This window comes from Pteronotus mesoamericanus, unplaced genomic scaffold (assembly GCF_021234165.1).
Source record: "Pteronotus mesoamericanus isolate MK-2021 breed Mesoamerican mustached bat unplaced genomic scaffold, CSHL_Meso_final contig_180, whole genome shotgun sequence".
Classification (NCBI taxonomy): Eukaryota; Metazoa; Chordata; class Mammalia; order Chiroptera; family Mormoopidae; genus Pteronotus; species Pteronotus mesoamericanus.
This window is the reverse complement of record NW_026555076.1, coordinates 830573-887457: the sequence shown is the minus strand read 5'-3', so window position 1 is coordinate 887457 and position 56885 is coordinate 830573. Positions and strand designations below refer to the sequence as shown.

The window sequence follows — 56885 nt, the reverse complement described above, 5'->3', positions numbered from 1 at the left end:
AAAGGTTGGACTATCTTGGTGTCTAGCCCAAAAAAGGAATAGTTAGGTCAAGCACCCACCCCTGCCCAGGAATCAGGTGAAAGAGGTGGTAAGAGATGCCAGCTTGTTAATATTAGAGAGGTGAAAAAGTGTAAACAATGTAAGCCATTGGTAAGAGTCTTATCAAGATTTCATTTGCAGTACAGATGGTTAACATTTCTTTTAAAAAATAAAGTTGCCCCCTTTTCATAAAAGTGAGCATATGCATAAAATTTAAGGGGTTTTGTAGACACTTGGATGAAAGTTTAGTGATCTATAAAATCCCAAGGGCTGAAAAATATCCAATCTATAAGGGTTTATAGATTGATGATGAATTACAATACCTCTAAGTAACAACTCCTTTAGAAATAAACCTCACTATTGTAAGAAGGAAACTAATTATGGTTCTCATCTGGAAGATTCCAATTTCTGAAAATGATCGTACACTGGGACTGTTAGTGTGGCTAAAGTATGTATTATCAGAATTAAAAGAATTTTAAGACCCACAGAGAGACACACCACAGCCAAGTAAGATTCACTGTATCTTTTATTCGAGAGGCAGAGATGACTCTTCTTTTCCCCACTGCAAAGTGCCCTCACAGCCATCAGAAGTTCTTGAAAAGTCAGCTCTCCAAGGCTTCTATAACGCCCTTCATCTTATTTGTCTTTTCCCTACCCTTACCACCAATCTCAACTTGAAAAAAAAAAAAAATTAAAACATCTCCATCAATAGCTGGAGATACACACCGTCTTCTGAGACACTGACTGCAAATAAAAAACCATGTCCTTAGAATTTTGTAAAGATCAAACTGAAAAAGAATTATATTGCTAGAATCACCCTAAGATAAAACACTTTTAACTTCCTAGAACTTATAGGTTGAGATCTAGGTCAAGTAGTAACTTCAGAGCTCTACAGTAGGACATAATTAGCATTTAAGAAATATATTTATGTTACCTACCTAACAATGGCCATATAGTAGGTAAGAACTTAATTTTAAAATACCCTTAAGTATGTACATATATTGTACTAATCCATGAATCTAGAGAAGCATTTATTCACTAATGAATTTTGTCAGATTGATTTAAAATCTCTTCATCTTAATTTTTTTTTCTGCAGCTAAAATAAAAAGTTATAGATCATCTTCTAAAAAAATGCAATGACATTCTTCCCTACAAATTGCGCTCTCGGATTTTCTTGTCAGCCTGCTTCAGGGAAATCCATGTGTTCAATATACTTGCTCGCAGTTTGGCCCATACCAAATGGTTGTTTAATCCAAATATCTGAGCTGCAAACTGAGCTGATCCTTCTGGAGAAAGTATGGTTGAACAGCCAAGACCTATTTGTTCAGAAAGGAAAAGAGAAAAAATTGAGCTGTCAATTAATACTGAAAATACTACTTAAGCAAACTGTTTTGTACTCAGAGAAGTCCTGTTAGCCAGACAATAAAAAAACTAGTCTTTTCTCAAGCAGTATCTGCAGGAGTTACTATCCCTACTGTTGAAGTGGTGAAGTGAATATAATAGGAAAGTAATATTCATCTGCCATAAGCAGGTTTTTATAGACATCATCGATCACTCTCTTTTCTGAATCCACTAGCAAAGAAATTTACCTTTTTAAAAGTTCTTTTTACATACACAATCCCTTTAAATACCTGGTGAAGGGCAAGAAAAATAAAACAAGGGACAAGGTTAAATGGTGTAGAAGCACCTGCTTTTAGACAAACTTGAGGTATGCTAATTGTTTTGATAATATCCTAGCTACTACTTTGGTCTTTACATTTGAAATATTCTAACATTTTTAAGCAGTAAAAGTCAAATCCAAAGAATAATCTTAGTAAATATCAGGTTACAAATAAATTTAATAGTAATGAGATCTAAAAGACCATAGAGTAAGAAAGTAGCTTCTTTGGGGGCACATATTTTCCCAGATAAGAGTTTTATCAGGTGGTACTTGTATGTCTATCACTGAACTCAAGGACTAGTTAGCTTATAGATCAAAAAGCTACACTTTCACAATATTCTTGGAATTCATCAGGCTCTTTTACTCTCACTAAACTATCCCAAATAAAAACAGATTCAAGTGCAAATCACAAAGTTAATTTATTAATTTGTATGAATAAATTAATTTTTGCAGCTCTACCACTTACATGTGGTCACCAGTCACTTCACTTAATGTTAATTTTAATGTCATTATCCCAAAGATAATGACACTAAAGATGGGAATGATGTCAACATAAGAAACGTCCAAACCTATAAAGAATTTTTATGAGTTTATCTGAGCTCAACTGACATTTGCCAGGAACCAAAATCTCAGCAGACTGAGAAGATGATGTGGAAGTAAATTACTGCACATCAGAATCAAAGGGGAAGACGTAAGGGGGGTTCCACAAAATCCACTGGTGACAGATTAGGGAGTAAGGAGAAAGCAAAGCAGGGAAATCTCTGAGATTGGATAAAAAGGAAAACGGATAGGCACACACTTCTTATACACTGGCGGGTACCAGAGAGTTAACAGTATTTACAGCACATAGAGATGGCAGAACAAGATAAAGAGAATTCCTGTGGTCTCCTGTTCTGGTGGGAGACGGTGCCCTGAGGGATCTAAACAAAAAGAGATTACTTTGATATTCCAAAGGTATGTTATCTTATGTGCAAACAGACAATAGGTAGGCTCAGTTAAGGTAAAGACTGACCTTTGTCAAGAAAGATACCAGCCTAGGACATGACTACTCACCATGACTCGCTTTTAGTTTGGAAGTTTTAATTTTAAACCATCCTATATGGTTACTTTAGTTCTCTGAGTCTGTAAGGCCACCATGCAGGCCTCCCCTGAGCTTGTCAGATTGAGTGTGGTGACCCCTTTTTTGTCAAAAGTAACTACTAGCTATCTTATGTGAGGATTCAATGAATTAATACAGATAAAGTGCTTGGAGCAGTGCTGGCACATAGTAAGTATTCAATGAATGTCAGCCCTTATTAGGAGTATACTAATACTTAGAATACTCTACTCCAGTATCTGAAAGACCTGTGCCTACCGCCCAGGAATCCCTTTCTGATACCAGGAAATCTTAATTAACAACATATGAGATTATCTAGTGAGCGTGCCTTAAGAGGAGGAGGAGTTTTCAGGGTTTTGCGCAGGCCACTGCAAAGCTGTTCCTCAAAAATCCCCAATTTTAGTGATCAGAATGTACAAATCTTTGACTCCCTGTTTCTCCCTAGACAGTACTAGATAAAAAGTGCCTAATTTTTACTTACCACATTCCCATGGATAGCTATTTCTAAGCTCCATGGATGACTCCTACACTCTTGCTATACTAGAGGACTATAAATTAGCTTTGTTTATAGCTACAAATTTTTAACTTGAATAGTTAATATAATCAGATGTCTCTGTGAAATTGTTTAAAAAGCAGTAAAGGGCATAAAGGAAACACACATAAACACAGCTGAAACGCTAAGGGAGTGGTCACTACTTGGTAAAACAGGAAAATTTAATCCTAAACTGTAAGCAGGGAAAGACGAGAAGCAGCCTGACTGACATTATAGAACCAGTTCCCAGGTTGAGGAATTAGTGGTACCAGACACATCTGAAGGGAGGAGTAGGGGGTGAAAATGGAGCTAAAATGAAGACTAAAAGTCAAGAAGCAGCTTGGCCCTCTGATCCCCTTCCCCCTTCCAGTTACCTAGGCAACTGCTCCTTCTGGGTCGTGTCGGGTATAAATTTTTCTGAAGGCAAAACAGACTTGTCCAGACTTCTATGGACTGGAGAACACCAGGCACAGTGTAGGCAAGGAATGACATAGTGAAATGAGAGGGTTAAGTCTACAGACACATATTAAGATCCTCAGCTTCTCAAATGCTGGCAGCCAGGCTTATACCTCCAGGTAGAAGGCAGACTAGGAAGGTACTCTGGGTAATTCTGGTCAACTTATGAGAACAGGAAAGACATTGATGGGAGGGGTTATTCAAAGAACCACCCTATCAGATCACCCCATAATGGAGCTCACTTTTGACAAGTCCCACCTACTTGCACAGGGCTTCTGACTGTTACAGTGCCCGACTCTAACACAAAGCCAAGGAAAAGAACCAATGTGAAAGAAACAGTAATAATCTCAGAAAGATAAAAGATGTTATTGCCAAGATTAAACAAGAGGATGTTTAGGGGATGGAGGAAGACCACAGAACAAAAAAGAGCCCCCAAAAGTTAAAAATACCATATCCAAAATTAAAAAAACAATAGAAAGTATGGAATATAAAGTTGAGAAAATATTCCAGAAAATATAGCAACAAAAAAAAGAAAATAGAATAGATATCAAGGAGGTCTAAATTTGAATCATAAATCTAAAATGACAAAGGAAATGGAAGGGGAAGGAAATTATGTTATTGAAGAAAACTTCCGAGGCTTTCTGGTGGTGCTTTGGAGGTGGTCAGCTGCTCTGGGATGAAGCTGAACATCTCTTTCCCAGTCACTAGCTGCCAGAAATGCATTGAAGTGGATGATAAAAACAAACTTTATACCTTTAATGAGAAGTGGATGGCCACAGAAGTTGCTGCTGATGCTCTGGGTGAAGAACGTAAGGGTTATGTGGTTCAGTTTCCCCGTGAAGCAGGGTGTCCTGACCCACGGTTGTGTCCGCCTGCTACCGAGTAAGGGGCATTCCTGTCATGGACCAAGGAAGACTGCAGAGGGAAAGCGAAAATCTGTCCGGGGTTGCAGTGTGGATGCCAACCGCAGTGTTCTCAAAGTGATCATTGTGAAAAAAAGAAGGGAGAAAAGACATTCCTGGTCTCACTGATACTACCGTGGCCTTGTTGCCTAGGGTCCAAAAGAGCCAGCAGAATCCACAAACTTTTCAACCTCTCAAAGATGATGATGTCCAACAATGTTGTGAGAAAGCCCCTAAACAAAGAAGATAAGCAACCTAGGACCAAAACACCCAAGTTTCAGCATCTTGTTATTCCATGTGTCCTGCAACACAAATGGTGTATTACTCTGAAGAAACAGTAATGTACTAAGAAAAATAAAGAGGCCATAGAATATGCTAAACTTTTGGCTGAGAGAATGAAGGAGGCCAAGAAAAATGCCAGGAACACACTGACAAGAGATGTAGGCTCTCTGAGAGCTTCTATCTCTAAGTCTAAGTCTAATAAAAAAATGAGATTTTCCAAGAGTAACAAATAAGAACAGACATGCAATTAAAAAAGAAGAAAAGAGAAAACTTCCCAGGACTAGAGAATCAAGAGTTCCACATTAAAAGCTCTCATTTAAAGCTCAGAATGAAAACAGACTCACCAAGACACATCTTTGTGAAATTTAAGGACAGACAGACAAAAGATCCTAAAAGTGTTTCTAAAGAAAATTCATAAACTGCCCTGCCTGGTGTGGCTCAGTGGATTGAGCACTGGCCTGTGAACCAAAGGGTGGCTGGTTCGATTCCCAGACAGGGCAAATGCCTGGGTTGCTGGGCAGGTCCTCAGTAGGAGGTACATGAGAGGCAACCACACATTGATGTTTCTCAGCCTCTTTCTCCCTCCCTTCCCCCTGTCTACAAATAAAAAAATAAAATCTTTTAAAAAATTTTTTAAAAAATTCATAAACAAATGAGAAGATTGGAAAAACCTGAACATTTACTGGAAATTAGATGATTTTAAGAAATTACCATTACTTTTTCTTAGGTGTCATATATGGTACCATAATCATAATTTAAAAACTAGAGTCCTTAGCCCCTTAGAGGCAAATTTAAGTATTTAAGTATAAAATATCTAAGACCTGCTTTAAAATAATCCAGAAGAGGGCTACAAGATGTTAATTGTGGAAGCTGGGTAATGGGTATGAGTTTTTATTATTCTACTATTGTGCATGTTTAAAACTCTTTAATGAAGGTTTTTAAAAAAATTCAATGTATCTTACCACTGGGTAGTCGAAGAGAAGACCACACATCCTGAGCTCCCCAGTCTGGAGTGAGGGGAGGACAGCTGACAACTGGATATGCAGTGTTACCAGACATCACCGGCCCCAAACCATTGCTTCTGCCTGCCACTGCCACAAATACTGTAGGAATGCCATCTCCTAGGGAAATCACATGTTTACAACTGTGCTAAGTATTTAAAAGATATTTAAAGATAGGTTAAAAAAAAAAGGGGGCCTATGCTCAACTTCTTCAGTTATCAGTCTCCAGAAAAAGCATAAATAAGACATTATTATATACATTTTCAAAGTATAAGTTTCACTCTGCCACTTATTATATGTCAAGTAATGAAACAAGAGTGGGTTTGGCCATCTTCGAGATTTATAGTATAGAAGAGAAGAAGGGGAACCAAGGTGCCAGTGAGGGAATGGCTCAAAGGCCCGCCCCTTCTATTATTGCCACTTAGGCTCACCAAAATGCAAAATGACACCACCTGGATCAGTCCTTCAACTAGAGATTTAAAGTGCACCTCTTTAAATAAGAACTGAAGGCAAATTCAATATAGTACCCAAATATTTAAAACCATTTAATATATTTTCTAACATATCTCTTAAACATTTCATGATAAACTTATAAATCATTCCTTTGCATTTTTCCGGAGAGTTCTGGCTTTTATTAACTAGCTCTTCCCCATCCCCCCCAAAATTAATAATTTTGCTCCTGTAGCTTCAACCTCAGGCCTCCTGTAACTGATATGGGCCACATTTTCTGTTGGAGCAAATAAGAAATAGTATTTGAAGGGCTTCTTATTAGTAAAGACTAATTCTAGTTTTCATCTTCCTTCTGTGCTTGAATTTTCGAATCATTCTCTCTGACCCATTCTTTTTATGAGCACCTAGGACACCTTAAATTCTTTGGAGGTATCATAAAAGCCTAGAATATCACATTTCCCCCCACCCCTTAGAAATGTGGTAAAGCTCTTTTTCAGCATTATTAGTCTAAACGTAAAATTCTTTGGCAAAATCAGGACTACTAAAATGCTCTAGTTATCTGAGGTTTACCTTCATACTCTGCTTTAATCCTCAGAGTTTCATCTGGTCCTTTATGGGCAGAGGTCACCCGAAGTTCACATGGAATGCCAAAATTTCCACAAGCCTTCTGGATTTTTTCACAGTGAATGAGATCAGAAGTTGAGCCCATCAACACTACAACTCTGCACTGACTTTGTGGTTTCAGAAGCAACTGGAAAAGAAAAACATGAATATGCAAAAGAAGATAAGGACAAAAAAGGCTATGAGTCAGTTTATAGAACTACATACTTTTTTTTTTTGAATCCTCACCTGAGGACATGTTTTCATTGCTTTCAGAGAGAAAGAAAGACAGAAAGGGAGAGAAACATCAATGCAAGAGAGAAGCATCAATTGATTGCCTCCCATATGCACCTGGGCTGGGGATGGAACCCACAACCTAGATATGTGCCCTGACCAGGAACTGAACCTGTAACCTTTTGATTATGGCACAACGCTCCAACCAATTGAGCCATACCGGTCAGGGCCAGGGTTACAGTTTATAGTAAAATTGTATCTATCAGAATAATTCCTTTCTAAATAGGCCAAATTTAAACAGAACAAAATGATAAGACAATTTATTTTTCAAAATAATCTTTTTATATATAAAGAAGACTTCTTCATAATTAAGATATAATAAGTATGACTTTTTAATCAGGTAAGTTATGTTTATTATTAATCAAGGGATAAATATTCAACTTCTAATTAATATTCAGGAAGCTATAAATATATTTTAATCTTAGAATAAAATATATTTATAGCTTCCTGAATATTTAAAGGCATAATCAGCAAAAATACAGAGGTCATTTATAAATCTCTGTAAGTTACTTGCATGGAATTCAAATCCATATTACCGTGAAGATGATGTTCTTTCTAAAAGGTAGTTATGACCCTTGGATAACCACAAACCCTATTCTATTTCCATGGAATTACAGTTATCAAAATACCGTAAATAAAGTGACATTTTAATGCCACATGGAACTCCAATTCTAAACTCTGCTGTGGAATCCATGCCAATGGAACCCTGAGTAGCAGTGGAGAGGTGGGTGGGAAATGTAAGCCTTCTCCTGCATCGGCTGGGTAGAAACAAGGATTCCAGGTTTTCTCAATAGGATCTGGAAAGAGTGTACTAGAAAGCTTAACAGCAGGGAATCCAGTATACCAATCAGGATGGCCCAGCTGGTACATAACTTAAAGGTGCCCCTTCTTTAAAATTAGTAGAAAAAAGAAAACCGCTGCACTTTCCCTTTTGAATTAAGGAGTTCTTGAAGAAAAACAATACAATGTGGATGTACTACAAAAGGTTTACCTCTACTCTTTCAGCAACCCACTCAAAATTTTTCTTTACCATCTGGAGCCCTTCAGGAGTTACTTCCTTGAGGTCACGATATGACTAGAAAATAAGACAAAAAGATTAGATTATTAAGTATTCTATTAGTAATATCCTTGCTATCTGAAATTTGGTTTCTGAGTTGTGGGTACAGATTAGGAAGAATATGCATAGCAAAGGATATATCTGAAAATGTATCTGAGTCTACAAATTCATTTTCTGAATTAGACTAAACAAAATTTAGATAGTGAAATATATTTTCATTTAATGATAAATGCTTTCTATGCTAACAACTACAATGAACTACCATTACAATTCTCATATATACTAAGTACAGAGAATCTTGCTCTAATTTTTTCATTGGAAAGAACAGAAACAGAACCTGGTAAGATTCAGAGGACTTGGGACAGAGTTCTATATCTGCCACTTAATTGTAATTGTAAAGATATCCATCCTTTCAGAAGCTTAGTCTTCAATTAGTCAAATGAGTATAACATTTGCTGTGTCAGTGTATTGAAATAATGAGAAATCTACATTGTAAATGTAAAAGTATTATTCCTACCTTTTTTTCAGGATATAGGAAATGTAATACTTACCTTTAAAAAATAAATAGTAACCAACAACTCAGGTTCATATCCTAAGAAGTAACAATTGCCATGTTTTTGTCCCATTCTCTCTTTCTCCTCTACTCCAGCCTTATCTCGCAAAGAGTAAAAAAACCCTGCAGTATAACACCTACCTGTTTGTCTTTCTGTTGGCTTCGATCTCCTGATGGCCAGAGTCTCCAAGAATCATTATCAATAACATCAGCAAGAATAATTTCTTTGGTGGTTACATCAACACCAAATTCAATCTAGAAACAGCAAATCACCAAAGAAAAGTTTTTCAAAACTACACTACTAAAGATATTTCTCAGTTGTAATTTTTTCCTTTCAAATCTCCTTTTTATTTGTACCTTCATATCAACCAGTGTACAGTCCTGGGGCAACCAGGCTTTCTCTAGTATTTCAAAAATAGCCTGTGTCGCATGACTCATGATATCCACCTCAGTCTGGCCTATAACAAGTCCAGCAAAGCAAAATTTTGCAGCAATAAGCTGTTCCTCAGACCACTGCGGATCATTATTGGCATCATCCTGAAAATACAGAATTAAAATTAATTTAAATATAAGATTTTTTTGAACTTTTCTGATAACCTGAAGTCCTTTTTTTCTTGAGCATGAATTCTCAAGAAAATTCACACTCAAGAAATGTATAAATTCGTCAGAAACATCCGTTTCCTTTGAAGATTTAATTTTTATTTAAAATACCCTTTAATTTACAGCAAATATTTTTAACTTGTCTACTTTCAATAGCTACTTTTAAATTCAAAATATATGGGTATGTAATTTATTATAGGTCATAAAGTACTGAGAGAATTTGCTCCCTATGAACTGATTTAAACAGTTTAGAAAAACGGTTTCAATAAACCAATAGAAATCCATAACCATGGATTCCTACATACTTTATTGCATGTTTTCACTTATAAGAAACTTTGTTAATAGTTTTTCTGTATTAGAATATAAAAAGATTCAACTGAATCACTCATGTATTGCTAGTGGGAATATAAAATGGTACAGCTACTCCTGAAAAGAGGAAAAGGAAAAAAAAGAATACAGAGAGATACTTCATCTTAGCCTTTATTTCAAGTTCAACAGTATATTGAAATTTTTTTAAAATTGTTACTTTTCTTTCTAGTAACTGCTAATTTTTGTTTGTTCATTTTGTTAGTCAACTTGGTCCAAAGTTAGATATATAGATTTTTCACAAGTGTTTTCTTTTAAAAAGCTGAATTGTCATTGCTAATGGAAGTATACACTACTGGCATATTTCTGGAATGATAATTGCAATGTAAAAAACTTTTAAGGTTTACATTTTTTATTGGTAATTACGTTTGTCACTATGTTATAGTAAGATACAGACACATAAAATAAATACCTTAAAAAACATCTCCACTTTAGGAGGGTTAAACCTGTACCCTTCCTTGACACCAGGATTTCTTTTGAGAAAAGAACCCGTTGCTATTCTTCTACAAACCCATTCAATTGGAATCATTTCACACTTAGGTGCAATGAAAGCTGTCTCTCCACATTTTCTGGTAAAAGCAGTTTTGATACCTATATATTCATGATAAAAGGTAAAAAAGAAACCATTAAAATTATATTTTAAACAGTAGATCTGAGGCATAATAAAACTCAAACCTTTACAAAAAAAACAAAACAAAAACCCCCTTAACTGGCGCTACCACAAGTAAAATATGGCTTTCTGCCATTTACCAACATCTCAGGACTATTTCACTTTTATGTTACATGGCAAAATATACACTGGATCAGACAATCTGAGTCCTAATGTCTTTACTATTCATTATTTCTTTCAAAAAATATTTAACTGAGTGTCTCCTCTGCCAGTGCATACTTAACTTTGCACAAAGCACATAACTTAGATCTAAGTAGCACTAAATTGTCTCTACATCAGATTCGGTTTCAGGATTCTCATATTCTCTGGTCCACTGTTATAGAAGCTTTGTAAAATATCTACTAATCACAATCAGATATAGCCTTAAATTTGGGGCATCCCTTTTTCTCTTAATATTGGAAGCAAGGAATCCTTGAAAAACCATCCAACACGTAGCAATAGGAACATAACGGCCAATTTGGCCAAGAGCAAATAAAGTATTTGTCCTTCCTCTCCCTTCTCTTATTCAAACTGTTACTGAAAAACTAAGACAAAGAGCTGACTTGTAATGTTTGGAATGGGAGCTATTTTCTGTGGTGGCCTTAGAAAATAACCTCTCTAAAAACACTTAAAATGGTTAATCATGAATCATTTGATCCAGCATCCCACTTCCAGGCATTCTAGGGACTAACATTACAGCCTGAAGATGAACATTATGGTAAACTCACCCAGATGTCTTAATTACCATTGATGCGACAGTATTACTTTATACTCTGATATAGTAACACTTCTAGGAGAGGCAGTACTGTAAAGAATTGAAAGCAGGGACTCAAAAAGGTACTTACACACCAATGTTCACAAGATCATAATGCATAACAGCCGAAAGGGAAAAAACAGCCCAAGTGTCCAGGTGAATGGGTAGATAAAATGTAGTATTTACATACAATGGATTATTACTCAGTCATAAGGAGGAATGAAATTCTGATACATACTACAACATGATTAAGCCTGGAAACACTATGCTAGGTGAAATAAAGAATAAATACTGAATAATTCATTCCACTTATGAGGTACCTAAAATAGGCGAATTCATAGGGGGAAGGGAAAATTATCATTTAATGTTCAGGGTTTCTGCCTGGGGCCGTGAACATTATGAAAATGGATGGTAGTGATGGCGGCACAACATGGTCAAAGTGCTGTCAAGAACTGTACTTACACATGGTTAAAATGATGAATTTTATGCATGTATATTTTATCACAAATTGATTTTTAAAAGATTCATGACCTAATTTATGTCAGGAACTGTCGATTCATTTTCTTGTTTATTCCTCATAACACCCGATAAGATACAGTATGATCATCCAGCAAAACAGGTGAGGACACCAGTTATGTCAGGCACGGCAGTTGTGTCAGCTGATAGTAGGTACAGCCGGCTTTCCAACCCACACTGACCTCTGTGGGCTGCCCACTTAACCATCACGCTACACTGCCTGTCCTAGTGGTATTATGTCACAATAAAAGTAGTATCGGAGCACTAACATGAATTAAAGCAACACCTGGAAACCTGCATTGGCTTAACATAGTAATGTTCATCTTGAGGCTGCAACGTTAGTGACTCCATTCCCAATTTAATCCTCTGAAATCACTTTCTTCTTAACAGGGAAGGATTGGAGACCTCTGATCTTACGTGTGTATCCATACATGAAGGGAACCTACATTTATGGAAACTCTGCACTGTGCTTAGTGTTTTACTCATTTAACTAAACATAAAATTTTTGAAGTAGGTATTATTATTTACATTTTACAGTGAACGAAACAGGGGCTAAAAGAAATTAAGTAATTTGACAAGCAAGGTCATGTTTCCAGGGAGTAACGTCACCTGTACTTGAACCGCACCATGCAGTTCCAAAACCTGACCTGCTTTCTCTGCATTCCCTGGGGATCTGACCAGTAAAATTCAATTGAAACAGTAAATAAATTGTACTATGCTGCACAAATGGGAACTCTGAGAAAGAATGCATGTAAAAGGGTCATTTTAATCTTTAAAGAATGACTGGCTCTTGGGTAGGCGACTGACATCAATCTTTAACTTGAGGTGTAATCTAAGTGCCTCACTTCAAGGGCTCTTCTTTTTTGGACCTGTCAATCATTAGTCATAGTTGTTCGTTTGTCTAAACAAGCTTGATAATCTGCAAATCTATTGTTTAAATATAAACAATAGTTACCTTTACCCAGAGGATCTCTCCCCTCTCCCCACCCCCTACACGTCTAAGGGAACCAAATGCACAGAATCAACTTATGGTAATAATCTCTGTACAGAAAACAAAAAAGCTTTTAAAAAACAAAAGTGATTCAGTTTAAATGATATGACTTCTTCTAATACACATGCTATCCATTAAAGCAAATTTCATGACTACTTATAAGAAAAAGAATTCTCCCCATTTGTCTCAGTTGCCTACAAATTCAAAATCAAGATTACTACTATGTAAATGTTACTTCATTCTCTGATCTACAATGGTCATGTATCAGCTCACACACCTCTGGGGCCATCCATGTTTAAGGCTGCCCAGCTCCCCATCTGTGGTTTTGGCAATTGCAGAATTGATTCACATTACTACGCTCACACCTAAATGAAATTACAGTGGGTTTCTGTGGGGGAGATGAAACCTAAAGGTTAAATTCTGGTTTTTGAGTACTGAGACCAAATGCACAAATCCTGTCAGTCCAGCACACAGTATTATTTCCATGGAAAAAGAGTATTACCTATCCCTATTATTTGTTCAGTATTTTATAGTTCTTGAGTGACAATGGCAAAACTGGAATCCTGATTGCCTGGTGCTCATTCTGGTGCTCTTCCCCTTCTAATTTCTAAAAATACCTTAATTTGGAACATAAAACCTGGCTGTAAAGAAAGCAATTTCAAATACACCACTGGTGGTCAACTAGACACAGCAGTTATTTAACTATTAGCAAGCATAAATTGCAGGAGGCTTAGAAGAATTCCTGTTCTGTCTCCTAAAACTGACTTAAGAATTTTTAAAAACTTAGGTCTTTCTTAATTTCACAACATATATATAGCCTAGAAAACTTTACATTTCAACATATCCTGTGAGCCAGATAAGTTTAAACTATGTTAAATATACCAAATACAGTAAAGAGAATTGTTAGACTACTTCATTTAGGGTGATGAACTTCCCTAGTCACCTCAGATATAGAACTTTCAGTCAAAACTAGGAGACACCCAAACAACTTGGATCACCTTAGCCCCAGAAAGTACACTGAATAGTACTTTATTGAATAAACAACTAAAGCCTTGGGCCTGCATTTATCTTCCATTACTTTAAAGTATATTATAAAATCCCACAGCTATGTACAATTACCATGGGTACACAGAAACTAATTTATTAAGAATTTATAGTGTTAGGTAACTTTCTAAAATTTAATGTTTATGGTTAGGAGAAAATAACGTGGGAGGTTAAAAATGGTTCACTTATCTGAACTGTACAAGGAACTTAAAATCAGTTTGATGCGCTCTAGAAATCTCAAGTCATTGGGAAACCACCAATCACGTAGGCCTTAAAATAAGAATTTTGGATTGTACTACTTAGGAACTGTGGGAAGTTCTTAATATAATTACTTTGAAAGCACAGAGGGATTTATGATATGGATGACAATTTATGTTGGTAATTAAACATCATTTTTTTCACTTCTAAGTGTGAAACAGTATTTCAGAAGAGGCAAAACTATCAAGAAACTATTCTGTACTGGTGGAGTAATTTAATTTGAATTATGTTATTTTGTGGAAAGCACTTAATCTATCTTGACTGGAAACAAAAGTATTAAATTTCCCTTTGGGTTTAAGAAAGATCAATGTTTGCTGGACGCTCTAATAAATGAAAGGGCTGGGACTTCCACTCAAGATGGTGTAGGTAAACATGGCTCTCTTCCTCATGCAACCATATGAAAATTACAACTAAATTATACAACCATCACTCAGAACTATCAGAAGTCAAGGTGAGTGGAAGTCAGACAACTACAGCATTAGAGAAACCACATCCGTCCAGACTGGTCGGTGGGTGAAGATGCAGAACGGCTAGTCCCACACCCAGGTGTGGTGGGTAAAAATTCAGGAGAGAGATCTCAGGAGTGAGGAGTCATAGCCCCACACCAGGCCCCCAAGCCCAGGGTTCTGGTGCCAGAAAGTTCCTATAAATTCTAGATGCCAAAACAAGCAGGGATTGAATTGGTAGAAGAAACTTCTTTTCTTAAAAGAGCCCACACAGACTTACTCAAGATTCACTCTGTCTGAGTTCCAGCACTGAAACAGCAGCTTGAAAGGCACCAGTGGCATAGAGGGAGGAACTGAAGTGGCTGGCATCAAGGCGAGAGCTGGGGGACAGTTTTCTCCCAGACAGAAAGGTACACAGAGGCCACTGTCCCTTTTCTGAACCCTCCCCACACAGTCACAGAGCTGACCAGCTGGGGCCATATCTGGACTCCATCAACTTGGCTGACACTGTTGGTCCTGCTCTGGAGATTTGCCGAGGCTCTGTCCCACCCAACTTATGGGCTCATCCAAGCTGTAACAGAGGCTTTTCCACATGAATGGCTGGTCTTGCCCCAGGCTTCACAACTTCCTAAATCCTCTCAAACAAGCAACAGCCTGGCCTCAGTAAGCCCCAAGACCCTATACCTCTTGCTACATGGCCCAAAGCCCAGCACTAGCAGCAGGCACCCTAGGTGCATAGCATGGCCTGGCCTGAGAATCTCCAAGCCCAGCACGAGAAGCAGCCATATGCTCTATAACTCATGTAGGGGGCCTAGGCAGAACACAGGTGGGGGCTGATCTTAGTCTGCACCACCCAGGAAACCTCAAAGCCTGTGTACTTAGTGGACAGCTACAGACCACGCTGGGGCACCACCACCCTGTCCCTGCACTGCTGATCTTCCAGAGGGCAGAGGCTGGTGGTCAGTGGTCACAGCCAGTCCTTGCAGCTGACTGGCCTTGGTAAACCCCTCCCATGGATCTGCCAACAACAAGGCTCAACTACAAGAGGAATGCCTACCCAGCTTGGGCGATAGGGGACACTGAGCCATGGACCCTACAGGACACCTACTACGTTAGGCCACGCTACCAAGACAGAGGGTCCTAGCAGCTCTAATACACAGAAACAAACACAGGGAGGCTGCCAAAATGGAGACAAAGAAACAGAGCCCAAATGAAAGAACAGATCAAAACTCCAGAAAAAGACCCAAATGAAATGGAGATAAGCAACCTCTCAGATGCAGAGTTCAAAACAATGGTTATAAGGGTGCTCAAGGAACCCAAGTGAGGACCTCGGCAACATAAAAAAGATCTGGTCAAAAACAAAGGTTCACTAACTGAAATAAAGAACAATTTCCAGGGAAAAAACAGCAGGGTAGATAAAGCTGAGAATCAAATTAATGATATGGAACATAAGGAAGCAAAAAATAACCAATCAGAACAATAAGAAAAAAGAATCTAAAAAAATGAAGACAGTATAAGCAGCCTCTGGGACAACTTCAAGCATTCCAACATTCACATCACAGCGGGGCAAGAAGGAGAAGAGAAAGAGCAAGAAATTAGAAATCTATTTGAAAATATAACGAAAGAAAACTTCCCTGATTTGGTGAAGGCAATACACATGCAAGTCCAGGAAGCCCAGAATCCCAGACAAGATGGATGCAAAGAGACCCACTCCAAGGCACACCATAATAAAATGCTAATGGTTAACGATAAAAGGAGAATCTGAAAAGCAGCAAAAGAAGTTAGTTACCTACAGGGGAGTTCCCGTAAGACTGTCAGCTGATTTCTCTAAAGAAACTTTGCAGGCTAACAGGGGCTGGCAAGAAAGAGTCAAAGTTACCTACAGCCAAGACTGCTCTACCCAGCAAGGCTATCACTTAGAACTGAAGAGCGGGTAAAGAGCTTCCCAGACAAGAAAAAACTAAAATAGAGTCCATCATCACCAAACGATCATTATATGAAATATGTTAAATAAGTTAAAGGGACTTATTTAACAAAAAGGAGGTCAAAACTAAGAACAATTAAATGGCAAAAAATACATACCTATCAACCATTGGATCTAAACATCAAACTAAGCAAATCAGAACAGAGACAGAATCATGGATAGGGAGTGTTTTGATGGCTGCCGGATGGGAGGCGTGGTATGAGGGAATGGGTGAAGAGGTGAGGGGGTTAAGAAGTACAAGTTGGTAGTTACAGAATAGCCATGGGGATGTAAAGTACAGTATAGGAAATGGGGTAGCCGAAGAACTTACACGCATGACCCACGGACATGAACAAGGGTAGGGTGATTGCCTGAGGGACCAGGGTGTGCTGGGTGGAAGTATGCAAAGGGGGAAAATGAGGACAACTGTAATAGCATAATCAATAAAATGTACTTTTAAAATGTCCTCCACAGAGAGTTCTGATCTTGGTTTTAACTTCCTATTACATACTGGAAATAATGTTCATTCAGTTTTGCAGTAGGAGATAACCCTGAAGATCTTTGATCTAGTTAAAATCCCTCACATTGGGAATGGCAGGATGAGGTGTGGTTAGTCTTCACATACTTTTCAAAGCTTTCAAGTAGAAAAAAAATTGGAAATTCTGTATTAGCTCCAATGGTGGTATAAAAAAACAACTGTATAGAATTATAGGGACTAAATTTCAGTTCATTAATTAGAGCTGGCTAACACCAGAATTTGTTTCCTTTATAGGTACATTCCTTAAGCTCCTTCATAGGTCAGTCTCTCTTAAGAAAGATTTTATGAGAGAGAGAAGTTTCAGGGAAAATAGTTGTGCCAGGCAAAAACTATAGCAAATTGTTAAGATTCCTGTAAACTAACTAAATGACAGTACTCACTAATTCCAAACCAAGTAAAGTGCTATAGTCAAATGTAAGAGTTCCTGGTTTGATTTAAATAAGGTTACTGGTGAGACGTCTCCAGACATAATGTTGTTAATCCAAATAATGTCACCTCCCTATGAAAGAGATCACAGTGTGTTGAAGGGAAGAGGTGCAGGGGGCGGGGAGATGGTGGGGGGAGCCACTTACCTGCTTCATGTAATAACTAAAAAAAAAAAAAAAAAAGTAACTCGTTAATACCATGTGTCATTTTCTCCTGAAAAGGACTGGAAAAGATACTTACCTGCTTCCTGTAACAACTGAAAAATACAACTAGTAATTTTATTTGAGATTGCAGCTTTTCCTTCCAGGTGATTCTTTCTGGCTGCATTTCCTGCTGTAATCTGGTCCTTGGACTGCAGTAGGACTTTTCCAGGACTATCTAACAATTCATAGACTTCTTTTGTTTTACCCTCATAGAGTTTTTTGCCAATGTTCAGTACTGTGGAAATAAAATCAAAACATCAAATTTCAGGAAAAAATTTCCTGAATATTGAAGACTAAATACTTAGAATGATTAATCAGTGAACATACAAAGTGGTTAAGTAAAAACTGCATAGAAGCTTACACTCTACAAAGTATTTCCACATGCATCATCCCATTTGATTCACACAATTTTGTGAAGTATTACTGTAAATAATTATAGAGATTAGGAAACAAAAATATCAAAAAGATGGAAGTCACACAATTAGGAAATGGCAGAATCAGACAAAATCCTAAATCTGACATGAAATTCTATGGGCTTTCCACTACCAACCTGACTCTCACAGCAGAACTTAAATAGAGTAAGATCCACTAAAATTAAGTAGACTAGTTTCTCATACACATACTTACAATACAATAATTAAACTAGTTGGCAGGGGGTGCTTTCTTCCAGATGGGCTCTTGATTTCAAGTTAGTGTGCAAGAGAAGGCATCTCCACTCACAATTAGCCCATTTGAAAGCATCTTTCCCTTTTTCAATCCTGCATCCCAATCCCTCAGTCATAACCAGTTCTCTTAACAGCTGGCAGTAAACTACCAATTTTGATGAAGAACAAGAGAATCCAGTTTTGATGCAGGTTGTAAGCCCTAACAAAAAACAGACCACCAGCATTAGAAGAAATGATTTAGATGAAGATCACAGATAATGGAAGTTCCAATACTTAACATTTCCAAGGGGAGAAATCATCCCTCATTCTCCCAGAACATTGACACATGCTCAGCATTAACATTTTTTAGTGTCCACGTGTCAGAGAATAGAGATATACCAGAAATAGGAGACTAAGACCCTGTTATCAGGCGACCTGAGTCTGAGGGAAGATGAAATTTTAAAATGAGACATAATGTATAATTTGAGAAACATACAGACTATGAGATCACAGGTTCGTAGCAGAGCCACCTAACCTAATCCAGACAACAGAGAAGACTAGAACAAAGTGAGGATTGGGTTGAGATCTGAGGAATGATCAAAATTTAACCAGAAAAGGGAAAGAGCCCATAACAACTAATAAAATTGAAGGAAATAAACAGCACAATCTTTCCTGTGGACCTAATCACTCACTTGCGCACAGAATGATTATATAAATATGATCAATGCAAGGTGAAGCAAGTAAACTTTGTGCCTGGTGGTTTTGGAGCAGTCCAAGGACATCATGGCTTCAAAAGACTACTTTTAAGAACACACACCCAAAATCTGGACAGAAAATAGCAAAATTCTCAAAAGCTTCAGTTACTGACTTTCTCGTAAAACTTGGGTTTGAAGAGTCAACGGATGTTCCTCTTTGTTTTGCAGTGCCCACTGATTACAAATTAACTTCCAGGCACCTCTGTAACCCCTGACCACTTTCGTTCTAATTATCCTTTTCCTCCATCCCAAAGGCAGTTCTGCGTGTTTCAGAAAGTTCCGAGAGACCTGAGTGCGCTTTACTTTCAACGCACCATTCGGCTGCGCGTGGGCCACGTGTTAGCCAGCCCAAGGCCCAGAGGGGTGGGGCACAACCCCCGGAAGGCAGTGGTCTAGCCCACGGGGCACGCACGTGTCCGCGCCACGCTCAGGAGTTCAAGGCCGGGGAGGCGGGAACGCCGTGGGAGGATCCCCCGGCGGACTCCTGGGAATGCCCGTTACTCACCCTGTGCTGTCGCCATTATCCTGGGTGGACTGGGGGCTGCGGCTGCGCTAGGACTCTGGAAAAAAGGAGTGCTCTGAGACTCACGAGGCGAAGGAGGGAGACGCAGCCTACTGACACTCCTCCGGCGGGGCGAGGCAACCCAGAGCGCGCGCTCTAGTAGAGAGCCACAGCGCAACCACGGTCTCTACCCAAACACCGATAGCAACTCCTGTGGTGAGCACTTCTCGGGAGGATTCCCGCCGCGCAGGCGCAGACACACACCGCCGCCTCCCGCCCCCGCCCCGCCTCTGCCCCGGCGCGATTCCAGAACAGAGGGAAAGTAGCGCGCACTGACGGCCCCCGCACGTCCCCGCTGACAATGCTCCCTTCTCTGCAGAGAACGGTTCAGAGGTCGGGGTGTACCAAGTAGTGACGGGCGGGGGAAGGTATGTATGGAAGGGCACACAAAGTTTATATCCTCTGGGAGAGAGTGACGTTAACCCTGTTAGCCTCATCACTCCAGTTTTACTTGGGTGCTGGAAAATAACGGAGACTTTGGCCACGGTTCGAAAAATTACCTTCCCTCAGGGCTCCAAGGGAGGACTACCCCATCCAGCAGTGTCCGTGATTCCACCCCTCAAAGGCGAAGTGTCTCTCTCCCTGACCCTCCCACCTCGCCCCCAGTCTCTCTCTGTCTTTATCTGTTTCTCGCTCCCCCTCCCCTCGCTCATTGGTGGGCCTGGAAGAGGCGGGACGGGGAGGGGCAAGCTAATCTTGCCTACTGCCTGCGCTGTGAAGCACGCGCAGCCGCAGTAGCGAGGGTTAGAGTACTCGGAAGGAATCTTCTGAGGCGTCCGGCCAGTGCGGGCAGCTGGTTGGCGCTTAGACCCCTGCGGCGGCGGGAGTTCCCTCCACGTGCTTCCTCTGGCAACATGGAGCTGGAGGAGCTAGGGATCCGAGAGGAATGTGGCGTGTTCGGGTGCATCAGCTCAGGAGAGTGGCCCACGCAGCTAGATGTGCCGCATGTGATCGCTCTGGGACTCGTGGGGCTGCAGCACCGGTGAGCAATCCGGTGAGGGATTGGGGGCGGCGTGGCGCGTACTTCTCCATCAGCCCTGGCTACTTTCTGCGGCCCCCACCCTTTACTGCTCTGTAGGGTCTCTGCCCTCCCTCCGGTGTGTGCACTCCGACTGCAAGCCCGTTTTAATTTCTCAGAGCCTAGAGCTGTACTTGCGGTAGGCTTGTATGGCGTGGCTGCTAGTCCAGGACCTACAACACCTAGAGATGCTCGCGCGTGTGGCAAGATAAACATTGATTCTGAAAAATTGGTAGATCCTTTTAATTGGTAGATTACTTTCATGGAAGTAATTTTCCTTCCATGATCTAAGTGTTTTTTATATACTATCTGACCTAAGTGGAAGTTGATATAAACAACTCTGATGGGTTAAGAAATATAAACCTAGGATCGACTTTATCGCTGAAATTATTCCGAAGTCTCAATAAGGCAATAATACCACAGCAACAACTTCTAGAAAAATTAATGATCTTGGCAATAACACTTATCAGCAATATGGGTGCACCATGTATAAAGGCATTTCAAATGACTAGGGTAGCTTTCCTTCAACAAGCTCAGATGTAGTCGTTTTCCTCTTGGAGGGTACCACATACTTGAGTATGAGTTTCACATCGTGCATTCTGTTTACTAAGAGTCACTTAGAATCCCGGATGAATGAAAAAGGATTGTTTTTAACTTGAAGGACTCTTAACCTTGCCTAACTGGGTTGACTGTAATAAAAATCTTTAAAATATATTTATGGAGAGGTCTAGTTATATAATGTAAAGTCTATATGGTAGTCCACAGCAACATTAGTTGATAACATTCTTAGGAGTAGTTATTTTGGGTATTCTGTCATGGAAGAGGTGTGTAGAATCTAGGGATTATAGAGTCGCCTGGTGGTCTGTGGAAAATATATGAACTGACCTTTATTTTTTTTCTTAATATTTACTTTTTAGTTAAAATAACTCAAAGTTCATTCCCTTTACCTCTCAATTAAACATGAGGGGTGACCCCCCAAAATCAGAATTATGGTGAGTGGGCTCCTTGTAGTAGTATAGCTTCCCCTGCTAGGTGAGTGTTCTAGGAACCCACCTGTATCAGTGTACCAGCCGGCGTTGTTGTGAGAAGCTGGATTTAGCTTCAGTGCATTTCTTTTTTTGAAGACTCTTTTAATGCATTTGCGCGTTTCATGACAGCTCACACTATGCTGAGTGTTCAGCAGTTTTTGAGCAGCATGACCCCTGTTCTCCACCCTCCCTCTTCACGGAGTCTCAACTCACCCCAGCCACATTTTGTTGTTTCCCCCAATGAAAAAAAAGTGCTGAAAGGCAAATGTTCTGCTGCTTGAGAAGTGAAACAAAAAAATAGTAGAAACACTAAAAGACATAAAAATTGAAGAGCTCAAAAACTGTTTTGAGCAAGTGGAAAAAACATCCTGATAGGTGTATTGCACCAAGTGGAGAGTACTTTGAAGTTGACTAAAGTTTAAATATGTAAGAATAAATACACAATAAAAAAATAAATAAATTTGGGGTTTTTTTGGATCCCCTCTGAAGACAAGGAGGCTGTTTTTTGTTTTTGTTTTTTTAATGATTACAGCTTGATGCCTAGTTACAGGCACTTTTCTACAGGTGCTTTTATATGAAAGAATTATGAGATGAGATAATACAAGTTAAGGGCAATAAATACATGATTGTATGATTATGTAAAATTCTTGTGTAGGCATAGAATAATTAAGAGTGCCCTGGGAGGGCTAGTTCCCACCCATAATTCTGTCTAAGTCAAAATTTTAAAATAGCAAAGTCCTTACCCTTTAGGGGAACTGACTGGGAGACCAATGAAACTCCCCTAGGTCTGGAAGAAAAAAATCTGTTAGTCTACACTGGTAGGTAGGGGGTTAAAGATTCAGAACTAATTGAGTCAAGGAATGCCAAAACTGTAAGCCTAGATAGGTTGCCATAGCTTAATATAGAGTAGTTAACTGCACACTGATAAGTGGTGGTCTGTTGCCTACTTTCTCACCCACCTCCACTCAATGGTTAGTTTTAAAACAACAGCAACAAGATTTGATTGTTTTTTTTCCCCTTTTTTGGTGAAGGAATTTCTCCCTTACACATTATCTTCCTAAAACATGGAATCAAGAAGGTGATATTTCTATTACTTTTCCGTTGTATATGGTTCTGTTTTTGTCTTAGGCATAATTTGACCTAAAATACTTAGTCTCATGGATAACAATACATGAAAGTTATAATAGTATTTCATATAAAAACAGATGGATTATCAATTGCTAGACAGTCATGTTCTGGATACTTAGATCCAGATAGGTTCACCCAGAAATACTTCTTTTGAGTAGTTCTGGCTATTTGCAGACTTATTCTATAGCTCTACTTTTTGTTAGGGCAGTGTTAGTTTAACATTGGAAATTAAATTGTCCTCTTCAGTTGTATAAGTTGTGTGTGCATGCCAGTTTGTGCCAGATTTCATATAATCACCAAATGCTTTTTTTGATCTTGAAAACATCGGTAGTTTGCAGAGTTCTGCGTAAACCACACATCCCCTCAAAGAGCAAAAGTCTTAATCTTTAAACCACAGTCATATTTTATGGAGATTAGAATGACTGAGACATAATTCAAGATTCCATGAAAGGAATTACTGAAACTTCATAGATTTATCCCAACAATCAACTACTTGGTCTTTTTGTTGTTGTTGTTGTTGTTGTTGTTGTTGTTAATTAGGAGAAGAAAATGCCCTTCAGTGAATTATTTCTCCCCTGGGTTAGGAATTGAACCCTAGAACTGATAATATTTTCATACCTCTTCTAGAAATTTATGAGATTTACCTGATGAGGTTGGGTCACAGAGGGGTTCTCCTGTCTACAGAAATAATCTGTAGAATCTTTTGATTCTGTTATGCTTTAATGAAACCAATTTGCAATGAGCTCAGGAGCAGTTTTCTTACAAGATATAGACAGTGGCTCTGAAAACAGAGTATATAACATTGTAACAGAAAGGCTGTTGTGAGAAAGATGGATTCAGATGAACCATCATGGAATTAGTACTTGTTTATTTCTATTTGGTTTGTTGGAGAACACAGAGTAAGCAGTCAGAGAACTTGCTCTGAGTTGCTAAATTAAGGTTGGGGATAACTTATTTTGATTTTAATCTTCTTGTAATAATGACCAAATGTCACATTTCTACAGTGTTTTACATCCCCTTGGATGGGAAAGTGACTTATTTTCTGTTTTTTAAAATTAAATATTATTGATTATGCTATTACAGTTGTCCTCATTTTCCCCCTTTGCATACTTCCACCCAGCACACCCTGGTCCCTCAGGCAATCACCCTACCCTTGTTCATGTCTGTGGGTCATGCATGTAAGTTCTTCGGCTACCCCATTTCCTATACTGTACTTTACATCCCCATGGCTATTCTGTAACTACCAACTTGTACTTCTTAACCCCCTCACCTCTTCACCCATTCCCTCATACCACGCCTCCCATCCGGCAGCCATCAAAACACTCCCTATCCATGATTCTGTCTCTGTTCTGATTTGCTTAGTTTGATGTTTAGATCCAATGGTTGATAGGTATGTATTTTTTGCCATTTAATTGTTCTTAGTTTTGACCTCCTTTTTGTTAAATAAGTCCCTTTAACTTATTTAACATATTTCATGTAATGATCGTTTGGTGATGATGGACTCTATTTTAGTTTTTTCTTGTCTGGGAAGCTCTTTACCCGCTCTTCAGTTCTAAGTGATAGCCTTGCTGGGTCGAGCAGTCTTGGCTGTAGGTAACTTTGACTCTTTCTTGCCAGCCCCTGTTAGCCTGCAAAGTTTCTTTAGAGAAATCAGCTGACAGTCTTATGGGAACTCCCCTGTAGGCAACTAACTTCTTTTGCTGCTTTTCAGATTCTCCTTTTATCGTTAACCATTAGCATTTTATTATGGTGTGCCTTGGAGTGGGTCTCTTTGCATCCATCTTGTCTGGGATTCTGGGCTTCCTGGACTTGCATGTGTATTGCCTTCACCAAATCAGGGAAGTTTTCTTTCGTTATATTTTCAAATAGATTTCTAATTTCTTGCTCTTTCTCTTCTCCTTCTGGCCCCGCTGTGATGTGAATGTTGGAATGCTTGAAGTTGTCCCAGAGGCTGCTTATACTGTCTTCATTTTTTTAGATTCTTTTTTCTTATTGTTCTGATTGGTTATTTTTTGCTTCCTTATGTTCCATATCATTAATTTGATTCTCAGCTTTATCTACCCTGCTGTTTTTTCCCTGGAAATTGTTCTTTATTTCAGTTAGTGAACCTTTGTTTTTGACCAGATCTTTTTTATGTTGCTGAGGTCCTCACTTGGGTTCCTTGAGCACCCTTATAACCATTGTTTTGAACTCTGCATCTGAGAGGTTGCTTATCTCCATTTCATTTGGGTCTTTTTCTGGAGTTTTGATCTGTTCTTTCATTTGGGCTCTGTTTCTTTGTCTCCATTTTGGCAGCCTCCCTGTGTTTGTTTCTGTGTATTAGAGCTGCTATGACCCTCTGTCTTGGTAGCGTGGCCTAACGTAGTAGGTGTCCTGTAGGGTCCATGGCTCAGTGTCCCCTATCACCCAAGCTGGGTACTTGAGGTGTGCCCTTTGTGTGGACTGAGTACACACTCCTCTTGTAGTCGAGCTTTGATTGCTGTTGGCAGGAAGATAAATCCCTACACTTCTGGCTGCAAAACCCAGTGGGGATTGGGTTATTGGAAGAAACCTCTGGAGCCCCAAGCAGTTCCTCTTAAAGAACCCACACACGGACTCTCCTACTCAGACTCACTATCTCTGAGCTCCAGAACTGGGGTAGCAGCTTGAAAGGCACCAGTGATATACAGGGGGAAACTGAAGTGTCTGGCATCAGGGCAAGCAGAGGCCACTGTCACTTTGCTAAACCCTCCCCACACAGAGCTGGTAGGTCAACTTATACACATGACCCATGGACATGAACAGTAGTAGGGAGATTGCCTGAGGGAGAGGGGGGTTGCTGGGTGGAGAGGGTCAAAGGGGAAAAAGTCAGGACAACTGTAATAATATAATCAATACAATTATTGAACAAATTAATAAAAAGAAAAAAATAATCCAGACTGACATAAAGCACTGAGAATTACAAGAATTTCAGTGGGGGTCAAGATTTTTTTCATACATTTGCATTCATATAAAATATTTTTAAAATTACAAGGCAGACTCATCCCCAATATTAGTTAGGATAATTTAGCTGCTTTTCATCAGTAGGGAATCTTCGCTGTATATTTATGAGTATGGAGAGTCTCACTGTTTACTAATTTCTTTTACAAAGAAGTAAGAATAGACATTTTTTTTCCTCCCCTATGGTATTCTCTACCAGCTCAGGTATAATATTAATGTATACTAATAGAGAGCTTCATAAGTACTTAAACGGGTATATATTAGACTTTAAATATCCGCTAACATTTAAAATGGAACAGTTTAGATCCTGTGCCTGACCCAGTGATGCTTTGTGGTGCTTTTGGGCTGTCCACTTCTTCTGAAGCAGTACTCACGTTGTCTTCCTAGGTCAGAAAACAAAGAGAACAGCAATTTAAATGTTTATAAAACTCTTAATATTTTGCATTTGAAGATTGTGCTGACAAACTAGTAAGGCAGTGGGTTCCGTAATCAAAACTAACCTTGAAGACAACATTTGTCATCTGTAACTGAACTTTTAAATGGCACTGTAGGATTAACCACCTACAAAAGCTTAGAATTATCCTGCCTTAAAAGTCAAAAGGCACTGTATGCTCTACTTGAGAGTAAGATAGCACTTTTACACCCAATTTGGTAACATCTTTCATTGTTACATTTTAATGCTTGACAAAGAGCACTTACATCTGTTTTCTCATTTGAATTATTGTAAATAAGAATGATCCTTACTGCAATGCACACAAAGGAGAGTAAGAATAAGTGGTTTTAGCAACTTTCACATTCGGACATTACAGCAAACAGGTGATAAATATTTTAAGAAACTGATGGTGCTTAGCCCAGAAAATATAACGTAGATTTATTCTAGTGTACCAGTGTATGTATAGGATGTTAGAAGTCAGCTGTTTGTAATTTGGGGAAAGCTCCTCCTCTGATGCATATTTCTGTGCTGAATAACAAAGCTATGGTAGTATTCTTTTATGCCAGCTGTGCTTATACTCTGGGACATTATTTTTTTTTTAATTCTATGTACAGATGTCTATGCAGTTGCTTGTAATGATTATTGTAAAACTAGACAATGGTTTGTATTAACACACCAGTGAAGCAAAAGGTGGTTAGGGCCTCATTTGCATGTACAGCAATAGGTTTATGGAGATTTACCTCAGGATGGGATCAGATCCTACTTAGGACATGTTTGCACCGTGAGACTCGGATAAAGTTTAGCTTCTCTAAATAATATCAAGATCTCAAAAGACAGGTTTTACTCTGGAGCCACATAGGGCTACTTTTTTTTTTAATTGAAATTTTTATTAAGATCATTGTAGATTCACATGCAGTTGTAAGAAATAACAGATCCCTTCTATGCTTGGGTCAGTTTTCTCCAATGGTAACATTTTATACAACTGAAATATATAGTAGTACATCAAAGAGTTTGACATTGATATAATCCATTACTCTAATTTCCCCAGTTTCACTTATCATTTGTGAGAGCATGCGTGTGCACACACACGCTTGCATGTGTGTGGTGTATAGTAGTTTTATTGCTTGTATAGATTCAGGCTTCCACCGTAAAGGTCAACATAGTCAACAGTTCTAGTACCTTGAGGATCCCTCTGGTTGCCTTTTTATAACTACACCTACCACTTCCGTCCATGCTCAAACCCTTTCCACCCTTTCCCCAGTGTCTACTTTTTGGAGAGCACAAGTCCAAGGTAAACTTCAATCTTAAACTTTATTTCAGCAGAATATGAATTTATAATTTATAGCATTTTACTCAGATGACTAGAACTGTGAGTGGTAGACTCAGGCGCATGTCCCATCTCTGGGAAATAGAAACATTTATGGATATTAGTTAGGTATTATGTAGAAATTTTGAGAAATTGGTCATAGAAAATAAGATGTCATGGGGGGGGGATCCCCAAATTTACCATCTTAGAAGGAAAGAGAATTTTGTCTCTAACATGTTTCTGCCCCAACTGTGTGTACTGTAATTTAATTATCACACTAACACACTAGTTACCCACAGTTAGCATCAGACTCAAGAGCTTTACAGGCTCAGTCTTCCAGAGGATTGCCTTTACTTCAGTTAAGATGCCAGCCACACTGGCTACAAAGTCAGGAGGGTCCCATGAGCCAATGAGGCTCTGTACTTTGCCAGAACTACTCAAAGAGCTCAGGAAAGTGCTATACGTAGGATTACAGTTTTATTATAAAAGAAGGAACTCAGAAACAGGCAAATGAAGAGACAGGTGGGGCAAAGGCTGAGAGGGTTCTGGATGCAGAGCTTCCATGCCCTCTCTCCACGGAGTCAGCGTATCTTCCTCCCAGCACATCAGTGTGTGCGCCAACCAAGAAGCTCCCCTGGGCTAGGGTTTTTATTGATACTATTGATAATGACATGCTAAATTAAATCATTGGCCACATGGTTGAATTCAATGTCCAGACTCCCCTGCTGGAGTTCAGGCTGGCCAAAAATTCCAACCCTCTAATAACAAGGTTGATCTTTCTGGTTACCAACCCTATCCTGGAGCTGCCTAGAAATCCACCCTGGGTCACCTTATTAGAATAAAAAGATGCTTCTGTCAGTAGAAATTCCAAAGGTGTTTGAAGCTTTGCCAGGAACTGGGGACAAAGACTAGATATATTCTTTATTATATCACAACTTAAAAGGTTGTTAAAGTGAAAGCCATAAGAATTTAAAATTCACACCTTTATATTTAAAACGTCTGTATTTGAATTTATCAGCTCACCTATGTTGGAGCTTGCTTTTTCCACATTATAATTTTTGGGTTTTTCTGAAATTTTAACACATCTTTTTATTGCGATCTTCTGTTGGCTTAATAATACAAGTTCTTAATGTTTCCTGTGACTAAAGTGAATTAATTTATATAATAAGTTTGTTGCTAAGATTATTCAAATTGTATGCAAAATATACTAATGTGTTTAAATATTCCATTTTAGAGAAAATTATTTCTAATTTCTGATCTATTAAAAAAGAAATGAATTAGAGAAAACAAAATGCTTGGCATACCTTCTGATACTAACAATAGGTACTATAATTGCTAAATTTTGTTAAATTACAGGGAGGGTGAAAATTTTAATTTTGGAAATACCTTTTACTACAGCCAAAGGAAAATAATTTTTAAGATTACTCTTTTTTTGGTAGTTATTTTTATTGTATTTTTTCCGTTGCATTTAACCTCTTACACCCTCTTCATTTCCACCTACCACCCGCCCCTCTGCAAATTACCACACTGTTCCCTGTGCTCACAAGTCCTTTTTCTTTTTTGCTCAACCCGTACACCCACTCCAGAGTTCTAACATTACGCATAAATGAACAATGTAGTATTTCATTTGTGATTTTTAGGTTGAAGGTAAGAGAACCCTCCTTCAACAGGATGTATTTTGCTCCTATAAGACTGTGCTTAATTATGTCCAGCTTCACCTGTCTGAGCCAAAATTAATCTGCCTGTGACTGTCCTGTAGTAGAAGCAGTAACATGCAAGAATACCAAGATATTGAGGCATTTACCTCATATAAATGGCAAGTGATATTGGAGATGAGTAAGTAAATTTTGTTTCTCCAACCAGAAGGGGTAAGTAGTAAGTTGTCAAGCACAAATTTCTTTAGGCAATGGTCCTTTCTCCTTTGATAACTTTCTAATTTTTTTCTCCTATTTATGCCTCAGACTAGGAAGAAAATACATTTATTTCAGATCCAAAGCAGTTATTCAATTTTCATGAGCCATTTCTTTTTACTTTCTCTACTGGGGATAGCCTAAGAATTCTATGATTTTTCCTAGTGATTAACTTTTTTCATATTGCATTAGTCAAGCATTTTTAAGTGATAATATATTAGAATTAGATAATTTTTCTCCCCTGATTGGAATCAAATTCGAGTTTATATATTACTCTTTTTAGCCTTCTGCTTGTTTTACTCCCTAAACATGATGACCTGGCTGTAGTTTTCAACCCTGGCTGTGCTTGAAGGTCTTCTATATAAATACAGTTGCCTGAACCCACTCTGCCTATACTAGACCAAAATCTCCCAAGAGTTCTAAATTGGGAACTAAGTAGTCATCCAGAATCTAGGGGGTCCATAGCCCTAGCTGAACTTTCTTTTCTGGGGCAGGGGTTGAGGCAGGTGTATTGAAAAAGTAGCTCATAGTGTACATTTAAGATAGGAAAGAAATTACCTTGGGAGACTAGTTTTATGACCAAATGTCAATGTTAACAATAAGGAACAATAGCAACTCCAGTTACAACATTTCATTAATAAAATCTATAAAATCAAAATGAGTTAAACTCGGCCAATTTTATTTGAAAATATCCATCACTTTAATGTGTTTTTGTTTTTAAAGAACATTTGATGTGAAGTTTTTTCCTGAAGATAAATATTCCTATCTTTATAACTCAACAAAACAACTTTGTAAATAGTGGAGTAGCAATTTGTCCACCAATAGGTATATATTACAGGTGAGCCTAAAATTTTGCCTGTGTAATGTTTTTCATATGTATTTAGCTGCTAGGATCCTTATGGGTTTATACCTTTATTTCTATTTTCATTTAAAAGTCTAAAATAACAATTGCCAAATTGATTGTAAATATATCCTATGTCATTTTCTGAATATACTCCATGTTAATGTGAAAATCATATTGGGGGTTAGGGCTGACTGTAACAACTTCTTACAGTGACATCTTATGTATTTTGTGATACACACAAAAAACCCCCCAAAGAATGTTGTTTTACCTGTGTTAGGACTTTGTTTAATATCTCTTAGTTATTCTGACATTACTGAGCAAGTCATTTTCAGCTGCATCTCTAGCAATGACTGTAAAAACATAATGAGATACATAGGTTTTTTAACTCACTTTCAGAATTGTGTTTTAAGCTCTATTACTTTTTCCATTTTCAAGTGAACCTGATACTAAATACTGTGGTTGTTTTTGCTTTCCTATAGTTTGGATTTCCCACTCATAAACATCTTTTAGTCTTAGGTCACTGTAGCTACCTGGTATTAGAGTCACTAATTAGGTCTTCTGACATACAAACTGATGAAGTCATCTTCAGCTGCTTCTCCAACAATTACCGTACAAAGACAATTTGTTCAGCTCTGATGCTGGGCTCCTTTATGTCTCTCATTAAAATTTTAATGGGGCAGATGTGTAAGCTCTCTATCAGATCAGTATCTTTATTGTCTACCAGTGAAACATCTTCAGACTTCTCACCACTATGTCTTAATCCTAATTCTCTACCATTCTCCTCTCTTTCTCTTAGACACGTGCTCATAATATGAGAATTAGGACTGCATCATTTAAGTCAGGTATTGAGATCTAAAAACATTACAGTTAGAAGAGGTCTTTAAACCGTCTTGTCCAGGCATCTATTTAACAGTCAGGTCCAGAAGAGACATTTGGTTGATTCAGCATTCCAGAGGGTCTGAGTTAGAATTTGGATTTCCTGACTGCTGGCCTAGAAGTCATCCAATGTATTTCATGTTTTCAAATCTTTATGTGCATAGTATTGCAATCCTTTTGGATTAAAATCATTTTTAAAAACTTTATTATATGTCCAAGAAGAACTTATACTTCGAACACACTCTCATGGGTGTTATACTCTAAGGTCTTTAGTGCCTTCTGTTTACTTGCAGTTTTACCACAATTAGTATGAATACTTGTTTTTTTAAGATTTTATTTATTTGTTTTTTTTAGGGAGGGGAAGAGAGGGAGAAAGAGAGGAAAAGAAACATCCATGTGTGGTTGCATTTTGCATACCCCCTGCTAGAGACCTGGCCTGCAATCCAGGCATGTGCCCTACACTGATAATCAAACCCATGGCCCTTTGGTTCGCAGTCCGTTGCTCAATACAATCAGTCACACCAGCCAGGGCTGAACACTTGTCTTAACTTGTGCCGTCAAGAGTTGCATTTTTGCTTTATTATCAAAATTGACCTATCTTTAAACTCTACTGTGGAAATCCAATTTTACTTCTTCTGTTTGCATAACTTTGTACTATTTTCTATGTTCTAGAGATCACATTAAATATTGTTTCATGATAAATTCAGCATTAGTTTGCCGAATAGCATTTAATGAAACCTATTTAACTTAGACTCCCAATTTATGTTGTCATGCTATTGGACATTTCAAAAACATTTTTTTAAATCCTTACCCAAGGATATATTTATTGATTTTAGAGAGAGGGAGAGGGAGGAAGAGACTGAGAGACATTCACTGGCTGCCTCCCATAAGCTCCCTGACCACAACCTAGGTATGTGCCCTGACTGGAGATTGAAACCACCACCTTTTGGATGATGCTTCAACCACTGACCCACCTAGCCAGGGCCACGCTACTGGACATTTTTATATGGTGCAGCATGATGTTAAGAGTACTTTTCCTTGCATTCCTACCTTTCTGGTTATCTTCCTGTTTTTTTTATTGTCACATTTGATGACTTGTTTTTCATCATGGGATTCCTGTTCTTGTGACCTTTGTGTTTTATTGTGTCCCAGAATAGCATCCAATTCAGTAAAAAATTTCATACTCCTATCATGCCTAGGTCTTGAGCCATTCTTATGATCTTCTATTCATGTTTTAAGTTTTTGTACTTTGTTCTGCACTGCTTCCAGTCTCTCTATTCCAAAATTCTGAAGCTCGGCAGCAATTTTTTCAAATATCCATTTATTTCTGACTATTCCCTTTAGTTGTTGTATGCTTTTATCAGACCAGATGCCTATTAGGGCCCTAACTTCACAGTCCAGTGTTTTCCTCCTTCATTTGCTAGAGGTGGAATAAAAGGGGATTCCACTATTGATGTAGGGTTATCTGCATCAGGTAGGAAAACAAAGATATACATGGGTTGCTTTTATCAGGTATCATTAGAAAGAAAAGTAATTTTCTTCTTGGGGATGGAATAACAAATCATAGCTTAGCTTTTTTCTTAAAGTAGTGGGGAAATGAATTATAGAACCTGAACATGTTCCTTATCATGACAGTCACATTTTGAACATCTTTTTCTCTATCATTTCTTTTTCATCTCACTCCTTTAGTATGGGGGGTATATGTTATTATATAGTGAAAATTGAATATATAATTTTGTAATATTTACTTGGAGAAAGCAATTAAATGAGAAAATGGCTCATCAAAGACAGTTTTTGTTTTGTGATAGAACAGGTGGGAGCAATTTGTCTTCTTTCCTCCTTTTTCTTTAATGATTTCCAGTGCCTACATATCAGAATCTCCCGGGGAGTTTTTAAAAACCACTCACTATTCCAGTGCCACCCCCCCCCCCCCCCCGCCCCCATTGTGATTCTAGTTTGCAGTCAGGGTTGGAAACCAGCACTATTCATAGTGAAGGGTTTGGATAACTCCATTATAACAATTGGTGCATTTTACTCCTTGTGAAAATAAAAGATATCCCATTGGTCGAAACAAATGCCACTTTAAGTATTATGTTCTTTTACTGCAAAGAAATGTGCCAGAAATGCCTTGTTCCTATGCAGAATATCTCCAGTCAAGTTTTAAATCCTTTAATATAGCATGGTGCCTTCATGTTAGCTTTCTAGCACAGTTTTGAAACACATTTTATGTTAATGATGTTACTTCACATTATATTGGTTATTTTAACAGCCATACTATCTAACCGTACTATCTTGTGTTTTTCTTAGGTTTCATGTTCATGTTTAATAAAAAGGTAGTTCAGACCCCAGCATATATAATGTAAGTCATTAAAAAACACATTATAGCATTTTTCTGAGGTAGGGAATTGTTCTTATTTGTTTTTTATTTATGTCTTTGTTTTGAAATGCTTTTCAGTATTTTTCCTTATTTTGTTTAAACTTTAGTAAGAATTTAGAAGTGAAAAGGGGATTTATGTCGACTTTAATTGGGTGAATAAAATCATCCTTGACCTTATTATGGAGTTGATATTGTTTACTTTCAAATGTAAAATTCCATTTGTATCTTAGACTCCCCAGAATGCTAAGCGATGTGCTCCTTAAATATTTAGCAGCTACTATATGTAATTTTGGCCATTAGATTTCTTGTTATACTTAAAGAATAAAGGGTGGAAATTTGAACGCTAATATTTCTAGGTTATTTATATTTTTAAGAGAAATCATTTGTTTTAAAAATGATTATTTTTTAGTATAGATTGGTAAAAAAATAGGGGAACAAATTCTATGCTTAGCCCTATTGGTCTGACATGAGAAAAGTAAAGGATTTCCTGAGATGTCTTCCTTATCTTCTAGTGTAACACTAATTTTGCTTGCAAAGAGAACAGAATGCCTTTTAGAAGTAGGTACTAAGGAAAATAAAAATTGGACTAACATACCTGGTAATGCTAGTAGCTTAAACCGAATTTGATCATGTTCGTGAAGCATTATAGATCTTTGCTAGATATGTTTTGTAAGTTATGCTTAAATGGACATAGAAATATGTCATTTAAAAGAACCATGCCAACCTTGAAAAATGATCCTGTCCTTGATTTTCTTGTGGAGGGTTTGGGTTTTTTTATACAGGTTTTCATAAAATGAGGAGTTGACTACTTTTTTAAGTACTTAAATGAGGAGGGTAATGTTGAGGGGAAAAGTAAACATATTTCAAAGGAAGCCAGCAGGCAGAATTTGGAATTCAATTGGCATAGAAGTTGAAGATGATCATAATTAGACTGAGGTTGCATACTGATCAGGAGGTACTTAAGTACATTTTGATTGCTCTTTGTAATTTCTGAATTAAAGATTTATTCATCTCGTCCTAGCTGGGAGGCTTAGTTGGTTGGAGTGTCATCCCACACACCAAAAAAAAAAAAAAAAAAAAAAAAAAAATGGTTGCAGGTTTGATTCTCAGTCAGGCACATACCAAAGTGAGGGGATTGATCCCGGGTTGGGTCTCATACAGGAGGCAACCGATCCACATTTCTCTTTCTCTGTCCACCCCTCTTCATCTCTTCTTTTCTCTAAAATTAGTAAACATATCCTTGGGTGAGGATTTTTAAAAAAGATTTTTCTTATTTCATGTCATTTTCATATATATTTTCATCAGTTTTGTTTACTGTGTAACAGAAATAGCATTATCTTTTACGTTAGATCAAATGTTAGGTGTGGTTTTAATGGCATGAACATTCATTTAAAGTCATGATTCACTATTATACTTAGAGACATTCCATTAAAGAATAAAAGATTATATTAGGGATTTCTATATTAAAATAGAAAAACAAATGAAAAATAAAGGGAAGTACCACTGTTTTCAAATGTCACAATTATATCAATTTAAAACTCTCAAAGTAAAAGTTGTCAGAAACTTTAAATCAGGTTTTATAATTATCTGAATCTAATTTGGAGTTAGGAAATACTTTGGATTTAATTGAGAATATGAAAAATAAAAATCTGAATTATATAAGAATTCTCTTTAGAGAGAACTGTAGAAGATACAGATATATCCAGGTAATTTACCACCTGAACTTGGTGATGAGACCAGTAAGGAAAAAGGAAGGGTTTGCTTTTATCTGGTTTAGGGCCTAGTTTTAGGGCCCAGTAGAAAAGGGGTGGGAGCTGAACATACAGGTAGGGGTGAAAAAGAATAGCTCTCTTCAAGGGATTTTTGTTTTTCCTTAAGTTGATCATTTCTAGTGTGAATCCCAAAATTGTGTGCAGGAGTCCCATGCCCTGGCGATGTTAAAGTGAAACTCTTAAATCATTACTCCTGATGCATTTGTATCAAGGTAAGAGGAGGGAGCTAGAGTGGCAATTAGGTCACTGGAAAAATATGGCAGCAGTAGCCAAAGGTATTATGAGGTTGAATATGGTTATAATTTCCAAAGCATGAAAAGCCTTAGTTTGTGTCTGGATCCTTTGCCAGGGCTCAGCCAGGCTACCTGCTGCCTAACAAAGAAGACCAGATTCTCTGCCCTTACTACTTGCATGAGGTTGATCTCAACAGCACATTTTCTTCCCTGCAGTTTACCATACACCAACAAAAATTTTGTTGGTTACACCATAAAAAACCAGAAAACATTAAAATGTGTCAGATTTGGTAAAAGGAGGGCTTTCTATGCCTTATAAAAGGACCTATTTTATTACACTAAAAACTTTTGAGTGCTGTAAGTCACATAAAAATCAGCCAAAATTGTAAGGCAGAAGAGGTCACGCATATTTCTTATATCCCAATTGTCATGAAAGGTCAGGGGTTTTTTTGTTTTGTTCTTTAAGGCTTAGTGAATTACCAAAGGGCAAAGATATCTCCCATATTTCTATTGAAGTGATCAGAAATACAGTCATACCAAAGTGGAAACAGTTTGTGGGAGGACGAGTTTTGACGGGAGAACAGAGTTTGGTTTTTAAATCGTTGAGATACCTTAGACATACATGGCTAAGCTGTAACTATGGGCCCTCTGCTCCTGAGTGAGACTTGGGGAGTTTGGAGCCATGCAAGTAGCTGAAAGGGCTAGGTGAAGACCCTGTTAGCACCCACATCTTCAGTAGGCCAACCTCCTGTTAAAATCAAGGCATTTTGGAAGCTGAGTCATTTACTTAGTAGTAGTCAATATTGGAAGTATTTAAATGGTGAAAGATGCAAGGTGATTAACTGAATAAAATTAATGTAATTGCTGTTTAACATGGTATTGACTGCAAAGCTTTCTCAGAATTTGGTGTAGCATCAGGAATGTAAAGGGGGTATGTAAGTGAAGTGGACTTTTTAACCAAATGATTTATTAATAAGCTTTAAGTAGGATGTTCAGATAACCTAAATTAACTGAAATGCAACTGCAGTCTCTATCATTTTAACCACCTTCTTTCTCATTTGGTACCTTTATTATACCAGTTACCATTTTCTCTTTGGTATTACATTGACATTTCTTCATGGTTCTCTCCTTTCTTGGTTAGACTGAGTGCAATGGTGTACACACACAGTAGGTATTAACAGAATTTGAATTGAATTGAACATTTCTGCTCTTAAAATAGCATCAGTAAGACTTTGTCTATGTAGGAAATGTCATTACTGCTTTTGATTTCTCTTTGCCTAGTTATATATTTAGCTTCTGCAGACAGTGAGCAATTTCTATGTAAATAATGTTGGACTTAACACAGCACCTTGTTTTTAAGGTCAAGAACCTTGTTTTAATATCTAAATCATTTAATCACAAATGATTTAATCTATCAAATCTATTTTTATTTCACCTATTGTTAAAATGGAGCTGTTCTTCCAAACAAGTAATGAAGTTGTTTATCAGGTCTCAGTATTTGTGTTTTTCAAATAAATTTTTTATAATCCTCACCCAAGGATATGTTTGATTGTAGAGAGAGGAAGGGAGAGAAAGGGAGAGAGAGAAGTTGGGGGCGGGGTGGGGGGAGACAAACAGACAGACAGACACATCAGTGTGAGAGAAACAATGATTGGTTGCCTCCCATATATGGCCAGATTGGGGATCGAACTGAAACCTTTTGGTGTACTATATGGTTCTAAACAACTGACCCGCCTGGCCAGGGGTTTAGCACTTTTATTTATAAATTAAGGAAAATGGGAATGTTAATATAAAGCAGAAAGTTCTGTCTTGTTTGGAGCTGTGGGAAAACAATAGTGGAGCAATATATTGGGATTTTTTTTTTTTTTTTTTGCCACTCTTACTAGATTTAAACCTAAAATATTTTCAGAAACCAATCTATTTTCCAAATATATATCAGACATACAGAAGGAGCAGTTGACACTTACAGTTTGTATTATTTTAATGCGTTTTTTCTCTATTTTACAGATTTTAAAAGTGGTGGTATTTCACCTCTTTTTAAAATTAACTTTTACCTGTACAAAATAGCATAGCAGGTCAGTTGTTTTAATCAACTTTGATATTTCAGTCTATATCATATGGACTCAGAAATCCTGTATTTTACGGTTGCTTGAGTAAAAACAAAAGAATGGTCCTTTTCCTTTTTACTTTCAGCGTCTCTGAGGCTGCACTTTGGCTCATCGTTGGCAGGCACCTGCCGTTTGCATCTTCCTCTTTTAATTGAATGGCAGTCTCATACTGCACAATTGCATCCAACTCATAGAAGAATTTCATAGTTTTAGAGCTCTCTTCAGAGTTGTGAGCATATGTAACTGTTCTGTATTCATATTTGAGATATTTATACTTTGCTCGGCACTGTTTCCAATCTCTGTATACTCCTAGCGCTTTCAGCCTTTTAGAAATGTAAATATTCCTTTGTCTCTCAGTGTTCCATAAAGTTTTCGTATTTTTTCTTGCCCAGACACTTTAACAAAGCTTTAACCTCTTCTTCAGTCCAGTGCTTTCCTGCTCCACTCTCCATGTTGAAAGTGACCTGTAAATAATTCCCTATTTCTAGCCAAGGTTTTGTTACCTAGGAAACCAGACAGCGCCTCTTCAGTAAGCTTTGGAAGGCTGGAAGGATCTGGTTTAACTGGTTCAAGCTGCCTGAGGGAAGTAACTTGAGAGATTGCCAAATAAGTAGGCTTTGATTAAAGAAAACTGGACCTAAAAGATTGCTGACCTTATTCATGTCAGCTTTTAAGGGAAAAAATTACCCTAAAGACAAAAGGGAAAGAAAACCATTTTTTTAATATTTATTTTCTTACATAATTTAATCTGGTTTACTAAATGATTGTTGATTTTTTTTAAATTGGTTTGGAAATGGTTTGGCAGAGGTTCTTTCTGCTCTAAGGTTTAGGAGTAACATTAGTTTCTTTTTCTCAGATATGAGTCTCAGTCAGTCTTCTAGCATCATCAGCTTAAAGACCACATCATTTCACTAAATAGAGAAATCCTAGGTCACAAATAATTCAGTCTGTTAGGGTGTATAGTATTTTTAGCATGGTATTTAATTATTTAATGCATTGATAATTTAGGAAAATCATTTCAGTGATAATTTTTTTAGATTTTTTTACTTTGCAAGTGCATTTGATGTGTTGTAGTTGTTACTAAAATGCCTAAACAATTGTTATTTTGAAAGAGTCTTATTACAAATAAATCAGCATATTATTAACGTATGCATACATATATGGTAAAGATTTAGTGTTTCTATGCAGATATGTATTCTTTGGCAAAAAGATTTTATTAATAAACATTTAGTAATTATAAGCTCTTGTTGAGAACCATTAAAAACTGTTGAACAATCAGAAGCTTTATTTTACCATTTGAGTTTGTATTCCGCAGTGGTGCAGATCCTCTAAGCCTTACCACATGTTGCCCTACCTCTGGGCTAGCTTTTGGTTTTCTTCTCTTACTGTCACCTAAAATTACTAATGCAGAAAGTGAGATACAGATTGCCTGATCAGCTTAAGGTTTTTAAATGCAGAGTTTTTTTTCCCTGATAACAAAAGTGTCATTTGTTGGAGAAAATTTGGAAAGTGCAGGAAAGCAAAATCAAAATTAGTAAATTGTGCTTATAATTCCAGTGCTACAAGTAAACATTTTACTTGCTATCTTATTTGGAGATTTTCATTTATAGGTATATACTCACCTACATATTCGACCTTGTTTAGAGATCACACAGTACAGAGTTAGAAGCACAAGTTCTGGGGTTCAGGTTGTCTCTTCTAATCTTCCTGGCTGTGCACTTCTCTCTGTGGGCTCTTGGACAAGATATTTCCATTTCTTTAGTGTCCTCAATCTGTAAAATGGGTATGGTAATCAGAGTAACTATAACTACTTCATAGGATTGTTTTGAAAGCCTGATAAATTAAATCACCCGTGTAAATGTTTAAGATAATGCCTGGCATATTAGAAGTTAGACAGTATCGTCTGCTATTGCTACTCATTGTCTTGAGAGGAAGTGACACTAGTACTAGTAGCATTTGATGTGCTGTCAGACTGAATTCATCAATTCTTTTGAGAAAAGGATGTTTCATAAAGTTGATTAGCTCACTGGGGTAAATTTAAGTTGATATCTTTTTATATTCACAGGGGTCAGGAGAGTGCTGGTATTGTTACCAGTGATGGGAACTCAGTACCAACATACAGAACACACAAGGTATACTTTAACATAAAAAAGTTGATTATAAAGGTAACAACAGCCAGATGTTAACTGATGTTAATATATAGCCAGAAATATATATTATTATAATTTAATAATAGCCAGATGTTAATATATGAGGGTTGGAGAAGGAAATTTGAATAATTTGTGCATAGAAGTTACTTTGTATCAGCCATTTCTATTTGTTAAATTAGGATGCATTTCGTTCCCAGTGATAGTTTGCGAGACTGATGCAAACAGGTCATATATTTAAATACTGTAACATGCTTTGAATTTTTAAAATGGAAATAATTTAGTTTACTGTATTTGACAAATTTTATGCTTAATACAGCAGCCCTTCAATGTTTTAACAAAAAGTGTTGTATAAAACAAGCATTTCAACATTGTGAATGTATTAAATGCTGCCGAATGGTTTTCTTTACAATGGTTAGTTTATTATGTGAATTTCACCTTAGTTTTTAAAAATGCGTTACAGTTCTTACAATTAGATTAGTCCTTTTTTAAGATTAGCATTCAGAAGCACAGAGAAATTAAGTGAATTGTATTGTCTAATCTGTGAGTGCCTGAGTAGAGGCTTATTAAAGCCTTTACTCACTAGCCACTAGTCTGTTTTTTTTCTAAGATGAGCTTTTACTTTGACTTTGCAAGGGAATGGGTCTCATAAATCATGTCTTTACTGAAGACAATTTGAAGAAATTATATACTTCAAATCTTGGAATTGGACACACGAGGTACGCGACTACAGGAAACTGTGAATTAGAAAACTGTCAGCCCTTTGTTGTTGAAACACTTCATGGGAAAATAGCCGTAGCACATAATGGCGAACTGGTCAATGCTGCTCGATTAAGAAAAAAGGTAAGTTTCTTAAAAAATTTTTTAATGACTGAGATGAATTCATGAAAAGAAATTATTGAGGATCATGGTGAAGAATATTTTCTAATTGTTGCCAGCTGTTACCTACTGCAAAGAACTATCAGAACTACCTGCAGTGCTTGTTATAATGAAGATTTCAAGATAGGATCCTAGAGTCTGGTGTGAAGGTGCTGAGCCTTCATTTAATATGCTCCTAAGGTGATTCTGATGCAGTGCTTCAGAGATGAGGAAAAATTGATTTATGGTTGCTATTAGACGTACAGAAGTCAGGGTTTACGGACTCTCACTATCACCTAAGCTTTGTCTCTATGTTGAAAGCATAAGGAGAAAATGGAATGTAAACTTGCAGATAATATATGAAAAAGTAATATGGAAATTATTATAGGACACAGCCTGAGAAAGAGGCAAAGAGTTTTTCTGTTTTGTTCATATTATGGTTTTTGGAGCTTTCTGTTTTAATTGTGCCTATCTTTTCACCTATCATTTCATTCTTCCCCCCCTTTCTATTTAAACTACCTGGTATTTTTATATTCCTGGTAGCTTCTTATTCATCCATTCTTGCCATTCATTAATTAATGCCAAGTTTCTTCAGTTCATTAGGTTCCAATAATCTTGATTTGGTAACCTTAAATAAAACCCTCAGGTGGTATTTAACAATAGGTCTCTCTCTCTCTCTCTCTCTCTCCCCCCCCCTCCCTCCCACCCCCCCCGCTCCCCCCCCAACCCCCATTATCTCTTCAGCCTTCTAGAACCAGGCATTTTATATGGGATTAATAGTTAAAGAAATTGATGCTGAATTGGTGGGTGGAAAATATTTAGAACCCACGTTTCTGTACAACTCATCCTTCTATTTTTGATTCTAGCTTATTTCCCAGAGCTTTGCCCTTCTTGCCCCCTTCTTCTTAGGCTCTGGCATTCTAAATAATAATAATAATATGTAGGCTTTTCTGTCCCCACATTAAACTTTTAAAAATTCAAATAGAAAAGTATAAATATGAAATAAAATTAATTTTGAAACTCACCACTTGGAGATAACCACTGAAAGTTCAATTCAGTACCCTAGGTCATTATTGCCAGACATAATCCCCTAAGCCAGGTGCTGGACGTCACTGCCCGCTGAAAATGTTCTGCAGTGTCTCTTTAATCTCAGCCTCTGCATGACACTGTTGTTGCCCTTGTCCTGGCCAGTCTTTCTCAGAACCTCCTCATCCTCATAGAGTGTACCCAACCAATTTTTATTACATCTTTTATACTTGATTGTTCAATACCTTTGATTCCTTTCTTCTCCTCTATCAGTAACAATCAAGAGAGTCAACAAACCCGGCTTGAGAGTCCCCCAACAGAGTCCCACTCTCACAGGAATGTTCCCCATTTGTCAGGAATGTCAGAGGCTGAGAGAGAACCACAGTCCCAGATCCTTACGCCTTCTCAGCCCTTCTCTCCTCCACTGAAGTTCTATATTCCTTTATACTTAGCTTTCAAAAGCTTCCCTGTACACTTCCTAAAGCACTTTTTTTTTCCTGCCTGAGAATCTTCAGAGAGTTACTTCCACATACCATTAACGGAGTGGAGGAATTTCATAACTGATCATCCACATAGTGCCTTCTCTTCCAGGATGGTGGGCTATTGGGTGGGGAGTGCAGTGGAGCTTCCTCTCTAATGATTACACTTCTCTGTCTTCTAACCAGCTTCTGCGCCATGGTATCGGTCTGTCAACAAGTTCTGACAGTGAAATGATCACCCAGTTACTGGCATATACCCCTCCTCAGGAACAAGATGACACCCCAGATTGGGTAGCAAGGTAATTGTAAATTTAAGTTTGCAGCTCTGATAATGAAAGCTTTGACTGTGCTTATCAATGAAAGTATTCATTCAATTATTTAATTAATTCTAGGATTAAAAACTTAATGAAGGAAGCACCCACAGCATACTCCCTACTTATAATGCACAGAGATGTTATTTATGCTGTACGCGATCCTTATGGAAATCGCCCTCTATGTATTGGTCGTCTTATTCCTGTATCTGATATAAATAATAAAGGTAATGAACTTCAGAAGGCATATAATTTTATAATGCTTTTCCAACTCATGGTTCTGTTGGTGCACCCTGAAACTGTTGTCAATAGGAAGCATATGAGAGAGAAGGGGCTAGGTGCAAAAGGAAAGAATGGTATTTTTTAAGTGCATTTCCCTGAGTATTTCAGAGGATGAGCCACAATTAATATGTTTAACAGACACTCCTAGTTTTTCCTGTCTAAATTGCCTATTCATGTCCTTTAGCCAGCTTTTTCATTTGTGTTCTATGATTTCAGTAATTTTCCTCTTGATTTATCAGATACCTTGTTTGAGCCATGAAATATTTGAAGGAATCTTGGGATCATTAATTTTTATCTTTGGCTTAAGGCAAATAAGGATCCATGTGCTCTTAAAGTCATGGAAATGGGTGTTCTGTGGGTTTTTAAAAAAATTATTTATCTATTTGGTGTTTGTCTTGAAATAGGTAGCCTCTTTTAAAATTTCTTTAATCCATTAACTGAATTGTCTTGTGATTTACAGAGAAAAAATCTTCAGAAACGGAAGGATGGGTAGTGTCTTCAGAATCCTGTAGCTTTTTATCTATTGGTGCAAGGTAAGTTTTCTTAGCATATTAGGTTTTTCCACATCAATAAAAATTTTAAAAAATTTTTACGTAAAAGTTTTCTTTTTTATGTCTTCTAGAAGACATATTTAGAAATGCAGGGGGTTTTTTGTACATGGTGCTGAGCAGTAACACTGACTTTAATGTTCCAGTAATATCTTCTAATTTTGAAATTGGCATCTTCCCTTCAGAATGCCATGAGACTTATTTTCAAAAGAAAGAATTCTCAACAAGGAATAGTTATGATAAAAAATAAAAATTTAAGCCAGCATAAAAATGTTCTCTAGCTTTTATTGTTTCAAAAATCAGTAAAAGTTGGGGCCTTTTGTCTGCCCCACCCCTCCTTGTGTACAAAGAGATTTATTTCTAAGTTAGAATTTATGGGTAACAGATTTATAGAAATTACTGCTGGAGGAATATTATTTCTTTTTTAAAGTCATCTCTAGACTTTATATTAAATTGAATCCTCTTGCCTTTATAAAGGAAGGGACTCTGTGTATTTTATAATAAATGTTATAATCAGCCTTGAGGACTGGTTTATTTAAAGTTCTTTTTTTTTTTTTTAACACTGTTTCCCTAAGATATCACCGTGAAGTTTTGCCTGGAGAAATTGTGGAAATATCTAGACATAGCGTCCGAACTCTTGATATTATACCAAGGTCTGGAGGAAACCCAATGGCTTTTTGTATCTTTGAATATGTTTATTTTGCAAGGCCAGACAGTATATTTGAAAGTAAGTAAAATATCTTTATTAATGTAAATCTGTTTAATCTCATTGCACAAAGGCATACTTGGCCCTTTGAAGGCACATAGTTGTATATTGTAGATAAGGCACTGAGTCTCCAGATCTTAAGATCACAACTTTTTCCTTTCATCTCACTCTTGGGTGTTATTTTCCTTTTAAGGGTAAGGATTATAATTTAAATATATGTATTAAGATTCCTTTTTCAAAAATAGTGAACTCCCAGGTTTGTGTATTTCCACTTTAGTGTTTTTATATGTCTTTTCTTTTTGTATTCAATTTGTAGAGTTCTAACAAGGTTGTTTTTTAGAATAGTGATATAATGCTATGTTATATTATACTATGTAAAAATAATCAATTTCCTTTTTCAAATATTACAGACCAAATGGTTTATACAGTAAGATACCGGTGTGGGCAGCAGCTGGCGATTGAAGCCCCTGTGGATGCAGATTTGGTTAGCACTGTTCCGGAATCTGCTACGCCCGCTGCTCTTGGTTACGCCGGAAAGGTATTTCCTCTTAATTAACACTCAGTTTCTTCTAGCAGTGGAATTGGAACTCCTTGGGTATAAAAAGAAACTCAGTAGTTTATTGTAAGTAAAAAGAAAACGTTGGTTCCTTTACAAGAATTACTTATTTTCCGGCCTTTTTATTCCATGGTACTATTTAGTGGAGTCCTGAAAATGGTTCACCTGAAGACTAGGAGGAGAATGATCTTCATTTAAAAAAAAAAAAGTCACATGAAGAAATGTCTCAACATTTACTCAACATTTTGGAAATGTCTCAAAATGTACTCAACATTTACTATATTGAAAAGTTTGGTTTATTAATTTTTAAAAGAAACAATGTGTGCAAATTTTAGAGCAATATTGCCTTGAAAAATGGATAAATCACCTCCTATACTGCATTTCCTTAGTCTACTGGTTTTAATTTCTTTCATTCTGATAATTTTTAAATATGTTAGTGTTTCTGAAAACAACTTTATTCTTTGTCATGTCTTCACATGCTTAGTGTTCTCTTCCAAGGTACAGAAATAATAATATTTACGAGAGAAGCATTACAAATTCTAGCATAATGTATTGGTTTTCCCACCAAGTATATTTATAGTGATTTTTCTTTTAGTTTTTTCCCCCTGCAGATTAAATAGTGAAGGAAAATTGTAATCTCAAAATAGAGAGTACAGAATAGCATTTTAAATTTTTACATACATATTGAAAAATGACCAAGAGAAAACAAAAACCTAAAGTTTTCTGTATATTTCTGCTCATTATCCCTTTATTTATTCCCTATCAGTGTGGACTTCCATATGTTGAGGTGCTATGTAAAAATCGATATGTAGGAAGAACCTTCATTCAGCCAAACATGAGGTTAAGACAACTTGGTGTTGCAAAAAAATTTGGAGTATTGTCGGACAACTTTAAAGGCAAAAGAATTGTTCTTATAGATGATTCAATTGTGAGAGGCAATACTATCTCACCCATAATCAAATTGCTCAAAGAATCTGGTGCAAAGGAGGTAAGTAATATTAAAATATATCCAAAAGCAGCAATAATTAACAATATGGTACTGGCATAAAATTGCAATTCAGGACAGTGAATGAAAGTGCATAGTTCAGTATAATAAATTGACATTTTTCAAATTAACTGTGTTTAAAAGTAATTGCAGCAGTGTGGAAAATGTAATAATCACTCCAAACTACATACTAAATTCTTAATAGATTACAAAGCTTAATAGAAAAGCTTAAGTTTTTAAAAATTAATATAAAAACTAACGAAAGCCACAAAACAGCACTTTTTAAAGTTTTTAGAGTATTGATTATTTCTTTGAAGATGTAGAACCAATCCTAGTGTTCTACACTAGGTTAAAATAAATTTGACATACTAGGTTATATTTTTAAATCTCAAAGCTTATTCTAACTCTCTATTTCAGTAATTCAGATTCCAGAAGTGAGATATCATTTACAATTAAAGTTGGATGGATTTAAAAATAAAATCTAGTGTAGGAGAAAGTGAGGTAGAAAGCAGTATGACTATATTAGAAAGCTAATTATGATTTTTCATCCTTTATGACTGATTATAATGTGGAATTCTATGAAAATTAATAAAAACAAAGAGGTATAAAGTAATTTGACATCCATTACAGTAATAAGAAACAATGGACAAAAACAAGAGAATTAGAAGTGGCCGATATATCTACCACTAGGAAATAGTTTAGTAAATTGATACATCAGTATGATGAAGTATAATGCAACCATTAAAAACTGTAATGAAGACTTCTTAACTTGGGAAAATCTTTGTTGTTATAACAGTGATAAAAATTTAATGTGGACATTGATTACAACCATGTATAAATATACATGATAAGTGGCAGACAATAATAATAGACAAAAATAGCTCTTTGTAATAGGAAGGTGTTTTTGTTATATTCTGATAATTGGTTATTATTCTTTTTATAAAGGGAAAATAAGAGGTAGGCAAAGGGGCCATTTAAGTGTTACAAGAAAAAATGGAGATAGTCCTAGAAAAAGTTGTTACATGAAGAAAAGTAGAAAAGAACTGTCCTTGTTAATAGGCGGCAGAAGGAAACAATGGGCAGCTCTGTGAAAGGAATCCTCCTTTATGAGTGGCTGACATTTTGACATTCTTGTCCAGGACACTTTGGAATCTAGAGCAGAGCTATTCAAGTAGGATTCTTTGGTAACAAATGAATTCTAAAAGTAGTTTTTGACTGATTATTGGAATTTTGTATGTATACCACATGATTTTTCAGGATTCCTTTCCATCTGTTATTCAACAAAAGAAATTTTGTAGTTTGCTTTATTTCCCATTATGTTATTAAATATTCTATAAAATGATTTTATGTTGCATTTGTCAGTGACAGTGTTTTGTGTGATTATTTTTTACAATGAATGCATGAAATGATTTCTTTCCAAGGTGCACATTCGAGTAGCTTCACCGCCAATTAGGTATCCATGCTTCATGGGAATAAACATACCAACGAAAGAAGAGCTTATTGCCAATAAACCGGAATTTGAGCAGCTTGCCGAATATCTAGGTAGGTATTAAAGTTTCTTTAAACTTCATGTTATCAGTCTTTACATTTTTAATAAAAAAGTGTTAAATATTTGTTAAAAGTAGGTGTTGTATATATTGTACATTCTGAGTAGTGAGGGTGCCTGGTGTGCATATACCCCATGGTTAAGTGCTGTGTTGGAGAACTAGGTCAAGGCAAGATCAGAAAAAGGATGAAAGGCTTTTTAGGCAGAGAAAACCATGTATTTCAGGTAAAGTCTCTCAAAAGCCAGAGTCCAAGAAATACAAAAATGACTTCACCACAGATTCTAGTAGAATAATTTGGATGTGGATACAAATAAAGTGAAGAGTCTATGTAGGCTTATCTTTAATAATGAGGTCAGAAGACTTGGAGATCTAGATTATCCAAGATAAGATATTTGCCTTTTAAATTCAGTTGTGGTATAAACTATTTAAATAGCACATAGATGTTCAGCCAGTGTTTCTTTTGACTGGTTATGCTTATGCCATGCCAGTTAAACATTTTGAACATCAGGCAATTGATATATTGTGAGCACTCACCCTTCTAGGAACATATCTGTATTATTATAATAACTTATCTATGTTATCACAAAAACTCTATAGTAAGGCAGTGTTTCCCTTAGCTTAGAGATGAAAGAATAGACTTAGGAAAAGAACTCAGATTTTCTTGACTTCAAAATCTATATTCTTAATCATGAAAATTACTCTTGAAGCCTTGTGAATCTGTTCTAGACTTGAAGCATTCGCTGCTCTTTTAAATTGTTATCTCTTAAATTCTCATTTTAAAATTTAAAAAAAATAGTAAGGCCTCAAGTTTTATTGAGTTCTTCCCACCTCGTGCACTTTTTTTTTTTTTTTTTAAGAGATGCTAAAGGAGAAATTCTTATCCTGGCTTAATTTTTTCTTCATAGTTGTAACTATTCTAACTTTTTCTATTTTAATTTTAACTTTTTATTTGTTTGGAATGAGACATAGTTATTTTTTTAAATAATTTTTTGAGGGAGGGAGGGAGACAGATAAAGAAACATCATTTTATTGTTCCACTTATTGATACCTTCAATGATTGATTTCTTGTATGTGCCCTGACCAGGGATCAAACCTGCAACCTTGGTATATCAAACTTGGTGTATTGAGACAATGCTCTAATCAACTGAGCCACCCAGCCAGGGCCACTTCTTCCTTTACAAGAGAAGTCTCACATCCTTTTTCTTTTTCCCTCTTTTCCCCTATAGGAGCAAACAGTGTTGTATATCTGTCAGTAGAAGGACTGGTTTCATCTGTACAAGAAGGGATAACATTTAAAAAACAGAAAGTAAAAAAGCAAGATATTATGATTCAGGAAAATGGGAATGGTCTGGAATGCTTTGAAAAGAATGGTCATTGTACAGCTTGTCTCACTGGAAAATACCCTGTGGAATTGGATTGGTAGCTGGTAGGGGTAGATACAATGTTTTAAGATATAAAGTTGGTCAAGAAGTGATAGTGGTTACATCTTATCCACTTAGTGTTACTCAGTTGTTACAATATAAATGCCATATGGTTATGTTGCCTTTGTAAGTTTTGAGTTGTTCTTTTTTTCCTGAAAAGGGTACCAAAGTGCTATGTTTTCTTTAATAAACCTAGATAAATATTTTGTTGTTATCTAGGGACTTGGATGGTCCTTTCAGTTTTATATTAGTAGTTTAGTACTTTGAAGCTATCCATTATGAGATTATCAACAGTAATGTAAAGGATGGGTAAATTTTCGATTTTAGAGGGGATTGCCACATATTATACCTTACCACAAATTCTTATAGAATTTTGTGGAATGTTTCTTATGTTATTGAAATTCAGTTATGGAATATTTTCATAATTGAACCTTGCTAGTTTCATATTACACAACAATACTGATACTCTGTTTTTCACACTAGCAACAGCTAGCCATTTTCACCTGGTCAGAGAAGGCAGGTGGTCAAGTGGCATTTGCCAGGTCCATGTTTCAAAGAGTTTGCAGTCAGATGGTGTGATACAAACAGGACATGTTAAATATAACATTTCATGCAAATGTGAATCTATTATACCCCAAATGGATCAAGTCTGTAGTATTCTGATTGCAATTATGACGTCGGCTCTCTTGTCTCACTTGAAACAAATCTTTTTTTTAATGCCTTTCTGTGCCTCACTTTTCCTGACCTGGGCAGTGAGGTACTTATATCACTAAATTAAATGATTAACAGGAATTTGAATATGTCATAGTGTTGGTGGTTAGAGCCATCATCATCACACATGTATTTTAAGACAGTGCATGGTTATTACCTTTTGAAATGTTGGCTGTCAGTTTGCCATCGAGGTTTCATTATGATGAAGGGGATACACAGTTTAGCAGGGCTTTGCCTACCTGCCTTTGAGGTGCCCTCAGAAATGATTGTAAAAAATATGTCTGTGGAAAAAGTTTTCCTGCATTTGACTAGGAAGCGTGATCCATACTACTTGTGTCCTGATAGTACAAAGTCCAGCAAATAACCCAGTGCATTTGAAGAAAAAAATAAAATTTTAGATTCTAATAAAGCTTTAATTTTTACTTGATCTCTTGCAAGCACTAGGTCTGTCTGGAAAAAGTGCAGCCATTGTTAATATAACAAGAACAGTTTGTGTGATAGCAGTGTAACCTGGCAGCCAAGGAGAGTAGACTGGAGTGCACATGTGTGAACAATGATGACCTCACTGTACTTGTCAGTCAGGCTGGTAGATGCCCTTGAGTGACCATGTCTCCTGTGTGGCTGTCACATTCAAAATGACTGAGCAAGTAAAACAATGAATCTGCATCAAATTTTGCGTTAAGCTTGAACATTCCTCCACGGAAACTATTTGGATGATTCACAAGGCTTTTGGGGACAATGCAGAGTGTAGTGCAAATAAGTGTGGCAAAACGCTTCAAAGATGGTCGAGAATCTGTTGAAAGTGATCCACCTTCTGGAAGGCCTGCAACAAGCAGAACACCTGAGAATGTTGAAAGTGTATGGACTATAATCAACAAGGTGCCTGCTTTGAAGGGGACTGAGGCGTCATTGTGCTATGTACAGTGTTTCTTGTATTTTCTTCAGTAAATGTCTCTTTTTCATATTACATGGCTGGATACCTTCTGGACAGACCTCATACATCTACATATGTGTATATGCACATACATATCATTGCAGTTAAATGATCAAGTTAGAAATACTGTAAGGACCAATTTAAGGATCAAGGAGACAACTACTTTTTTGGAAGGAGCATACCCATGTAATTTCAAACATCAACTTACCACTTTTTTCTGCTTAGTTTTATTGAGACTAATGGATTTGAAATTTTTGAAGTTTTTTCTTGTAATACATAATATCCAAGATTTAAAATTTGAAGACAACTTGCCCCCAATTACTGTTTTTGTAAGATTTTAAAAACATAAGAGTTTCTGTGTTACTGTTACCATAATTTGGTGTATATAGTTTCCAAATCCATTTGCAATTGATATTTATTAGTAACTGAAATCTTTTGTCTTCATTTGGCATATAGTCTCACGTCTGGTACGTCAAGATAAAAATCCTTACAACCCTTTAAGCCCAAGTGCATCCAGGCAGCGGGTCAGGTAACCTTGTGGCAGTCACACAAGTGAACTGGCATTTGAATAAAGCCCTGGGTCCACTTGAGTATTATAGCCTCTTGTCTTGTGTATTTCTCATAGTGGTGTGAAGGAGGCAAGACTTATGGGTCAGTTTTGAATAGCCTTACTTACATTTGATTTTTAAAAACAAGAGACTCAGGGAGAGTACTAAACCAAAATCCCTTATTTGACTTTTGTGTTTTCTGTAGTTTTTATTTTTTTCTGGTTTTTATTTTGTTTTATTGAAATACTTTTATAATGGAATATGATACTGTGACAGTTTGGTAATTCTTCAAATGTTTCCATCATGGCCATTTATTTCACAAGTTTCTCAAGTCTGAATTACAGTTTTTTTTACCAACTTAATCTAAAATGATTAACTTTTAAATTTATACAAGTAGAGTATTGTAAACTTCAGAGAAGATGAAAAATGTTTTCACAGGATCTATATTGTTGTAAATGAAACTAAGCCTACTTTTTTGTGACTTCATTGTGATGTGTTGGTGACAAATATATGTAATTAAGTATGTTTAAATGTGTGTGTGCTTTTTTTGAAAAAAAAAATAGTGACTTTTAGTGCATTATGGTGAGCAGTACAGTGACAGGTACGTCATATGCAGACTCCATACTTCACACCAGCTAGTCAGATCTTATTTCTCTAACGTAGGCCCTTACTAAATAGGCCATCTCTTAGGAATCCGGGAAAACTGCTGGCTGAGCAGGACGGACAAATAAAGTAATTAGAAATGCAGTGCTAGGTAAACATTATGGTAGTGGCAGGTTCTGTGGAAACACCTGTGGGAGCAGAGAGAGCGTCACAGAAGGGGCTTACATTTCCAAAATGCACGTGTGTGTTCGGGGAATATATTTTAAATCAAGTTAAAGTAGGTAAATGAATAAACTGGCATACCCAGACAACAGAGTATTATTCAGTCTTAAAAAGAAATGTACTATCCATGAAAAGACATGGGGGAAGCCTAAATGTACTTTACTGAGTGAAAGAAGCCAAGCTGAGATGGCTACATACTCTTATGATTCCAACTATATGATATTCTGGAAAAGGCAAAACTATGGAAACAGTAAAAAGACCACTGACTGTCAGGAGCTGGGGAGCGAAGAGGGATGAATAGATGGAGCACAAAGTTTTTAGGACAGTGAAACTACAGTTGACCCTTGAGCAACCTGGGTTTGAACTCCGCTCATTATCAGTTTGGTGTTTGTTTTTTTTCAATAAATACAGTGAAAGTATTTTATAATTTTCTTAACTTTTTCTCTCTAGCTTTATTATAAGAATACAGTACATATACAAAATATATGTTAATAAACTTACTGGTAAGGCTTCTGGACAACAGTAGGCTCTCAGTAAAGTTAGGTTTTGGGGGGAGTCCAAAGTTAATGCAGATTTTCAACTGGGGTGTGGTGCCCCTAAACCCAGTGTTGTTCAAGTGTCAATTTTCATTATACATTTATCCAAGCCTACAGAATCTACAACACCAAGAATGAACCCTAATGTAAACTATAGACTTTGGGTGATACTAGTGCATCCACTTTAAAATATTTTTCTGTTTTAACCTGTATGCTTTAAATAATTCTTACTATACTAATTTTAGACATCTTTTTCTCCTCCCTTGGAATTTAACAAAATCTGCTTTAACAGGTAGGCTTAAAACCATTCAATCATTTTAATTTACCGCCTCTGAAAATGTTGCCCTAGCAAGGGTGTCCAAACCGTGGGCCAGCCGCATGCGTGCGGCCCAGGAGGGCTACGAACGCGACGCAGCACAAAATCGTAATTATACCTAAAACACTATGAGATTTTGTGTGTGTGTGGTTATGTGTCGCAATGTATTTAACGTGTGGCCCAAGACGACAACTCTTCTTCCAGTGTGGCCCAGAGATGACAAAAGGTTGGACACCCCTGCTAGAGCATCAGTTGAGTCTCTAATGCCTTTTCCTTTGGATTTCAAATACAGGCACACCTCAGAGACATTGAAGGTTCAGTTCCAGACCACCACACTAACACAAGTGTCACAATAAAGTGAATCATAATTGTTTTGCTGGTGGAGGGTCTTGCCTTCAATTTGGGGGAAAAAACCAAAAACAAAAAGCCCAACATTTGTGAGGTGCAATAAAGCAAAGCACAATAAAATGAGATATGCCTGTACAGCCTAGTCGACTCTAAGGAAAATTGTCTTCATGTGTCTTGAGGAGGTCAAAATGAAAATCCAGGACTCTCAGAAAAAGCTGCATCCTCTTTAGAAAGACACTTAAGAATAAACTACAGTAAGCAATGTAGATGTATGTTTTTGTGTGCAGAAATTCTTAAGTAGCTGAGAAGTTGAATGTCAGGAGCCAATGCTTTTAACCTTTTGGAAAGTAAGTTTAATTTTGTGTCAGCTTGGCTAGTTTATGGTGCCGGATTGTTCAAATACCCATCTAAATGTTGCAAAAGTACTTTTTGGATGAGATTAACATTTAAATCAGGAGACTGAGTAAAGCAAATTAATCTTCATAATGTGGGTGGGCCTCATCCAGTCAGTTGAAGGCCTTAAGAACAAAGAAGTTTCCTGAAGGAGAAAGAATTCTCAAAATTCCAACACAGAATCCTGGCTGGTGTGGCTCAGTGGATTCAGTGTGGGCCTGTGAACCAAAGGGTCGCCAGTTTGAGTCCCAGTCAGGGCACATGCCTGGGTTGCAGGCCAGGTTTCCAGTAGGGAGAACATGAGAGACAACCACACATTGATGTTTCCCTCTCTTCCTCCCTTCTCTCTAAATAAATAAAATCTTTTTTTAAAAATTGCAACATAGAAACCCTGCCAGAGTTGCCTGCTGCCACAACTGTGTGAGCAAATCTCTTAAAATCAATATACACATATACACACACACACATATATATACATCCAAACACATGCGCATATATAGTCTATTGTTTCTTTTTCTCTTAAGAACCCTAATAGACCTATTGCAAATAGCATGGCCTCCCTCATCCCTCCATTCTTTCCATTAGCCACCCACTAATTTTCTCCCTGCCTTCAAGTGGGCAGCAAATGAGGACTTTAGATCCTTACAGTTTGATTGGATCCAAAGGCACTCTTCTGATTGTTAGAAGAGAGCCACTCTGGTTGGTCAGAGCTGTGCAACTGCGGCTGAATGGGGAAAGCCTTAGTCTTACTGGCTGAAGTAGGACTTCAGGAACTGGTGAGCTGGTTCAGATGGCAGAAGCATGGTGCAGGCAGGCAGTTCAGCACAGGCTTTTCCATGAAGTGTGGCTTGGGTGACAGGGCCCCATGCAGAAATGACTGCTAAGCTCTGCTTTTTAATTTATGACTACTATGTTCTTAATTTGAACCCAGGTGGCCACCCAGAACCCTTCTTAGTCCTCGGGGTTCACATTTCCCTCCTTTCATTCAGAACCAATCAACCTGTGTCTTATGTCCACTTGACCACCTGCTCTGGTTCCGACTAGTCCCTGGGTGGGACTACTGTGGCAGGTCAGTTGCCAGTACAGCAACTAGAGCCATTTGCTCTAAGGCATCTGCCAAACTCAAAAAAATCAATCTCTTACGAAGGCAGCTAAAACAATTTGGAAAAGGCTAAAGAACAACAAAGGCACCCTGGCCGGTGTGGCTCAGTAGGTTGGAGCATCATCCCATGGACTAAAGGCTCACGGGGTTGATTCCCACTCAGGGCACATGCTTGGTTTGCATGTTTGATTCTCAGTCGGGATGCATGCAAGAAGGTGACCAATCAATGTTTCTCTTTACATTGATATCTCCCCCTCTGTCCTAGAAAAGCAATGAAAAAAAAAGTCCTCGGGTGAGGATAAAAACAACAACAAAGGCAACAAAATTTCTCGTAAGAAATCGGGTATTTGACAAAAGGCATTTGGCATCAAGAGTAAAGGTGCTTAAAGTGGCTTGATGGATCATTTCTATCCTTCATGTAACCATTACTTGAGTTTTTGTAGGTTTTATACATTTGGTTATACAAAGCATCAATAGTTTGATAATAAAATGCATTGAACAGATCAGAATAACAATAAGCAAAACAGTTTGCAACCCAGATCTTAAAATAGCTCCAGGCCCAGTTGGGAGCCAACTGAAAATGTCAGAAAATTTAAATCCTAACCAGCCATTGCCACTAGCAGTAAAACTGTAATGCCCCCTTAAGGGATCTGACAAGGTTTTCGGTTTCTAATTCTATTTGGGAAGTATTTATCCAGATACAGCAGGAGGTATTGGCTAAGGCACAAACTCCTCCTTGGGCTGCAAGCACACAATCAAGGGTGACTCTGTTGTTGAGGACTACTCATTCTCAGGAGTTTAAAGATGTCTGCTGGGCTCAAATGGCTCTGGCAGTTGAGGGAACAATGTGACTGATGAATCTAGTTAGGTTTCACATTATATCTAATTAAGCAGTGCCTAGGCCACCCCATGAAAACACAATTCTGAGAAAGCGATTACCCTCATCTGAAAAACCTGCTGGCAAGTTGCGTCCCACAGAAAAGCCGTAAGAGTTACTTTCATAAAGAGAGGGATCCTCATCAGGGTAGTACCCTACTATTGACAAGGCCGTCTTTTTTCCTCTGATAAGAACTTGGAAGGGTGGCTGTTACCATTTCAAGGACAGTAAAAGAAGATGTCAAGTGACCCAGTGCCCAAGGCTGATTTACATACATACAAAAATATAACCTGTGGGGCACAAAGGGGTGCCTGGCAAGAGTCTGCTCATTTTATGGATTTGTTAACAGGCTGAGAGGTGAAAACATTTTCCAACCAGGGCTCAGCTTGGTTTGAATGTCCCTCTAGAAGTTCTTTCTGGTACGTTTGAACATCATGGGGTGAACATTTAGGTTCTTGACAGTGTGGACTCTTGCCACTCATGATGGCCTTTCCACTTACGTGACTGTGTTTCACAGCAATCACAGCTGAAACTGGTGCAACTGTATTTAAGGTATTTAAGATACAGGTAGTCGTGTGATAAGGGGTCACTAGTAACCAATTAAACTGTGGGAGATGGTGGATTCCCACTTGGGGAGAGTGTGACCAATGCATAGCGTGGGTTTAGGTAGACGTGGGGGAAAGCTGGAACTCCATTTTGCAATTTAACTGGTAAGTTTCAAAAGGAAGAGAATTGATGAAATCAATGGTAAGGTTAGGGACAGTTGAGAAATTGCTAACAAATGGATCATCAGTTTTACTAGAGGTAGAAACAGGCATTCCAGAAAGCACTGCATAATAATAATACATCTCTGCCCAAGGTTTGCCATTCTGTTTGCTACATCCAAAGCTAAAGAGGAGTGGGCAAAGGCATGTCCTTAATTATACCAACATCCTCAAGCTACTTTTTGTTTACTAAAGAAGAGTCCTAAATCACCTGCACTTTAAAAGAACTGTGTCAGTTTCTGCTATTTCACCAATTTGTATAAGCACCCTTTTGTTTTAAGCCAATTGAATAAGGCCCTTTTACAATCTAAATTTGAATTTACAAATCAATTTTTGGCATTATCATCCAGCCATAGGCACATACATTATTCATAACAGACACACATAAACTCATAACACAATAATACAAAACCCAAAATAAAAATTATGGATCTAAAAGTAAAGAGAATGGCCCCCAAATATCTTAAAAGAGGCTGATTTTCCTGGGGACAGGATTGAAAAGTGGCTCGAGAGGTGAAGCTTGAGCATTAGATGGCTGCAGCCCATATGGAGACAAGAATGGGGAAGAGGGAAAAGGGTAGAAAGTAGGCAGGGTGGGGGGCTGGAAAGAGGGATTTCCTAGGGTGATTTTAGTAAACCTCGTTTTTGAGTCGCAAGCACAAGGGTAAAGGCAAAGTTTTCCAGTGATCCCCTTCTGTTCCAGTTTTGCAAGCGCCAGTTTCCCTTTTAATTCATCATGGCATGGGGTAGCTTAGTTGGTTTGATCCCCAGTCAGGGCACATATAAGAAGCAACCGATAAATGCATAAATAAATGGAACAACAAATTGATGTGTCTATGTTGTCTGTGCCTTTTCCTTTCTCTCTCTTAAATCAATTTCTAAAAAGGTTTAATTTATCATGGCATATATCTAATTTAGAATTCTTTTCCCACTAAGGAAGGTGATAGTAGCCCCTCTATTTCACTTAGAGTTCATAAGGTACCAGTTAAAAAACAAAGAAAAATAAACCTTCCTAT

General features: G+C 37.3%; 2 protein-coding genes and 1 long non-coding RNA gene across 4 annotated transcripts; 1 reads left to right on the top strand and 2 right to left on the bottom strand.

The window, feature by feature from the left end:
- Positions 1-560: 560 nt before the first annotated feature.
- Positions 561-20271, bottom strand: PAICS (phosphoribosylaminoimidazole carboxylase and phosphoribosylaminoimidazolesuccinocarboxamide synthase). 2 transcript variants are annotated; one of them, XM_054566772.1, is made up of 10 exons: positions 20138-20271; positions 19581-19635; positions 17714-17911; positions 10301-10479; positions 9280-9459; positions 9064-9177; positions 8304-8387; positions 6989-7169; positions 5930-6088; positions 561-1355 (listed from the first exon to the last, which is right to left on the bottom strand). In XM_054566772.1, the coding sequence occupies exons 2-10, from the start codon at positions 19594-19596 to the stop codon at positions 1189-1191; spliced, it is 1278 nt and encodes a 425-aa protein (XP_054422747.1). In that variant the 5' UTR covers positions 19597-19635; positions 20138-20271; the 3' UTR covers positions 561-1188. The 2 variants fall into 2 exon arrangements, with proteins under 2 accessions (XP_054422747.1, XP_054422746.1); XM_054566771.1 differs by lacking the exon at positions 20138-20271 and having other exon boundaries at positions 19581-19845.
- Positions 20272-20376: 105 nt separating this feature from the next.
- PPAT (phosphoribosyl pyrophosphate amidotransferase) lies at positions 20377-49897 on the top strand. Its single transcript, XM_054566770.1, has 11 exons — positions 20377-20619; positions 39715-39781; positions 40433-40639; positions 42346-42458; positions 42552-42697; positions 43213-43285; positions 43876-44027; positions 44417-44544; positions 45329-45550; positions 46969-47089; positions 48321-49897. The coding sequence occupies exons 1-11, from the start codon at positions 20492-20494 to the stop codon at positions 48515-48517; spliced, it is 1554 nt and encodes a 517-aa protein (XP_054422745.1). The 5' UTR covers positions 20377-20491; the 3' UTR covers positions 48518-49897.
- LOC129065528 (uncharacterized) lies at positions 24039-39759 on the bottom strand. Its single transcript, XR_008528594.1, has 3 exons — positions 39272-39759; positions 34659-34755; positions 24039-26173 (listed from the first exon to the last, which is right to left on the bottom strand). It is a non-coding gene; the product is annotated as an uncharacterized LOC129065528 (long non-coding RNA).
- Positions 49898-56885: the final 6988 nt, after the last annotated feature.

What these genes read in the sequence shown, in the direction of transcription:
- PAICS (XM_054566772.1), bottom strand. An exon ending in TCAGTTGTTACAGGAAGCAG is followed by an intron (nt 10,480 to 17,713) that starts GTAAGTATCTTT and finishes ATGAATATATAG; the next exon opens with GTATCAAAACTGCTTTTACC. An exon ending in GTACACTGGTTGATATGAAG is followed by an intron (nt 9,178 to 9,279) that starts GTACAAATAAAA and finishes TGCTGTTTCTAG; the next exon opens with ATTGAATTTGGTGTTGATGT.
- PPAT (XM_054566770.1), top strand. Translation starts at nt 20,492, where the DNA reads ATGGAGCTGGAGGAGCTAGGGATCCGAGAGGAATGTGGCGTGTTCGGG. An exon ending in CAACATACAGAACACACAAG is followed by an intron (nt 39,782 to 40,432) that starts GTATACTTTAAC and finishes TGACTTTGCAAG; the next exon opens with GGAATGGGTCTCATAAATCA. An exon ending in AAGAATCTGGTGCAAAGGAG is followed by an intron (nt 45,551 to 46,968) that starts GTAAGTAATATT and finishes TTTCTTTCCAAG; the next exon opens with GTGCACATTCGAGTAGCTTC.